This window comes from Prionailurus viverrinus, chromosome C1, assembly GCF_022837055.1.
Source record: "Prionailurus viverrinus isolate Anna chromosome C1, UM_Priviv_1.0, whole genome shotgun sequence".
Lineage (NCBI taxonomy): Eukaryota > Metazoa > Chordata > Mammalia > Carnivora > Felidae > Prionailurus > Prionailurus viverrinus.
This window is the reverse complement of record NC_062568.1, coordinates 109238095-109310183: the sequence shown is the minus strand read 5'-3', so window position 1 is coordinate 109310183 and position 72089 is coordinate 109238095. Positions and strand designations below refer to the sequence as shown.

Here is a 72089-nt window from a genome sequence, read left to right as displayed (position 1 = left end):
TACATTGATCAATGGCTGGAAATAGCCCAAGTCAAGCCTCCTTGGGTCTGGTTCTGCATTAATAGTAAGGGACAATGTAGGGTCTTAGTGGCACAGGCCGAGAAGAAGACCTCACAGCAGAAAAAACCGTCCCCCATCCTCCAAGACAATTCAGAAGAAGTCATTCCATTTCTGCCACCATATGTCCCTGGTGCCCCATCAATCAAGGGAGGGGAACCTTGCCTGCCTGACAGTCCACCCCTGTGGGTCTCACCTCCACCAGCAGCCAGTCTGCCCCAATCAGGGACACCTGAACTGGTAGGAAGATGGCTTAGGTCCATGGCTCAAGGTCCAAGGCCCCCAGTGACAATGAAGATGCCAACACAGGAGACTAGGGGTCCCCAGAGAATAGGCCCCAACGGGACCCTACAAGAGGGGGATCAGTTTTCTATCAACTGTTCTCCAGTACTGACCTCCTCAACTGGAAACATCGCAGGCCACCCTACACTGAGAAGCCATGGGCAATGGTAGATCTCCTAGAATCCATAATCCAGGCTCACCGCCTTGCTTGGGTTGACTGTAAGCAGATTCTCCTTACCCTTTTCATACGGAAGAGCACCAATGAATTATCACCAAAGCCAGAAAATGGTTCTGGACTCAGGCACCAGATGGACAACTAGATGTTGAGGCTTGGGCACAAGAGACTATGCTTGAAGAAAAGCCCCACTGGGATCCCAACACTGAAGCGAGAAGGGCCAGATTAGAAAGATACCAACTCACCTTCCTCCAAGGGGTAAAAACAGGGGCCAAAAAGCCCACCATCGTGGTAAATGTATCTGAGGTCCTACAAAGGCCAGAAGAGAGTCCAGCTGACTTCTATGAAAGATTATGTGAAGCCTTCAGAGTTTACACTCCATTCGACCCAGAAGCCCCCCAAAACAAAGGCATGGTCAATGATGCCTTTGTGGGATAGGCCCAAGGTGACATTAGACAGAAGGTCCAAAAATTGGAAGGATTCACTGGAAAGAATGCCACCGAACTATTGGAAATCTCCAAGGTTTTTGTAAATCAGATCGAGCTTCCAGAAAGGAGGCAGACCAAAGAATGAAACAAAAGGTAGCTCTCCAGGCCATGGCCTTGGGGCGACCACTCCCTCTGGAAGGACCCCTACGGAAACAATGAAGGATTCAGGAACAAAGAAGGGCACCACTGGGATGGGATCAATGTGCCTACTGCAAAGAATTTGAACACTGGAAAAATGAATGCCCCAACTGCCAAAAAGGAAAACCAAAAACCTCCGCTCCACCCAGCCACTACCAACCAGAACCATTTGAAGCTGACCTGATTGGACTGGCAGGAGTGGGCTCTGATTAGAAAAGACCAGACTCTATCCAAATAGGCCCCCATGAACCCATGGTCAAAATGAAGGTAGGGAGCCAGATAATCGACTTCATGGTTGACACTGGGGCTGAACACTCTGTGGTGACACACAAGTGGCACCTCTGTCGGGTTGAGAAGTTACCATTGTAGGAGCCACTGGTATGCAAACCCAAAGGCCATTTTGTGATCCCTGACAATGCCAGCTGAGGGAAGGTCACCAATTAGTTCATAAATTCCTGTATCTACCCGACTTCCCAGTCTCACTATTAGGTTGGGACCTATTATCCAAGTTGGGTGCAGAAATGGCCTTCACCTCAGATGGACAGATGCAATTGTGCCTAAACATGAAAGCCCAACCCATGATTTTGTCCCTGATGATTCTACAGGAAGAGGAATGGAGATTATATACTTCCCCTCCCTGAGCTAGGAGCTGAATTCCCTTCAGTTTGGGCAGAAGGAAACCCTACCGGCCTGGCAAAAAACCACCCCCCAATATTAATTGACCTGAACCCTGGGGCCCAACCTATCAAAATACACGAATATATGGTACTATGGGAGGCATGCCCGGGGATCCAGACACACTTGGACAGGCTACTCAAATGGGGACTTCTAAAACAATGCCAGTCCCCATGGAATACTCTCTTGATGCCCATGCAAAAACCTGGGACAAACAATTACCACCCTGTACAGGACCTGAGAGCCATTAATGAAGCAGTTGTCATGCTGCATTCAGCGTTGCCTAAATCATAGACTCTACTAGGACTCATACCCTCTGAAGCAAGATGGTTCACATGTCTAGATTTAAAGGATGCCTCCTTCTGTCTCCAGCTAGCATCTAATAGTCAACCCCTATTTGCCTTTGAATGGGAAAACCCTACCATGGGGGCAAAGGAACAATTCACTTGGACTAGACTGCTGCAAAGATTCAAAAATTCACCAACCTTATTCAATGGGGCGATGGCATCTGACTTAGCCAGGTTTCTGGGACAGGGCCTAAGATGTGTCCTCCTCCAATATGTGGACAATCTCCTGCTAACCAGTCCCATGCAGACCCAGTGCTGGGAGAGAGGGAAAGAGAGTCCTACTCAGGCTACTAGCAGAGGTGGGATACTGGGTGTCAAAGAAAAAGGCACAGATTTGCCAAAAGGAAGTTAAATATCAGGGTTTCAAAATTACCCAAGGCAAACGGATGCTGGGAGCCAAAAGGAAATGGCAGTCTGTGACATTCTGGTTCCCACTACCTGCTGGCAGGTCCGAGAGTTCCTGGGAGCAACAGGGTTCTGTCAGATATGAATGCCAGGGCTCTCGGAGTTGGCCATACCTCTATATGAGGCACTAAAGGGGGAAGAAATGGCACCCCTTTTCTGGGGTCCTACTCAAGAAAAGGAAACGCATTTGAAACCATAAAAACAAAACTCACAGAGGCACCAGCCTTGGGACTTCCAGATGTATCATGAGATTTCAACCTGTTCATACATGAATAGAATGGGGTGGACCCAGGAATTTGGACCTTGGCAAAGACCAGTGTCATACCTTTCAAAGCAGATTGACTCAGTTGAATCAGGATGGCCACCCTGTTTGAGGGTCTTGGCAGCCACCCCACTTTTAATCAAAGAAGACAAACTTACATTGGAGCAAAACCTAAGCATTAAGTTTCCCCTTTCTGTTATTACCTTGATGGATTCCAGAGGGCAATACCGTTTAAGTCAGGCTCGGATGACACAATATCAGAGACTCCTATGTGAGAACCCACAAATAAGATTAGAAGCCTTAAAAACTCTAAACCCTGCCACTTTTTTGCCTGCAGCAGTGGGCATGATTGTCTAAGGTATTTGATCAAGTCTATTCTAGCCAACCTGACCTATCAGACAGGCCCTTACAAAATCCTGACCTCATCCTGTACACCAACAGCTGCAGCTTCATGAAGGCAAAAGATACTCCGGTTATGCAGTAGTCTCTGATTTTGAGGTCATAGAAGCAAAGGCCCTTCCACCAGGATGGTCAGCCCCAAAAGAAGAACTGTGGGCTCTAATAAGAGCACTAGAACTCAGTAAAGACAAATGGGCCAACATATACACTGAATTGCGCTATGCCTTTGCCACTCTACATGTACATGGGACTTTATACAAGGAGAGAGGACTTTTGATTGCAGGAGAAAAAGAAATAAAAAATCAGGAAGAAACCCCAAAACTATTAAGGGCAGTCTGGAAACTGAAGGAGGGAGCAGTCATCCACTGAAAGAGACACCAAAGAGGAAAGGACTCAGTATCAGAAGGTAATTGACAAGCCAATGACACAGCTAAACAAGCAACAGGAAAACAAACAACACCCTCAAAAATCACGCTAGCCCTGGAACTGCCAACTTCCCCAAAGTACACAAACTAAGAAACAAAATGGGCACAACAGGAAAAAGGAGGCCAAAGGAAGGATGGTGGGTACTTCCAGACCAAAGAGTCTATGTACTAGAGAAGCTAGCCCACCAGGTGGTTCTCCAACAGCATGAGCTCACTCACCTAGGAAAAACAACCCTTGAAGGCTTATTGAGCCGTTACTATGTAATTGCTCGACTCCCATCCCTCTGTGCCTCAGTCTCTCAACTCTGCCTCCTCTATGTTCAAAACAACACCAAATAATGCCAAACTGGGTCCATGGGAATCCAAAGCTATGGTCAGGCATTCTTTGAAGATTTGGAGGTAGATTTTACTAAAATAAGACCCAGTGGAGGATACAAATTTCTTCTGGTATTCATCTGCACATTTTCAGGCTAAGTTGAAGCCTATCCCACATGCACCAAAAAGGCAGGAGAAGTAACCAAGGCCTTGCTAAAGGATATCATTCCCAGACATGGGATGCCTTTAACCATAGGCTCAGACAATGAGCCAGCTTTTGTGGCTGAGGTGGTGCAACAAATAACCAAAACCCTAGGTATCCAATGGAACTTACACATGGCCTACTGGTCCCAGAATTCAGGAAAAGTGGAATGTATGAACCAAACCCTTAAATCAGCCATGGCAAAACTATGTCAGGAAACTAACTTGCCCTGGCCAGATATACTACCCCTAGCTCTTTTCCAAATATGCTGTACATAATAGGATAATGGGTAAAAATAGGATTCCCTTCATTTGAGATCTTATATGGAAGGTAGGATCCTTCAGTTATCCTACCTCCAGTAGTCAAATTCAAGGGGGACCTGACAGAGCTAGAGAATTTATACATACAAAAACAACTACAAGGATTAGGAAAAACTGTATTTGAAATACATAGGTGGATGAAGGACAGGACACCCATTTCCCTAGGAGAACCTGGGTATCACGTTTTTATTAAAGATTGGAAAAGGGAACCACTCAAACCTACCTGGAAGGGACCCTATTTAGTTGTGTTAACCACACCTACAGCCCTCAGTGTTGCAGCACTAACCGCCTGGATCCAACATTCTCGAATAAAGGTAGCCTACCTGCCACCTGACAACCACTTGGAATAGAAAGTGACTGCTAACCAGAATAATCCTTTACAGATCACCCTTAAGAAGATGGCAGATGCTAAGTGGCCTACATCCAGCACCTGAGAACTCTCTGTAACCAGAACCTCGAGGAAATCACCAAGCAACTTGAACTATAACAAATCATTCTCTCTCAAATTTCACTGTCACCCCCTACCTATTTATCTTTCCATACTCATTTTTATACTCTTTGCCGTGGGACTAACCCAAGTTATTCCTGCAGACTGGTGCCTGTCACAAACTCTTGTTAGCCTTCCTCTACTTATGAGTGTCAGGATGCCTAATTGTCTTTAGATGTATATGATCTGAGATATGATTGCTGTCCCTGACTTGGAATAAGAAACTGTCAGGAATCTACCCTAACAAAATGAAATTTCTCCTACTGTTAATGCTGAGTTCTCTCATAAGAAGTGATGCCCCTCCTCAATGTAATGATGAATGTTTCAGGACCTATCACACAAGCTCCTCCCTTTCCCATGCACTGAATTGCCTAAAGCATCTCCTAGGACAGAGGACCACACACAAGGTCTTCACCACATATACATATCAACATGCAAAATGTTATCAATCTGCCTTGCTCTATTTCCATGACAGAAAAACCTGTTGGCAAGGAAGAATTAAAGCAAAATACCTTTGGCAGGGAACATCATGTCATGGATATCCAGACAAATGGGATTGCTGGACACAACAAACCCACTTTGGATTGTCTGATGGAGGAGGAGTCTAAGACCAGGCCTATAAGGAGGCAACCCAACAAGAGGCACAAAACTCTATGAAGCAGACTTCTGGAAGTCTGCCCAGGAGGCCCAAACTTCCAGAAATCAGGCTTAGTGGGCCTTATGATTTAAACTCCTGTTTATACCATATTCTAAATTCAACCCATCTCCTCTTCAACTTCTCTAACCCTAAGTTAGCCAAGGACTGTTGGCTTTGTCTCTCTCTAAACCCCTTGCATTATGAGGTTACCCCAGTCCCAGATGATATAACCAATATGGCTATCCCCCACAACATGTCAACAGATAACATAACTGTCACAATAGGGTCCATGGTTACTGATACAAAACTAATAGGGCAGTCTCCTTGTGTTTTAAGGACTAACGGGGAACAACCCCTGTAGGTAACTTAACTAACAACCAATGCAACCAAACTGAGATATACAATCAAACAGGTAAAAAACCAAGAGTCACCCTGATGTCTTCCCCCGTGGGAATATTCTTTGTGGAACTAATGTTTATTTGTGCTTGCCTGCTAAATGGATGGGAATTTTCACCTTTGCACTCCTAACCACCCCCCCAAATAAATATTCTCCCCAACAACCAATCTCTTATATTTCCCTTGGCTGCACATACCCAGTCTAAACGAGCTATCCAAGCTATACCTCTACTAATTGGGTTTGGAATCACTGCCGGAGTAAGTACTGGAGTTGGGGGAGTAACCTCATCTATTTCATTTTACCAAAAACTATCCCAAGATCTGACAGATGACATAGAACAAGTTACAAACTCCCTGGTAACCTTACAAGAGCAGGTGGACTCGTTAGCAGCAGTAGTATTACAAAATAGAAGAGAGAGCTGTTAACTGCTGAGGAGGGGGGAATATATCTCTTCCTAAATGAGGAACACTGCTTCTGTGTTAACCAGTCAGGAGTAGTTAGAGATATGGCCCAACAACTAAAGGAATGGATCATCAAGCAGAGGCAAGAATTAGCAGACCCATGGAAATCTCGGAGCAACATATAGAATTGGGCATCCTGGCTCCACCCTCTAGCTGTTCCTCTCCTAATGCTTGTCATAGCCCTCCTGTTTGATCCTTGTATTCTTAATATGCTAACCAGGATTGTTCCCTCTTGCCTAGAAGCTATCAAACTCCAGATGATGCTTCAGTTGGACCATTCTAGCTGTCACTACTCTCCTTTGGATGGCAAAGAACCCTAGCTGTCACATTCCTCCCTTTGATGTCCCTGTCCAGCAGGAAGAAGCCAAAACAGTCTTTGCTCCTCCTCCTGTGGTAGCAAAGGATTCCCTGCCCCCACAAACTGATTTTCTCTAAGTCTGCTACAGCATCTTGAGAATCAAGAAGGGGGAATGAGAAGGAAAGCTGTAGAAAAGCAGATAAAAAGGGGCAGCCAGATGTCCAAGGCCAGATACTCCTCTTGGATGCTTTTGGCTTCTGGGAATATCAGCCTTTAACCAGGAACCAGAAGCCTAACTATACTAGCCCTACCCATCCCGGAAGCACATATGTATAAAAGAAGGGTAAAACCTGAGCTGGATGCTCCACCTTTGGAGGTGACACTGCTGGGCCAACACCAGTGCAAAATAAACAGTCTTTACTGATTCCCAGAGTGCATGTCACTTGTCCTTTCCTGGAAAATGAAGTATTGCTGTAACAAAAGAAAAGCAAGATGAGAGGTGTTATGGAACCAGGCTGGCACGCTGGCGGAAAAACCAAGCAGCACTCAGATCTTGGTGGATCAGAGATTTATTTAATGCCAACGGGCTCAGAGGAGACCACTTCTCCAAAGATCTGAGCCCTGAATGCCAGCAGGAAGGGTAATTTATAGTTGTAAGCCTCCATATTTGGGGGGGGGGGGTTCACATGCACAGCAAAGAAAGAACTTGGAGGAGGGGTCTCTAAGCTAGAGACCAGAGCTTGTTTTAGCCCCATCGGCCATCTTTGGCATACTTTATTCACTTCTCCAACACCATCAGTGAGTCTTAGTTCTGTATGGTGCAGATGGCAGGTTGGGGATCACTGGGAAGGCCTGTTACTCGAGGTGAAAACTTCACCAGGGATTAGGGGCTGAGGTGTTTCAAACTGTTGTAATCTCTAGAAAACTCAGACAAAATGTGTAACAATACCTCCTATAACTTTAAAGTACTTAAACATATGTTTTGAACTGGCCCCACCCTGGCTACTTCTTTCTCAGCTCCATTTTATTCTATCTGGATTATTTTATATTTTAACTTACTGGTATAATTGCAGAAAGTGATGTGATGTGATGTGATGTGATGTGATGTGGGCTGGGAGTGAACAGTCAAGAAAGAATTATTGAGACATTTTCAGTGCAAAAAGAACTGCTTTTGTGCTTATGAGAAGTGACTAATTATATACTTTCTAGTTAGTGGGGGCTAAGGATAGCAGAAGTCTCTAAGGAATTTGGAAGTAAGGCTTTCAGGACCATGAGGCCTACCCACTACTAAGATAAGGCTATTTACTACTGCCTAGTAAAACATCAGTCTTGAGACCCTTCAGATGCTCTGGATATATATGCAGATCTATCTGGGGGAGTGTTCAAAGCTATCAGGGAAAGTGACACTAACAAGAGCAAAGCTATAGTGTAAAGCAATAAAAGAAGCCCTCATGTACACTTTCTCTCCACGTCAGTCCGACTTTCTGTCACCTTGTGTGATTCATACTACACTTTGGATGCTGAGAATGGCAGGAAAATTGCCACTTTGCTCCTGAGCTCTTGCTGCCAGGTATTAGAGCCATACCCACAGTTGGATAAAGACTTCCCTTGCTTGCCAAGTCATTTCACTTGGGCAGCCTGCCTGTGCACAGTTCCACTGGTGAAGAGATTTCAGTAGTGCTTATCCTGGTACCCCATATGCACCTTTGTCCTTATTGGATCAGGACCCTGTCCAGTATTCAGGATTTACAGGTCCAGACCCAGGATGTCTATCAAGATCCAGAGAGAACTAGCTCCTTGATTCTGTGAGTTGAGACCACAGGAATGTGCTCCATTGCTTTGGAGTATGATGGAGCCTTTGGTTCTGAGTCTACCCCACAAGTCCGTTTCTATGGTCATGTGTGGGTATACTCCCTAATCTCGGTCTAAACCCAAGGAGTCTGTCTTTTGCTCTGGAGCAGCCAATGCCTGTTCATTGCTTCCCATGTACTTCCTGCCCTCAGACCTCTTGTATTGTTTGGCCTGTGTGTACAGGGAATGCCCTAACCTGGCAGGTCTTCTCAGAGATAGTTTTTCATAAAAGTACAGCCTAATGGGGAGAGGAAAAGGGCATTTTGTTACCAAACCCTGAAGTCAGATTCAGGCATGTACAGTAAGCCAAACTCTGAGTCACCAGGTTTGAAAGAGAGAAATCTTTATTATCAGAAGTGCAGCCCCACGAGAAGACAGGGAATCAGTCCCAAATCTGCTTTGCCTTTGTTAAGTCTAAGATAGGTTTATATGCAGTTATTAAGGTATGAAGATATGTGTGTGTGGGGGGCGGTTAGGGCAGGAACTGGAAGGACTTTGGTACTTAGAGGGGAAACTTGAAACTTCTGAGATATTGCACTATTGGGACATCTGGGCTCTATCTGGGGGTCTCATAGCATTACATGTTGGCTTTGTATGTATAAAACAAACATTATTAGGTAGCCTCCCTCCTTGCTGGGAAGAAGAAAGCAAGGAACAAAGTTAGTGATTCTTGCAAGGCTGTAGAGGAATTTGCTTATATGCAACATGTAAGGTTACAATGGTAGAAGAGCCTAGAGAAAATTTATGTGAAGAATGAAGCATGTACTGGGCTCCAGTTCCCTAATCCTGTTTATAATTTCTCAATCATGGGGATCCTTCTTCACTACTTCTTGCAACGATCCTTCTTCACTACTTCTTGCAAAGAGGGGTGAAGTTTGGCTTTTGAGAAATGAAACTTTTTTGCTCCTAATTGTGAGAACTCTTTGGTGCCTGGCTCAACCTCAGTATTTTTGACAACCATCAAGCTGGTCCCGACTTTTGCAGCCCATGAACAGCATTTCATGAAAAAATTATAAAAAGGACAACTAGGACAGATAATTGAATTTCTTGTGGAATCCTGGAAAATTTATTAGAAAACCAGTCCCATTTTATTTCTGGGATTTTCACAGGAATTTATTTTAGCCAAGTGACTTGTTTTCTAATTCATTTAGGTTTCTACTTCAACTGAATAATGAACATAGATACAACACAAGGAGTTAATTACCTTACACATTCTTCCTTGTTCTCCTAAAATAGTCTAGGGCCAATCCTATTGTCCGGGGTTACCTGTGTCAAGGAGTCTAATGGTGTTTTTGTTTTGTTTTGTTTTGTTTTGTTTTTTTGAGCTGCTATTAGTTGAGCAATACCCTCAACCAAAGTTCCTAGAATCACAGAAAGGTTTCTTTTTTTAAAAAATTTTAACCTTTATTTATTATTTTTGAGAGACAGAAAGAGACAGAGAGCCAGCAAGGGAGGGACAGAGATAGAAGGAGACACAGAATCCAAAGCAGGTTCCAGGCTCTGAGCTGTCAATACAGAGCCTGATGCAAGGCTTCAACCCATGAACCGTAAGGCCATGACCTGAGCCAAAGTCAGATGCTTAACCAACTGAGCCACCCAGACTCTCACAGAAAGGTTTCTAATCATGTTTATGGACTCCCTAACCTCACCAAGGCTGGAAAGTTCTCCCAAAGAAATACCAAAATTCATCTTCTTGATTTCCAGAAATGTAGTCTTGGGATCCTAAAGTTTGGCCCCTTCACTGATGAGAAAGCAGCCTGAGAAAGTGGGCCTAATGTTGGGTTTCTGAAACATTATGAACAGAAACAAGGGTTCCTAAATGTTCCAGAAAACAAGTGCCTCCTATACCCTAGATGTTTATACAAACATAACCCCAGGGCTGCTATTGGTTCTCATATATGAAAATATAACATGTAGGGGCACAGGGAACCCTAGAAAAGCCCTGAGGATTTATTTGTTCATTAGAAGGAATATTCTAGAGAATGTGCTGTGGCCAAGAAGAAGTGACTGCTAATTTGGTTTTCTTAAAGGAATATTCAGGGAGTGGTATAGGGGCTCCATGAATCCACGTTTTCTCAGTCCTCAGTTTAAGCGGACCTGTGTTTTAGAATACAGACAGGTTTTGTTGAAGCAAAAGTCTTCTCAATATTTTTGAGGTTTTGGGGAATTTGAATAGGCCACCCTATTCTAGGATTGAATAAACTTACCAGAGCTTGTTATGTTATAAGCATGAGAGGAATTGCAGGGTCCTCGAGGCAGATTCCAATCATTATATGTCAAGGCTCCATATGTAAGATTTGATAAAAAGAAACACAGAACTGGAATATCCTCTAGCTTAATTATCTTAGCTCCAAACGCCAGAAGAGTAGGCCTGTCAAACCAGATTGTATAGTTAGAAGAAATCTTAGTAAAGTTTGTCAGTGGTACCACTGGGGGAGGAGGGGAGGGGTGGTCACTGTATTCATGTATAGAGTGCAATTTAGGGTGAAAGATCCACCACTTAGTTAAGTCCCCATTTCTAGCTAGAGTTTAAGAGAGTCTTACCATTGAATTGTCTCTCCAGGCTCATGGGGAAAAGGGCAGTAAGCATATCCATAAGGCAAAGAATGATTAGTATCATGGCAAAAGAAGTGATTAAAATTGGGGGCAGCAAGCATACATCTTGAATTAATAGGAAAACAAGCATTGTGAGAGCAAAGAACACAAAACAAATTACAAATGGAAGTCAGCTGTGCATCACTTAGTTTTTGTGAATAGAATTTTATGTCTTCTACAGGCTTGCACTGCTGATTAATGGATTCCTCTCATTTGTTCTTGACACCCAAGGTTTAACTCCAGTAAGTTTGACGGGGGAGTGTGTTTTAAACATCAGGCTTTAAGTTTCTTGTCAGGGCAGGGCTTTTGCCACAATTTCAGGTATATTTGGTCTCCGGGTCTGAAGGGGTGTAGTGGCATGCATAGGATAATGTGACCTGTTAGAAACAAATTTACAGATAGAAATGAACATGTAACCCAAAGCTTTTACAGATCCTGTTACAGCTATTTCCTTTAATATTTGTAGGTCAGGGGCAGCTCTTTTTGCTCACAGGTTCTGTCCTGTGCTTTAATAAAACCACATTTTTGCACCAAAAAATAAATAAATGAATTTGTGGGCCAGCCTGATGGGGTGAGACTTGGAATGGTCTCCCATACAAAATTTCAAACGGACATAATTGGACCTTATTTCAGGGTGTTTTTCTGATTCACAGGAGGGCAACAGCTTGTTAGCTTTGGCCCAGGTAAAATTTGTTTCTTGGCAGATTTTAGCAATAGTCCTTTTTAAACTATGATTCATCCTTTCAGTCTTTCCAGTAGATTGTGCTCTCCATGCAGTGTGTATTTTCCAATTAATTCCTAAGGCCCTTGAGATTTCCTGTGTAATATTTGCCATGAAGGTGGCATCATTATCACTTTAAAATGAGTTCAGAAGCCTAAATCTAATCTCTTTTAACAGACCTTTAGTGACTTCAGATGCTTTCTCCGTTTGTGCTGGGAAGGTTTCTACCCATCTGGAAAAAGAATCTACGAGGATTAATAGGGAAAAAAAATTTCCAGGAGCCTTTGGCATGACCATAAAGCCTGTTAATTTTCACAGGGGATTTCTCTGCAATATTGGACTCCTTTTAAGGTTGGAGTTCAAACTTTAGGGTTACTCTTGACACATATTTCACATTGCTAAGTTACCTTATCATCTTCTGAAAGTGAGTCCTAGCAAATATTTTTGTATCCATCGGAGGGTGGCATCTTTCCCACAGTAGGTACCTGATGGACTTCTTTTAAGATGTCCTCTAGTAAATCTTCTGGAATTAGCACTATGCCTTGTTCATTACTTTTCCGTCCTGAAAATGTGGGAGACTCAATATTAAATCCCTTTTCTTCTGCCTGTTCCAAATCGTTTTATGAATAATGTGGTACATATTGGGTGAATGGGATCTGTGGAATAAAAAATGCCAATTTATCATTTATTTTTGAGAATTTAGCTGTATATTGGCTGCTTGATCAGCCAATTGGTTTCCATTAATTGTATGTGAGTCTTCTTTTTTATGTCCTGCACAATGAATAACAGCCACTTCAGTACGCTGGTTTATAGCCTCTACTAATTTTAGAGGCTTAATTTCCTTGTTATTTTTTTAAAATATTTTTTTATTTTGAGAGAGAGAGTGAGCATGAGTGGGGGAGGGACAGAGAGAGAGGGAGAGAGAAATTCCAAGCAAGCTCCATGCTTACAGCATGGAGCCCCATGTAGGGCTCAAACTCACAAACCAGGAGATCATTACCTGAACCAAAGTGAGACACTTTACTGACTGAGCCACCCAGGCGCCCCTCCTTGTTATTTGAGGTAAGGAATCCCCTTTCCTAAGATATTTGCAAATGACATATCGGACAAAGGGCTAGTATCCAAAATCTATAAAGAGCTCACCAAACTCCACACCTGAAAAACAAATAACCCAGTGAAGAAATGGGCAGAAAACATGAATAGACACTTCTCTAAAGAAGACATCCAGATGGTCAACAGGCACATGAAAAGATGCTCAACGTCGCTCCTCATCAGGGAAATACAAATCAAAACCACAATCAGGTATCACCTCACACCAGTCAGAGTGGCCAAAATGAACAAATCAGGAGACTATAGATGCTGGAGAGGATGTGGAGAAACGGGAACCCTCTTGCACTGTTGGTGGGAATGCAAATTGGTGCAGCCACTCTGGAAAACAGTGTAGAGGTTCCTCAAAAAATTAAAAATAGATCTACCCTATGACCCAGCAATAGTACTGCTAGGAATTTACCCTAGCAGATACAAAAGTACTGATGCATAGGGGCACGTGTACCCCAATGTTCATAGCAGCACTCTCAACAATAGCTAAATTATGGAAAGAGCCTAAATGTCCATCAACTGATGAATGGATAAAGAAATTGTGGTTTATATACACAATGGAGTACTACGTGGCAATAAGAAAGAATGAAATATGGCCCTTTGTAGCAACATGGATGGAACTGGAGAGTGTTATGCTAAGTGAAATAAGCCATACAGAGAAAGACACATACCATATGGTTTCACTCTTATGTGGATCCTGAGAAACTTAACAGAAACCCATGGGGGAGGGGAAGGAAAAAAAAAAGAGGTTAGAGTGGGAAAGAGCCAAGGCATAAGAGACTCTTAAAAACAGAACAAACTGAGGGTTGATGGGGGGTGGGAGGAAGGGGAGGGTGGGTGATGGGTATTGAGGAGGGCACCTTTTGGGATGAGCACTAGGTGTTGTATGGAAACCAATTTGACAATAAACTTCATATATTGAAAAAAATAAATTAAAAAGTAAATAAATAAATAAAAAAAGGAATCCCCTTTCCTTCTATACTGCCTCATGAGTATGTATAACAGAAAAAGTGTACCTGGAGTCTGTGTACAAATTGATCCATTTGTCCTTACTATGTTGAAGAGCACAGGTCAATGAATTCAGCCTTTTGTACTGAGACCCTGGAAAGCAAGTCCTGGGCTTCCACATTTCCATGAAGAGTTATAACCACATACCCATTGCTATGCTGCATTCCAGGAAACTACTCCCATCTGTTAAGAATTCAACTTCAGGTCTCTTGAGGGGCTGGTACACCAGATCTGATCTGCTGGAATCCATCTGCTCTATGGTCTGGAGACAATTGGGGTTCCTCGAAACAGCTAGGCAGTAAGGTGGGTGGGTTCAGAGAAGTTACTGCCTTTAATTTGACATTAGGACTTGTCAAGAATGGCTTGGTATTTTCCAAGTCATCTAGCAGTTAATCATTAGCCCCCTTTTTGTCTTGATAAGCAGAGCACCTATTGGGGTAGATGTGCCATCCCTTAGCAGTTTGTTCTAGTTGCTGTGAGAAGTAGGTCATGGGACGTGGAGCAAATCCTAATGTTTGGGTAAGTAACCCCTGGGCCCATACCTTGTCTCTCATGTGTAAACAAATCAAAAGGCTTTTTGAAATCAGGCAGGCCCAAGGCTGGGCAGTGAGCAGTTTTTCTCTCACTTTGTCAAATGCCTGGATCATTTCCTTAGTCTATATTAGAAGTTCATGATCTTCTCCTTTTAAGGCCTCATATAGGGGGTTTAACAATTAAAATGAAATTTGGGATCCATGTTTGACAGAATCTAGCCATGCCTAAAAATACCCTCAGTTGTTGTGGCATGGAAGCAGCTGCACAGGCAAGACCCTTTTCATCAATCAGGAAGCAAATTTGTCCCTAGGAGAGCTCAAATTCTAAGTGTCTTCCTATTGGCTAGCATATTTGATCCTGTTTCTTAGAGACCTTATAGCCACTCTCTTCCAAGGAAACTGAGGATGGTGATGGTGTCCTGCATTTTTGCTAGCAACTAGAATATCATCCACATGTTGTAAAAGAGTACCTTCTTCTAATTGGAGGTCCCTCAGGTCTGTGGAGAGAACAGAGTCAAAGAGTTTTTAAGTCCTGAGGAAGTGCCATCCCTCAAAATTGTTTCATCTGGGTATCTGGATCTTACCATTAAAAGGCAAAAGTTTTTAAAAGTCTTTCTTTAAGGGGACGCAAAAGAAGCTTTCCTTTAGCTCTAAGACAGTAAACCAACAGAAGTCCCCTGGCAAGGCTGTTAGGGAATATGAACTTGACACTGCTGGATCTCTATCCTGTACTATTGGGTTGATTGCTCAAAGGTCCTGAACAAACCAATATCCCTCCATATGAGGGATGCGAGTATTAGTTATAAGGCAATTGACATGCCCCAATGAGTTCAAATCTTTAGAAGTCTTTTTTTTAAATCTTTTATTTATTTTTGAGAGACAGAGACATGAGCATGAGCGACATGAGAGACAGAGCATGAGCAGGGGAGGGGCAGAGAGAGAGGGAAACACAGAATCGGAAGCGGGCTCTCGGCTCTGAGCTGTCAGCACAGAGCCCGACGTGGGGCTCGAACTCACGAGCTGTGAGATCATGACCTGAGCCGAAGTCAGACGCTTAACCGACTGAGCCACCCAGGCGCCCCAAGAAGTCTTTTATTAAGGGTTGTATTCTCTTTCTTGAGAGGATATTGCTTCAAATGAGGAATAACATGTTCCTTCTTTAAAAGAACTTTGACCAGCTGAGCGATCAAAGTTTTCCTGGCTTCCCATCTGCCCCAACAGCATGTTTACCAGAGTCAAGATGTCTTCAGGCATTTCAGTACTTGGATCCTTTTGATCTTGCATAAATTAAAAAAAAATGTTTTTAAAGGACAAGTGGTCCTCCTGAGGCATTTGAAAAATTTCTCGAACTTTATTCAAAGTTTTCTATTTAGGAACCCTCCTTTAGATCCTACTAAAATGCATGCTTTTTAAGATTTTATTTATTATTTATTTATTTATGTTTATTTTTTTAGAGAAAGAGGGAGTGCGTGCATAAGCAGGGGAGAGGGGTAGAGGGAGAGAGACTGTTAAGAAGTCCATGCCAGCACAGAGTCTGACACAGGATTTGATCCCATGACTCTGGAATCATGACCCAAGCTGAAATCAAGAGTCAGACCCTCAATCAACTGAGCCACCCTAGTGCCCCTTAAGATTTCATTTTTAAGTAATCTCTGCACCCAATGTAGGGCTTGAACCTACAACCCCGAGATCATGAGTTGCATGCTTTACAGACTGAGATACCCCTAAAATGCCTTCCGGATAGTTCTGGAGCCTAGGAAGCCCACCTTCATTAACAGCCTATTTGGGGTTGCAGGTTGGTACCACTTCTTAGGGCCTCCAGTCTGGCCTGATTATTTGGGTCCAGAAGGTGGAGCTTCCTCCCATGTCTCATCCAAAACCATACAATATTCTTCTACTGTCAGAAGGATTGGATATCTGCCCAAGTGTGATAGTAAGTAGCAAATATCAAGGCAAATAATCTTTCCATGCTGAGTGGATCATCATAAGAATGCAGGTTGTTTTTCCAGTTAAATAGATCTGACGTGGAAGTGGGGAATGGACTCAAACCATTCTCATTGGTTTCCCATTAGCATTTAATCCCCCAAATATGTATTGTCATTTGGATATTGCCCTGTTGGCAAGCCAGGCTGAAAACCAACACTGAAAGGGGGACCCTGATGGGTGTGCAGGGGGAGACTATTCCTAAGCTTCCCTCTGAGGGGTCCCTGGTTTAGGGTCCTTTGTTCCCTATTGTGGTGGCTTTGTTCCATCTTGGGTGACAGGAACAGATGGAGGAGCTGGCATTAGAGCAGGAACTTCTGTCCCATTTTCTGCTTCCCTGGGTGGGTGTTTGTTATCATATCAATAATAATTTTTGTATTACCCCTTTGTCAGAATCAGGGAGGATAGATCGAATCTTCACGGCCTGTTGCACCATAACTTACATGACTTCTGGGCAGATTCATTTGATGCAAATCTTGTACATAGGGCATTTCATCCCATTTCATTTCCTTCTTACAAAATAGTTCTAATTGCAAAGTAGTATTATAATTTCATTTCAATAAATTTCATTTGTTGGCTACTTCTCTGTCACTCAATGCATATTGCAGTCAACCCACATTACAAAAGACTATCTTTTTCTTTTTCATAGACTCATAACTAAAAGTATACCAATTTTGGAGTAAGCATCCCAAAGGGCTACAGTCTGGAATCAGCATTTCCCATGGTACAAACAAGACAAACACACAATAACACACAAAGACAATTAAGGACCTGTGAGAGGAAGCAAAATCAAATAAGGGTAGTTATACAACTTTTTCCATTTTGTAAAATGGAAAATGTAAAAACAGCCTATCTGAAAAATTCCCTGAAAGGACCAAAAGCAAAATGAGAGGAAAACACAGTTGATGGTGTGTGCACTAGAAACTCACCCTTGAGCTGCAGAATTCCTCCTAGTGGCCAGAGATTTCTCTGCTCCAGTGGTGACTCGAGCTTGAAGGCAGCCAACCTGGTCAGGTTGTCAACCAGGTCAGACAGTCAAGAGAACTCCCTTGGACTCAGTCTGTGGTCCAAGCAGCCACAGGGAATCCCCCAAGTGACCCCATCACTCAGGGCCTTCCTGCCACATGAAATTGTTACCAAATCCTAAAATCAGATTCATGTGTTTGATGTGCAATAACCAGTCTCTGAATCACTGGGTTTGAAGCAGAGAAAGCTTTATTATTAGAAGGGCAGCCCAATGAGAAGGCAGGGAATTGGTCACAAATCTTGCCTTGATTTCATGAAATCTGACATCAGGGGAGTTAGTGAGTTCCTTTGGAGGCAGTAAGTATAGTGGCTGCCCCCTTGTGTCCTCCACAGGTCTCTGCATTTGGCCCCAAACATTCCTAAATGGTAGAGAGACACTGTGACTTTTCCCAGTGTGCTTGGCTGCAGAGTCAGAGAAGCTAGCTCATGTGTACTTTGCTTCCCACCAAACGCCTGCCCTCCAGTTTTCAGAACCTCTAGTCCATCTGATTGTTTTTAACATTTATTTATTTTTGAGAGACAGAGAGACAAAGCACAAGCAGGAGAGGGGCAGAGAGAAAGGGAAACACAGAATCCAAAGCAGGCTCCAGGCTCTGAGCTGTCAGCACAGAGCCCAACGCGGGGCTCCAACCCATGAACCATGAGATCATAACCTGAGCTGAAGTTGGATGCTTAACCAACTGAGCCACCCAGGCACCTCTCTAGTCCATTTGCAATAGAGTTTTTGCCAGCTCAGCAGGATGTGTTTCCTTAGCTAGGGGTTATCAGTACTGCTTTACTGAAGTAGTGATAGGAAAATTATTTCAGTGGAGACCCCTTGGGACCAACCCTGTGCCAGGTAATACTCAAGGCACCTGTGGGAGTGAGGTCACTAGGTGTCTCTCTCATCAAGAATTTCCTGGCTGTTCTCAGGTTGGAAAGGCTGAAAATTTCCTATGAGATCTGGCTAGAGGAGCAGGCAACTTCCTTTTGCAGTGGGTTGGGCATCCGTGTGAGATTCATAGAAGTCCCCACCAGAGACCCTGTCCATACCCACAAGGCTGGCACTGGGAACTGAATTAGGGTGCTTGGATGCTGAGTAATAGCACTTTAAGTGTGCTCAGTTGGTTCCCACCCACTTGCCCCCAGGCATCAGGCCTAGTTGGTCCGTTACATAGAACCTACTATAGCTTACCATGCTACCTTCCTGGGGCAGTGTTTGTACCAATCCAGTGATGAAGAGGTTTGAATGTCATTTATAGTTGGACCCCACTGGACTGTCCTGTTCTTATTGGACTAAACATTTCTTCAACAATCAACTCCAAGTTGACACCCATCCTGTGAAAAACCCTGTTCAGACCCACAATGGCACCAGATCTGGCACCAGAGTCATTAGCTACATTGTTTTGGATTAGTATGGACCTTTTGCCCAGTGGGTACCCTGATGGACCCTACATTTAGCCCAAATTGACATACCTGACACTTACCTGGGGGTCGAGCCTTGAAAGCTTGGCTTTTGCTTTGGATTGGCCAATGTATGTGCACTTTGCTCCCCAAGCACTTTTGGCCTTTAGACTTTTCAGACATCTAGGCCTTATGTAGAATTCTCCACAAAGCAGACATTCTTCCTGGATCTAGGGATTCCATGCACTGTGCTATGGTGGGGGGATGGAAACATTCCTTTGATTTAGACCCTTGTAACTCTGTGCACCTGGTGGGATAATCAGGGCCTCTGGGAGAGTTAAGTCTCCCAGAAGTCTCATAATTATAAGTGGATAATCTGGCCATACTTGGGATGGTAAGGCTAAGCAGTTCCATGAGATCCAACTTCAGGGAATAGGAGTGTTTGGGAGCAAAGTGGACATTGACATCACTGTGAGTCTCCCAAAAGTCCTCAAAAGGGGCTAGGCTTCTCCTCAGACCTGAAGACCCAACCCAGGGTGCCTGAACGCAGAGTCACTGAGGCTCAGGCATTGGCAGTCCACTCGTGGGAATCTGCCACAGGCATCTTGCCCAGTTTTCCTATTGGAATGAGCCTGCCCTCATCTACCAGGACATCTTCCTGGAGCAGCCTTTCCCTGCAATGTGCCATTGATAAAAAAAGTTTGAATCATGATTATTCATGTTAGAAATCAATGGACCTTGCAGTCTTTATGCAGTCTAGGAGACTATGATCATAATTTCCTGGTGTCTCCTATCCCACTAGGTTCTGGTGACCCTGAAAAGGCATCTGAGGTCCCAAGAGATCTGGTGTCAAGGGAATTAGCTACATTGTTTTAGAGCAGGATGACCTCTGGTAGCCCCTTGTGTCCCCCTCAAGTCCACACTTTTGGCCTTCAATATCTTTACATGTTTCTGTGGGGAACTGTGCTGGGGAGCCTGGCTGCAGGGTGAGAAGGGCCAGTGTATACTCACTTTCCACCCTCTGTACTTCCTGTCCTCAGATTTCTGGGACCCCCTAGTGACATGGAAATAGGCCTATTCCATCTCAGCTGGATACCTTCCTGTAGCTAGGGATTACAGCACTATACTCCTGAAGTAGAGAGAGAAAAGATGTTTGAATGAGACTCCCGGGACCCTGTGCCAGGGGATACTCAGGACACCTGTGAGCATGAGGTCCCCCAGGTGTCTCTCATCAGTGAATTTCCCATTTTGGCCTATTATGCAGGTCCTGGACTTGTTTACTCTGCCATTTTCCTGGGGCAGTGTTTCTGTGCACTGATCCATTGATGAAGAGACTTGAATGGTGGTTACCCTCACAACCCATATAGTCCTTCATGTCCTTATTGAACTAAGGACTTGTTTGGCTATCATGATTCCAAGCTGTCTCCCACTCTACATAGCCTTGATCATGCCTGGGATGGCTATCAAGATCCTTCGAAATCTGCCTCTGTGATTCCATGAGATCCTGCATCAGCATAACCATTCTGTTTTGGAGCATGATGGGCACTTTGGGCCCCATTTGTACCCACCAGTCCCTGCCTGTGGCCCAAACTATGCCTACATGGGGCCCTGATGTGGAGGCTAAGACATGGAGCTTGGCTTTCATTTCTGACTGGCCTATGCATGTGCACATCATTCCCTGTGTATTTCCTACCCTCAGGTCTCCCAGATTCTAGACCTGAACTGTAAGGCCATCCTCCTGAAGCTAGGGGTTCTTTGCTGCACTACAGATGTGGGGAAGGAAATGTCATTGAGTTTGACCCCTTGTGGCCTTGTGTGCTAGGATACTCAGTGCCATTTTTAGAGTCAGGTCTCCCAGGTGTGTCATCAGTGTACTTCCCAGCTGTGCCCCTCATGCAAGCATCAGGTCCTCTTGGCCTGTTGGAAAGTGCCTGCCCTCACTGTCCAGGATATCTTCCTGGGGCCTCCTTTCCCACACTGTGCCATTGATGAAAAAATTTGAATGGTGGCTACTGTCAAACCCCATATGGGTGTGCTGTCTTTATGGGGACTGAGCACCCACCTGGCAATCATTATTCTCTGGTGTTTTTCATTCTTCAGCACTTTGGTGAAGCATGCAATGGCATCCAAGATCCCAGGTGATCTGGCATCAGGAAAATTGGCTATCTTGTTTTGGAGCAGAATGGCCACTGGCAAACACATGTACACTGCACAAGTCTGAACTTGTGGTAGGGACTCTCCCAAGAGAGCTTTGACCAGGGAATGATGACAGGGAGCCTGGCTTCAGGGTTGGAGAGGCCAGCATATGCTCCCTGCCTGCCTCCTGCCCTCAGGTTTCCAGGACCTCTAGTCCTGTGGAAGTAGGAGTCACCTCAGCCCAGCAGGACATCTTCCTGTAGCTAGGGTTACCTTCACTGCATTCCTGAAGCAGAGGAGGGATATTTCAGTGAGACCCCTTGGAGCTCTGTGCCAGGGCATACTTTCAGCATCCGTGGGCATCAGATCCCTCAGGTGACTTTCATCAGTGAACTTCCTGGTTGTGCTGGGAGTTCCCATGAGACCTAGCTTCAGGATAACAGGCAACTTGGGTTTGCAGTGGGGTGAAACTTGTCAGCCCTGTGAGTTCCCCAGAAGTCCCCACAGAGGGTCCTGTCCACCCTCACAAATCCAGGACCCAGAAACTGATCCCAGGGTGCTTACATACTGAATTGGCTCATGCATAAACAGTTCAGTCCTGCACACCTGTCCCCAGGCGTCAGTCCCACACCCACTATTGGCTAGGCTCTGCTCTTGCTTACAACATCATTTTCCTAGAGCATCATTTTTACTCAATGATCCAGTGACGAAAAGGTTTGAATAGTTGTTACCATCATAGCCCATATGGTCCTCTGTCCTTACTGGACTAGGGGCCTCTCTGACAATCATGATTTCAAGTTTTCTCCCATCTTTTATAGCCCTGGTCAGGCCTGGAATGCCCATCATGATCCCAAGAGATCTGGCATCAGAGGAATTAGCTGCTTTGTTTTGGAGCTGGATAGAACCTTTTGGCCCCATGTGTTCCCAAAGTCCCCATTTATATTTCCATGTCCCTGATTCATGGGCCAAACCCAGGATCCTGGCTGCACCTTCAGACTGTTCAATGTATGCACATCGCTGCCTGTGCACATCCTACCCTCAGGCACCCTGGACTTCTAGGCTGGTGTGTACAGGAGATGCCCCCAACCCAGCACACTACCTTTCTGGAGTGAGGGGTTACTTACTTGCACTATACTTGCAATGCAGTGAGGGAAAGTTCATCTGCTGCTATGAAGACTGGTGTAATAATTCCTCTAAAAGTTAAACATGGAATAACCACATGTGCCAACAGCTTCACTCGTAGGTATATACTCAGAAGAATTAAAAATAAGAACTCGGGGCGCCTGGGTGGCGCAGTCGGTTAAGCGTCCGACTTCAGCCAGGTCACGATCTCGCGGTCCGTGAGTTTGAGCCCCGCGTCGGGCTCTGGGCTGATGGCTCAGAGCCTGGAGCCTGTTTCCAATTCTGTGTCTCCCTCTCTCTCTGCCCCTCCCCTGTTCATGCTCTGTCTCTCTCTGTCCCAAAAATAAATAAACGTTGAAAAAAAAATTAAAAAAAAAAAGAACTCAAGTGAGATATTTATACACCAGTGTTCATAACAGCAGTATTCACAGTAGCTAAAACCAACCCCAGTGTCCATTAACAGAAGAATGGATAAATAAAATTGGTATATATAGAAACAATGGAATATCATTCATCTGTGAAAAGAAATGAAGTTCTGTTATATGCTACAACATGGATGAACCTGAATATGTTATGCTAAGTAATTATCTAGAAATAAAAGGACAAATAGTATATGATTCTACTTACACAAAATATCTAGAATTCACAAATTCATAGAGACAAAAAATAAATTAGAGGTTACCTGGGGCTTGGTAGGCAATCAACAGGGAGTTATTGCTTAATGGGTACAGAGTTTCTTATGGGGTAGTGAAAATGCTTTTATGCTTTTAAGTAGTGCTGATGGCTGCACATTATTACTATAATTAATGCCACTAAATTTTACATTTATATATGGCAAAATGGCTATTTTTGCTATGGACTGAATTTTGCCCCCCCCATTCATATTGAAACTATAACCCCCAATGTGATGGAATTTTGGAGGTAGCTTTTGGGAGGTTTAGACCAGGGAATGAGGCTGGGACCCTCAAGATGGGATTAGTGCCTTATAGGAAGAGACCTGAGAGTTTGTTTCTTGTCCCCTTTTCTGCCATGTGAGGACACAGTGAGAAGGCAGCTGTTTGAAAGCCAGGAAGAGAAACATCACCGAGAACCAATTCTGCCAGCACGTGGATCACGGACTTCTCAGCCTCCAGAACTGTGAGAAATAAATGTGTGTTGTTTAAGCCACTCAGTCTGTGGTATTTTGTTATAGCAACCTGAGCTAAGACATTTTGTGTTATATATATTTTACAAGAACAAAATCTATTTTATTCCTAAATACAAGCAGCAAAGAAAGGAATTAAGTAACAAAGATAATATTATTTACAGTGAAATTAAAATATATAAACCACTTAGGATTAACTTTAAAAAACGGCACAGTAACAGGTGGAAGTTACTCTGTGCTCAGCAGTCTTCAGATACTGCGCACACACCCTACAGGTTTCTTCCCATAACACCTGTACATTCCACATTTTCCAAAGATCTAACTGCCACAAGGGACTGAGGCTCTAAAGCTTGTTTGCCTCACATTTTACATGGGGGAATAATAAAAGACTTGGGTGAAAAAGCTAATAGTCATTATTTCTGAACAAGAGGAGTGATATTTATCTTCTTTTTCATGTTTTCTTCTACTCAAACTAACTGAAAGGAATCTGTTCAAAGCACCTACCCCCAGCCACACTTACAAACAAAAGTCACAGGTGTCTGCACTTGGCCTTAACTTTGTTTTTCTAGGTTATGGTGCCCTACATTCTCAGAAAGAAGACTCCAACTACAAAACACTCTTCTCTAGCTTGACCACAACCCATCTCTAGCTTGACCACAACCCACATTCTGGAGGAGCCCCAGACAGAGCCCCTCCAGAAACCTGACACCTCCTGCTCCACCTGGCCAAGAGTCAGCCCCCTCCCCACACTCTGCCATGAGCACAGCTTGGACATCCTTCAAAACCCCTTAAAAAGCCCAACCTGACTCAGGGCTGACATTTTTCTTGACGTCTGGCCCCTCTCTTCCCTTGGAAAGTGAATTAACTCTGTCCTGCTTGGTGTCCTCCACTCTGTACAATTCTTTGTTGTCCATGGCATCAGTCACCCTAATATTAACATGAGGATATATTATGTTTTTCAAAATTAGAGACAAATGATATTGGTTGCTAAATATATGTTTAGAATTTATTCTTTTCTCTAAATTCCCACTTGATCCCTATTCAGATCTTCATGACTTCCTGCAGGAGCATCCAGGAGGTTCCCCATCAACTGGTCTTTCTATATGCCATAGTTTCTCCTGCATCATGTGTCTACCTACAGCTCCTCCTTCTGCCCTTCTGCCCCTCTGAGGGACCCTCGTGGTCCCTGTTGTTGTTTCCAGGACACCTCCCTCCCTCAGTCAGTGCTGTCAACACTGCCTCCCAGAGACCACATCCTGTCACTGCCCTGTAATGTCCTGTCTTGGTAAATACTTTGGGCTCTCTAAACCCCTCCCTTACAGTGTAGAACTGGGGCAGTGCCTCTCCGTTTAGTCTTTTCCACTGTGCCCACTCAGAAGCCCTTAGCCTGCTTCAGGGGGCAGCAGCATGCTATTATGGTTGCAAGCAGTAGCTCAGCTTTTGACCGCCTGTGCCAGTGCTGAGAGGTGCTGTGCAAGTCCTCAACTCTTGAAACCTCACTTTTCTCATCTATAAAATGGAGAAATTAATGTCTAGGTCATAAGAATGGATAACAATAAAATAAAGCATTCTGTGTAATTCAGTGAGTATAGTATGCCTGGTCTACATTAAACACAATAATTTTAAAGCAACTTGAATCAAACAAGATTTTAGATCAGATAAACCTGGGTTCAAGACTCCACACAGCTGTTAGTCATACATCCCCAAGCCAGTTTCTTAACTTCTTAGATCTCAATTTCTTCACTGAAAAATGAGTGTAAATATGATAATCCATTTATTCTTTTATTCATATAAATAACACCAGATTGTGTGATACCATACATGAGGCACTGAGCTAAAAGTCAGGAATGCAACAAGAAAGAAGCACTCCCATCACTGGGAACACATAGCCACATAAAACACAGACAGCAGAATCACAGTCCTGGCTGAATACTGGAATCCCCTTAGCAGGTTAAAAAAAAAAAAAAATCCCAATGCTGGGCTCTGCTCAGGGCTTGAGGTGTGGCTTAAGTACGGATTCAGAGTTTCCCCAGAGACCTGAATGAGCAGCACACATGGACAACTACTGCTTTAGAGTCACTCTCAGAGAATTCCTTCACACCTAATTTGTTACAGAACATTTCCCTAAGAGATTGTTTGATATACTGTGGACACAGAGGTGGGGTAGTCTCTAATCTTGGGATCGGGTGCCCCAATTCCCACACACTTTATATCAGCTCAAAATGATTCACAAGTACCAGTGGAGGTCTGGTGAGTGGGTTGGCTCCAATCTTATCTATTTATAACTGATAACAAGAAAAAACCTTCCCCAGAGCTGGGAATCTGTTGCCCCCTCACTAGGCTTACAGCTGCTCCCAGACAGCCCCTTCCAGCTGGCCACCTGGGCCTTGTTAACTAAGCAAACCTGGGCTCCTCTGCCATGAAATGCAAAACTCTTTTTTATAATGCCTGTAAGTAAATGAGATCAAGTGACAGGATACTGAAAAATAGGAATCAGCAGCTTTCTCACTGCTAGGCCATCAGTCCTTTCCCTCCCTGGAGCTGACTTTAGGTCTTAAGCAAACAGCTAGTGGGACATTCCATCCATATTTCTAGACTCTCAATCCTGTCTTGCTGTCAAGACATTTCCTTTCCTTTCCCTGCATTTTCCTTTTATAAAGTTTATATCTTCAAAACCTTATTTGACATAGAAAATATCATGATGTCTGAGATTTGCTTTAAAAAAATTCCAGAAAAAAATATATGTTTGGGAGAAATAATAAGATTGGCAAAAATTGATACTTAATCGATAAACCCCAGTTTATTGAATCCTTATTATCCTGGCTTTTGTGTATGTTGAAAAATGTCCACAATACAGGGGTACCTGGGTGGCTCAGTTGGTTAAGCTTGGTTTTGGCTCAGGTCATGACCTCACGGTTCATGAGTTTGAACCCCAAGTCCGGCTCTGCGCTGACAGTGCAGAGCCTGCTTGGGATTCTCTCTCTCCCTCTCTCTCTCTGACCTTCCCTCTGCTCTCTCGCTCTCTCTCAAAATAAATAAACTTAAAAAAAAAGAATCAGATTGTAAATTTAAAAATAATGTCCACAATACAAAATTCAACAGAAGAAACTGGGGGGGGGGGATTAGATTTTAGATATTAGTCTTAGATCTTTAATGTTATCAGAAAGGCTTGGATTCGATATCCTGCAAAGTGAACAGTTTTAAATCTTCTTATTCAAAGAAATATAATCCTCTAGCTTATACATGGTTTTACTTTAGCACAACCCATTTGCTCAAATAAAAGTTTCTCCTGATTTGAAGTCATAAAACATACTTACTTTCTCCAGCATGGAGCCTGATGCAGGGCTCCAACCCACGAACCGAGAGATCATGACCTGAGCCGAAACCAAGAGTTAGATGCTCAACCTACTGAGCCATCCAGGTGCCCCTTTTATATATAACTAAATTATGCACTTCACAAGTAATAACCCTTAAATTTAAAAATGTATTTGTCATGACTCCAGTTACAGATGTTTCCATGAAAGTGTGAGGTATCATCTTCCATATGGTTTGCCTAGCCAGGTCTGCTGGTCTTGACCTGGTCTTGGCAGCTCACAGACCCAGTCCCTGGGAGGCCCCATGGCAGCCAGGCTCACCAATTCCCTATTGGTTTATGTAACAGCCTCTTTAATAAACCTCATATTAAATGTTTAAAAAATTAAATAAGTATCAAAGACTATTTCATCCTCAGAGGAAGCATGCTATTTTTAGAAAACAGTTTTTATATTAAAATCACAGAACAATTTGCCCCAGAGTTGCAAGGTATCCTCCTCAGTGCTGATAAAAGGGCCTCTGGTCCTTATTTTGGCAATCACTCCCTTCTTGGATTCAGAGCTTAATGGGGGGGGGGGGGTCACCTCTATACTCAGTAGTCTTCACATACTGAGCACACTGTAGGCCCCTTCTTATAAAATCTGTACATTTCATATTTTTCAAAGATCTAACTGCCACAACGGACTTAGATTCTAAGCTTCTTGTTGCCTCTCCCTTTACATGGGGGATAATAATAACGCTTCCCCAGGGGCATGCTGTATCATATTCACCACCATGCTGGGCACAGAGAAATGAATCAGTCTGTTAAAGTATTGATACATCCTCAGAAAATAGGGGTTGAAATGTCTCTCTTTATATTCATGTTTCTCAGTCAAGACTTTTGGGACCCACACTTGCTGGTTATGTCCCACACAATGGATCCCTTCTCTAGCTGGGCCCTCACCACCAGTACAAGGAGTATGCAATATAAAATTTCCAGTTTCCTGTGAAAAGGTTTTGTTCATGTTGGATTTTAATTTTTGTTTGTTTGTTTGTTTTTGTTGTTGTTGTTTTGGTGAGGGAAAGGCTTGTTGCCTTAGCCACAAATGTTTTACATCAGGGGTGGACCACTCCTGCAGCTGTCAACACTGTTAACACTACTGGGGAGAGAATTAGTCCAAGTGTCCGGCCCCTACCCCCCACCCCACCAGATCTCATTGAGGGAACAGTCCTGGAGGCTCCGCATGGGCCCTGCCTGTCACAGCAGGTCATTGCCTAATGTGCCTCCACAGCAGAACCCAGAGATCTCACTGCTGTTTCTCATGGCCTAGGCAGAGGATAGGAAATACCCGTATCTTCTTTACTTATCCACCTTTATGTCCTAGTGCAGTTGTTACAAGAGCTGGAGTAAAGACACCTTCAAGTACAAAACCCAGTCATATTTGACCTCCTTGGAAGTTGGTCTTCAGTGTATGGATGAGAGGAGACTCTCACAGCAGACGTGTCAGTGGGAAAATGGTCCGGAGCCACCCTGTTAGGTAAGGACACAGATCATCCAGATCTGAGAGCCAAGAGGGGCATTTAAAAGCCTCCAGAATAAACTGCAATGCATGCACATTTGTTCCTTCTCATTAAGGGACATGTACACTTCTTTGGTCTCAAAATCTTTCTAAGTCATGACAACATTAATTAAAATCTACAAGTTATAAAACATGGCATAATATTTATTACACATTAAATATTGTATAGACTTATGTTTATATATGATTGCATTACGTTTTGAACATATGTAAATTTCTACTTATACTTTTAATATTTTAAACTTCAATAATTTCCTTTAAATATTCTAGGCTTCTGTTTTTTACCAGTTTGGCATTACAGATCATCCACTTGGGAAACAACAGTAAGAAGCATTTTATTTATAGTCTCTTACTTTTTATTGCCTATTTGTTTCTTAACCATTATCAGTCTCATATTTTCGGTGTTTTTAAAAGGTTATCAAAGAGAGAAACATAAAGGTAACAGAGAAGAAATCAACAATGCTACAGTCCAAAAGCTCCTGCAGAAAACACTCAACTGGACCCTGAATAATTTTGGGGAGGTGAATGCAAGCGCCAATGGCTGGAGGCCCCAGAATTCACGTCCCTACTTTCCGGATCTCCAACAGCGTAAGTTGCAAGTCGCGAAGGCGCCCACATTACCTTTGTGGTCATCTCAGTCGGTGGTCTGCAGATTTAGGATCTGAGAAAAACCTGGAATAAATTTAGCATAAAATGAAAAATCCAACAAAGCACATTTTATCATCTTCAAATGATGATACACTATAAAGTGAAAACTATTTCCTAGTGAGGTGTTCTTTTGCTCTGAAAAGTTTTACTATTTTATTGGTAAAACTTTCCATCTGCTCAGGTCCAGAGAACTGCGATTTAAATATATTCAAAACAACCTCCCAACCCAAGATAATAGGGGACCCTTGCTTGGCTTATTGCAGACTGTCAGCCTCCAGACCCCACATCCCGGGGGTGTGGAGGCTGGGGGCGGGGGTAGGCGGTCTTTCTGGCGGGAGGGCTGGAGGTGAGAGGGTTTTCTACAGTCCTCTCTCGGTGGGTGGTCCCCTCCCGGGAGGCCTGTCTTTAATCACTGTCCAGGCAGGTCACAGCCTGACTTTAACATGTGAAAGGAATGAAGAGAGAGAATCCTACTTGCTGGGGGCAGGGATTCTCGTCGGGTCCTCGGACTGGTTTCTGACCCTCCGGTACCCCTGGCAGTTTGCTTTTAATCCTTAACTTAACAAGTAGGGTTTGCCTGAGCAAACACACTTAGCAGGGAGTTAAATTTTGTTGCCTTTCCGGGGTGATCTCGCGAAGCCCTCTTCGGGCTTGTCTAACGCGGAAAGCCGAGCGGCAGGCGGAGGCTGACAGCCAGGCGACTCCCCCACAGGTGAGCCCCAGCTGCTGCGCTGCTGCAGTAACGGCGGCACCTGCGTGCTGGGCAGCTTCTGCGTGTGCCCCGCCCACTTCACCGGCCGTTACTGCGAGCACGACCAGAGGCACAGGTGAGCGCGTCACTGAGCGGGCTGCTAGGTCGGTGGGGCGGGGATAATGGGGCGGGGGCCCTGGAGCGGGCACTGGGGCAACCCGCGGGGCGGCGCGTGGCGGAGGGGAGCGGGCTCTGGGGGCTCGCAGGTGGAGTGTGGGGGAGGGGAGCGGGGAGTGGATGGGAGCGGCCGCGGGGCCTGTGCGGGGTGGGGCGTGGATGGGCGTGGGAGAAGGGAGCGCATGCGCGTAGGCAAGGCTAACTCCACCTTGCGGCCTCCCTAGCGAATGCGGCTCGGTGAAGCATGGAGCCTGGACCTTCCTCGGCTGCCGCCTTTGCAGGTGTGTTTTCGCAGCCCTGCACTGCCTCCCCCGCCAGACACCCGGCAGCTGCGGTAAGAGTACCCGCCTTCTATTAGCACAGTCCACACACGCAGGTGGTTGCTCCTTTGTACCTATCTATCCGCAGAGATCTAGCTGTGCCAGGCGACACAGAAATGAGCAAAAATGCATCACTTAGGAAAGTCACATTCGTCGTGAATCACATATAATCATTCTGTGATTATCAGCATATCATTATTATTATTTAAATTTTTATTCCTAAATTTACTATGTCCCGATTGCTGGGTTTAAAAGTGATTTCCAGTGTTCTTCAAGTATCCTTTCAGTGAGCCTACTTTGGGGAGCACACAAGCTGGTAAACCAAGCCAAGCCTGGCAGACAGATTACCGGACTGATTTACCGGACTAAATCTCCAGTGACTTCCTTAAACCACACCAACACCATCTTCTCCAGTGTGAAATGAGGAGGGCATTGGAGCAGGACAGGAACAGGGATGAATGGCTACACGCCACCCTTTAGGGCCTACCAGGTAGTGCTCCCAGGGAAAGAAGGTGTTCAGGCTTGCCACACATATTAAAAGCCAGCATGGTGTGGAGAACACATGGGGTGAACGCTCATTTGTGAGGATTCTGAGCAGGGAGCAAACTTCGTGCAAATGTTTCACTTTTAAAACGCAGTACAAAACATGAAATTTCCTGGGTCAGAAAACAGATGTAACACTCTGCTATGACCCCAAGGGCACAGTTAAAGAAGGTACAGCATTTCAATCCCACATCCTGCACCCTCTCCCCTCTTCAGCATGCTCTGACCGGACTTCACTGAGGAGCAGTTAATGAAGGCACAGCCCTCAGCCCTCTTCAGTCAATCCTGGTGGCCTTGGCTGTGAGAAGTCAAAACTCCTAAGTCCCCTTTTATGCTCCTCCTTTGTCCTTCTTCTTGTCCTTCTTTGTCCTTGCTCCTGGGCAAATCCCACAGTTGAAGGGCACACTTAATGATATCATAGCCCTTCAACCCCACTTCCCACCCTTTTGTCCACTGTCAGGACTTGCAGTGGAGGAGCAGCAGTAAGTGAGGATAAGAACCCTCCAAACCAAGTTCTTGCCCCTGCCTTCTTGGTGGGGCCAGTAGTGGAAGAGCACACTGAATGAATGCTCAGCTTTCAACCCACATTCCTATACCTTTCTCCCTCTTCTGCAGCCTTGGGTAGGATTACCTGTCAAAGATGCTTAGTGAAGGAACAACCCATCAACCCCACTTCCTGCCCTGCCCTTCTCATCCAGCTGTGCATGGTGTGGGTGGTGCCAGTAGGGAGACTGTGATTATAGTACAGTATTGGAAAACGTTGTATCTTTCCCTCCCTCTGTCATGCCCACCACATTTCCCAAAGCACCCCCTCTCCTACTGGGCTGTTTGCTGACCTGTGATTCACTAGCTGTTCCTTCTGTGCTCCAGAGAAAGGACACACAAATTAGGGAACAGATATTGATATTGCAGGTGGAACCTGTGTAGTCCTACAAGTGAAGTCATTTCCCACGTGCCACTGGCACTCCCAGCAGTAATGTGGGGAAGGGATTAGCTGTGATCATTTCCCAGTCTCCTATGCAAAGCCAGCTTGGTTTCAGAAGCAGCAGGGCAAAGACTAGGTCCCAGGCTCTCTGCTTACTATTTTGTATCTTTGGAAACATCCAAGGCTGGGAATGCTGTCTGCCAAGGACAGTGAAAATGGCTCCAAAATGTGGTTTCTGCTCATGAATGTTGAATGAAATAGTCATGTTTCAGAGTGAATTGTCAGGTGCAGAAAGCACAGTAACACTTTTGGACTCTTTGGCCTGTTGATTCTTCTTCATAGCAGATGACTGTGGTGGCTGTGCTGACAGTGGTTATGATAGGAGGGATGATGATGATGGCTGTTTTTGTTAGCACTTGGTATATTTCAGGCACTTCGTACACTTCATCCCATCCGATTCTCTTAGGCCCATGAAATAGGTATTATTATACTTTTTTATATTTGAGGAAACTGAGACTTAGAGGAATTAACTCCTACAGCAAATAAACAGGGTCTGATATTTATTTCTTAAGAGATAATCATGAGAGGCTAGTTGGTATAAAAATATATATACATATAAAATAAAATATATAAATATATAAAATACATGTGATATATAAATATATACAATATAATATGGTATATGTATATATACATATATAATATATATAATATATAATATGGTATATATAATATAGTATGGTATATAAATATATATAAATATAAAGTAAGATATATTTTATAACGATTATTTAAAAATATTGTAAAGAAACATACCATAGCATATTGATATAATAATAATTAACATTATTCTGTGAATAATAACTAATATGAATCTATGACTAAAATTGCTACCATTTATGGAGTACGTAAGGACATCCCTGAAATTTGTCATATACTTTTTTTAAAATTGAGATATAATTCGCATATAACATTACATTAGTTTCAGGTGTACAAGATGATGATTGAAAATTTGTGTATATTGTGAAATGTTCACCACACTAAGTCTACTTAATATCCATCACCCTCCATAGTTAAAATTTTTTCTTGTGATGAGAACTTTTAAGATCTACTCTCTTAACAACTTTCAAATGTACAATATGGTTTTATTAACTATAGTCACCATGCTGTACATTACAATCCCATTGGTTATTTGTTTTCCAAATGGAAATTTGTACCTTCTGACCTTTGATCTTCACCCATTTGCCCACCTACCAACCCTCGCCTTTGGCACCCACCAAACTGTTCTTGTAGCTATGTTCCATTTTTGTTTTTGTTTTTGTTTTTTTTAAAGATTCTACATATAAGTGAGAGCATATGGTATTTGTCTTTCTCAGTTTGATTAATTTAGCATAATGTCCTCAAGGTCCATCTATGTTGTGACACGTGGCAAGATTTCCTTCTTTTATGTGGCTGAAAAATATTCCACTGTTGTGTGTTTGTGTTTTATATATAAATATACATATTTTGGGGCACCTGGGTGGCACAGTCGGTTAAGCGTCCGACTTCAGCCAGGTCACGATCTCGCAGTCCGTGAGTTCGAGCCCCACGTCAGGCTCTGGGCTGATGGCTCAGAGCCTGGAGCCTGTTTCCGATTCTGTGTCTCCCTCTCTGTCTGCCCCTCCCCCCGTTCATGCTCTGTCTCTCTCTGTCCCAAAAATAAATAAATGTTGAAAAAAAAATTTTTAATATACATATTTTACCCACATTTATATCATATTTATATTATATTTATACATATTTATATCATATATTTATCCATTCATCCATCAATGTACACTTAGGTTGCTTCCATATTTTGGCTTCCATATTATTATAAATAATATGCAATGAATATGGAGGTGCATATATATTTTTAAGTTAGTATGATTGTTTCCTTTGGATAAAGACCCAGAAGTGGAATTGCTGGATCATATGACATTTCTTTTTTTAATTTTTTAATTTTTAATTTTTTAAATTTACATCCAAATTAGTTACCATATAGTGCAACAATTATTTCAGGGGTAGATTCCTTAATGCCCCTTACCCATTTAGCCCATCCCCCCTCCCACAACCCCTCCAGTAACCCTCAGTTTGTTCTCCATATTTATGAGTCTCTTCTGTTTTGTCCCCCTCCCTGTTTTTATATTATTTTTGTTTCCCTTCCCTTACGTTCATCTGTTTTGTCTCTTAAAGTCCTCATATGAGCGAAGGCATATGATTTTTGTCTTTCTCTGACTGACTAATTTCATTTAGCATAATACCCTCCAGTTCCATCCATGTAGTTGCAAATGGCAAGATTTCATTCTTTTTGATTGCTGAGTAATACTCCATTGTATATATATACCACATCTTCTTTATCCATTCATCCATCGATGGACATTTGAGCTCTTTCCATACTTTAGCTATTGTTGATAGTGCTGCTAGAAACATGGGGGTGCATGTGCCCCTTCGAAACAGCACACCTGTATCCCGTGGATAAATGCCTAGTAGTGCAATTGCTGGGTCATAGGGTAGTTCTATTTTTAGTTTTTTGAGGAACTTCCATACTGTTTTCCAGAGTGGCTGCACCAGCTTGCATTCCCATCTTTTTTTAATTTTTTGAAGAACCTCCATACTGGTTTCCATAGTGGCCACACCAATTTACATTCCCACCAACAGTGCACAAGCGTTCAGGATGTGAATCCTAACTATTGTGCCATTTCTATACTCATCCTATAAGAATAATTATCAATATAAACTAAAGAAATATTTTTGATAGTGTTATTTAGAATACTGAAAATATGACCATATTCTAAATTTAACAGCAGAGTAATAGGTAAATAAATCCTGTAATGGGATGTTATGAGGATTGTGAAAAACATATGGAAGATAGAATAAAAAATTATGTTTATAATATAATGAGGTGAAAGGATACATCTCGATGCAGGAATCACAAACAGAAAATAACACACTATAAAATCATGGCCTTGTGGCACCTGCAGGCTACCTGAAAGCCACAGGGTCTCTAAGGGGCCTTCTTGCTCAATCCTGTCTGGGTCCAAGAATGACAGGCTGTCTTAATCCCAAATATAATGCCTTTCCAAGGGCATTCTGATTCAGAAGAGCTCTATTTGTTTCTCAGTTTTTATATAAAATGAGGATAACTTGCCCTCTACCCTCACATACATGTTGAAGGATAAATTTTATGCAAAATAATCTTGTCTGTGGTGTGAGCTATTTTCTGTTCCATGATCTAAAATAATGCTTTGTGAATAATAATTCTAAATAAATATTGAATGGATGACCTTTGACCAATTAGTTCCAAATACAGCTCGAAAGAAGAAACACCATAAAAGCCATTACCTATTATTATATTGCAATTAAAAGAAACCATTTGTAGGGTTCTATCATTGCAGGGTTCTATCAATTGTTCTATCAATTGCAGGGTTCTATCAATCTATCAAAATGATAGGGTTCTATCAATTACCTACATTGCAGGTAACTATCATTATTTCTACTATTTTCTCCATTTACATCTGTTAATTTTGCATTTAAAGAGACAGTGTGGGGGCGCCTGGGTGGCGCAGTCGGTTAAGCGTCTGACTTCAGCCAGGTCACGATCTCGCGGTCTGGGAGTTCGAGCCCCACGTCAGGCTCTGGGCTGATGGCTCGGAGCCTGGAGCCTGTTTCCGATTCTGTGTCTCCCTCTCTCTCTGCCCCTCCCCCGTTCATGCTCTGTCTCTCTCTGTCCCCCAAAAAATAAATAAACGTTGAAAAAATAAATAAATAAAGAGACAGTGTGGCATAATAGAAAAAGCGTGGGAACATACCTCCAAAATACTTTTTCAAATCCCCCAAAAATACTTTTTATAATGTTTATGATCTTTATGAAAGGTTGAATAACTTGTTTGTATTTCAGTCTCTGCAACTGCAGAATTAGAGCTGAATATTTACCCCATTGATAAGATGTAAAGGCACTAAACCTGTTACATGTTATGCACAGAGTAAATTATTTTATTATCACTACCATCAACAGTATTTAAGTCAATATGAGGTTTAAAAAATTATTTCATAATCTAGCATTTATATGCAAGTTTACCGAAATGTGTCTTTTAGGGGGCGCCTGGGTGGCTCAGTCAGTTAAGTGTCCGACTTCAGCTCAGGTCATGATCTTGCGGTTTGTGAGTTCAAGCCCCACGTCGGGCTCTGTGCTGACAGCTCAGAGCCTGGAGCCTCTTCAAATTCTGTGTCTTTCTCTCTCTCTCTCTGCCCCTCCCCTGCTCACACTCTGTCTCTCTCTGTCTCAAAAATAAATAAACATTAAAAAAAATTTTTTTTAAAGAAATGTGTCTTTTAGGTTGTGAACAATATCCACTAATCGAGGGGCATTAAGTTAATTAGGGTTAAAAAAAAAAAAGACAGGGGTGCCTGGGTGGCTCAGTCGGTTGAGCGTCCGACTTCAGCTCAGGTCATGATCTTGCGGTCCGTGAGTTCGAACCCCACATTGGGCTCTGTGCTGACGGTTCAGAACCTGGAGCCTGCTTCAGATTCTGTGACTCTCTGTGCCCCTCCCACATCATGCTTGCACGCTCTCTCTCTCTCTCTCTCTCTCTCCTGTCAAAAATAAATAAACATTAGAAAAAAAAAAAAAAAGACAACATTCCAACTACCAGGACCTTTGCTTTGTGTTGAGCCAGCCCAAGATCTCATTATACCAACAGGGTGGTTCTTCCCACACATAGTCCCAAAGAATTAAGTATTTTGTTAGCCTCAGGAACCAGTTTAATATTCTAAGATTTAGTCTTAAATACTGATACAATGAAATAGCAAACTCAAGTGCCTTCAGAGTAAATAGGTAATGTGAATGTCAGATTGGGGTCAGGTCAAGCCTCACCTCACACTTCACACCCAATTTAAAAAATACATTTCTGGCACCAGCCAATCAACCCACACAAGCAAACAAACATCTTTGGGCCAGAACCAGCCTATATAGGTCCATAGGAGAGATGGCCCTCCAGCATCCTGGCCCTGGCCAGCTCCAAGTGTGCTGTATGGCAGAGAGAGAGAGAGAGAGAGAGAGAGAGACCGACCCTTGGTCCTGCCCTCCAGGAACCACCCTCCCATGATAGGTGCCATTCCAATAGGTGAGCTTCTCTGGGTGTCATGGCAGGAGACAAAGCCATCTGGCTCCCAGAGATATCTGCAAATTGGAAACTTTTGGGAATGTTGGTTCTGGACCTCACACTGAAATCTGATGTTATACTCATCCAGGGTGGTCTCCAAACTTTTTAATTTCCCACTCCATTCCAGTAAAAATACCTGAGATTGTTCCCCATTCAGTGGCGGTAACACAGTTGCCATGCTAGCATGTACAAACTTGATTTTACTTATATCTTCCTCTTTATACATATGTACAGGACTAATACACATGATAAAAATCTTTGCCATGAGGGGCACCTGGGTGGCTCAGTCGGTTAAGCATCCAACTTCGGCTTGGGTCATGATCTCACAGTTTGTGAGTTCGAACCCCACGTTGGGCTCTGTGCTAACAGCTGAGAGCCTGGAGCCTACTTCAAATTCTGTGTCTCCCTCTCTCTCTGCCCCTCTCCCACTTACACTCTGCCTCTCTCTCTCTCTCTCTCTTTCTCTCTCAAAAATAAATAAACATAAAAAAAATTTTTTTTAAATCTTTGCTATGTCTGACCAAGTCTAAAAAAGGCCTTTTGATAAGTATATAATAAAAATCCCAGATTATAGTAAGTCATCTATTGGTAACAGAGTTTTATTTTTTGTATGATGTGAATAATGGTGGGCCATAGAACCATTAATTTGGTAGATTCTAATAAATACAGTAAATATTACTAAGCTTAGTTTTAAATTTTCCTATAAATGTACAGTAGAAGTTCTAATATTTTCTGTCTAAGCTCTGTGGGTGACCTTGGGCTTCCTGAGAGGGATACCACATGGTGTTCACAGTCCCAGTTTGGGGACCCCTGCTTGCAGGGCTGCCTTGGTCTAACCAAATTCACAAAGCTGACTAAATAAAACAGCCTTTGAGTTTATGTATAAGCAATGATTGCCAACGGGCCTGAATCCTTTCCTATGGGAAGCCTGTTTCTTTCTACCAGGGGAGAGTGAACATTGAAGGTCAGTATGGGCTGACTCTTTTCTCACCTAAATACCTTCGTACACTGTGAGCACCTGTCTTAGCATCAGCTTTTCTGGAGACTTCTCTGGGCCCAGATGTTAGGTTTTCTATTTTGTGGGGTTTTGGTACTCTGAAACAACCCTCTCCCAAGGTGGGGTGGTATGGAGAAGTGGTACCCAGGCCTAGAGTGGGCCTGACCTCAGTCCTATCCTTAATCTAGCCTAGATGGTCCCACCAAAGCCCACCTGTGAACATGTGCAGAGTGGGTCCCTGTTGCAGTTGCTTATCACTGCTTGTTAATTTCCAGTGTTTCATGCTCACCATAGGTTCTCACATTCAGAGGGCAGGACCAGGCAGGCCTGTCTGGGGTGGGGTCAGGGGGAGGGGGGAAAACACCAGGTTGTGCTGGAGTCCAGCTCCAGCAGGTGCAGGGGTTTCTGAAGGATGAACGGTGTCGGCAAAAAAGTGAAAATAAAACAAAACTAAAACAAAAATGAAAATAAAAAACTAAAATAAAAAGCTAAAATAAAAAACTAAAATAAAAAAACTAAAATAAAAATGGACAGAGACAACAGCAGCATGTTGAACTGGCCCATTTATTGTAGCAAATGTGGCATTATATATGCTAGTGATTTCCTTGTAGCATACGTCATCTGTGTTTTTCTAACATTACCTAATTTTGAAAATGTTCCTATGTATAAATGACCTTTAAGAAATAACATGGTGATTTTCCCCTAACTTTCCCGCATACCCTTTGATTATAGATTTGCTTCTTACATTATTCCATTATGCATCTGCGTTTATCTGTAATCTACAAAGCATTTGCTTTGCTGTTCTCGTGAAAGGCCCTCCATTTCTCAACACCTCAAGTGGAACAGTTACAGGGACATGACCTCCTAACCACATGAGGCCAGAAGAACAATGTGTTTGCCTTGGTCCAAGGTGCCAGAAAGGGGCTGAAAAAACCTTAGAAACCCATGCCTCATACATTCTCAGAGAGACAATGCACTTAGTAACCAATGAACCATTCTGTAGCTAAACTGACTAGGTTCAGTCATCTTCTGGAATGCCTCCAGGGGCCAGGTGGGCCTAAGGGTTGAAGTCACCTGTGCCCAGAGATACACTCCTTAGTTGCCGGAGTGAGGCTTTCAAAATCCACATGTCTCTACTATACAGGCCCTCTTTGCTGGCAAAGGTACGAGGCTATCCTTCCTATAAGTAGAGGAGTCTCCTTAGGGGATGGCAAGGGCTAAATGTAAGGCCACACCATTTCTTGTGGAACCTTATTTTCTTCCCTAATGGTTCTTTTCCCAGGGGGCCTGCCGAGGGCAATTCCCCAACAGACAATACCCCAGGTAGTTTTAAAGCTAAATTACCTAAAAGCAGGAGTACAAGAAGCTTCACCGTCGGTGGGCCGTCTTGCAGTCACCAATCCATCCACAGCCCGGGCTTTGCCACTCAGGCTGGGATAGCTCAGCTTCCAGCAGGGTTGGCCTCTGCTGAGCAGTCCTGGGGAGAAGTTTCCTATATTTGGGCCCTTCCTCATCTGCATGCTTACCTGCCAAGCCTTCCCCACATGTAGCTCCAGGTTTGCTTGTGAGAGTGTTCTAGTAGAGACACTGCCCCCTGCCCATGGGGCTTGTGGTTTTCACATAGTAATCACTCAGTAAGGACTTTAGCCAAGACTTCTGCTGGGCCCCACTACCCCAGGACTCCCACCCAGCACCTTTGGGATGGGGTCCAGCCATACAGGCAGCCAGAATCATAGACCCTTAGGGCTCAAAGGGAGACCTACTGTGGAGGAACCCCCTTGTGACAACAGGGAAGGTGAGCACCTTGGGGTGTGGCACTAGCCTCCAAAATGCTGTGAAGCTATTTATTTTTGTGACTTACTCTGTGGAAATACCAGCCATTGCTTTAGGAATTGGTGCTTTCCTCCTGTTTAATAAGCAGTCCCTAGTCAAGGAAATGGGTTATTGCAGGATTTTTTACCTCAATACCCAGGGTTTGTTGTCTTGCTGCTTTGAAGAATGAAGAGGTGGACACAATAAAATGAAAAACACACAAAAGTTTATTAGAGTATAAGTTTAGGAAGTAAGAATGGTATGAAAACTGTCTTTGCAGAGAGGGGGCATTTAAAAGGGAATGTCCATGACTATAGGCAAGGGTCTTTGTTTTAGAAGGTTCTGGTAACCCCCCTCCCCCCCCCCCCCCCCCCCCCGCTTCCCCCTTGCTCCTTCTCAGATCCTACCCTTATTGGCTTGATAACTCTAGGTGCTGGGTTGTCTATTCCTGATTGGCTTGACTCCATCATGTGAGGAGTCAGGGTATGGTCATAATGCCCCTCATATAACATAAGTTTTATGGTTTACCTATTTTAGTTATGTATTTTGATTGTCAAATTCCTGAAGGGGAGTAGGTGGTTTCTGTTACATTCTTTTTTTTTTTAACAGCTATCTTTTTTTTTTTCAATGTTTATTCATTTTTGAAAGAGAGAGAGAGAGAGACAGAGAGAGAGAGAGAGAGAGAGAGAGAGAGAGAGAAAGCATGAATGGGGGAAGGCCACAGAGAGAGGGAGACTATATAGAATCCAAAGCAGGCTCCAGGCTCTGAGCTGTCAGCCCAGAGCCCAACATGGCCTGAATCCGTGAACTGTGAGATCATGACCTAAGCCAAAGTTGGACGCTCAACCGACTGAGCCACCCAAGTGTCTGTTATATTCTTAAGAGGAACCTTACTCCCGAGGGTCAGTCCCACTCCTCTGGTCAGTCCCTCTCAGCGTTGTTCCAAAATATGTGTTTTTCTCCATCCAAGGACCTCAGGTCCTAACCTTTCTTTCCCTCTCTGCCTATTTTGCCCTATCTTTCCCTATCATAGTGTTAGGACTAAGTTGGGGAAAAGTTGGACCTTCTTTGAAACACATGGATGCAAGCTGTTTTATGTTACTGCATTTCAAATCAGATCTATTTGCTCCTGATTGTTAAATGATTTGGTGTGGAATTCTCTGACAGATCACCTGTGCTACATAAGAAGGGCTAAACCCTAAAACCAATAAATTCTCCTTCAGCTCTCTAAGTTCCACAAAAATCCCATTGTTTCTGGCTGCAAGGAAAGGAATATAAAAGCTAGAGGAAGGCACATCTTCTTCCTTGAGCTGTGACCCCCACAGCGGAGGCTTCCTTTTGCTGCCAAGGGAGCTCACTGTCGCATGGGGTGGGGCTTCACAGCCATCTATTCTCGGAGCCTCACCAGAGCAGTCTAGTGAGGAGGCCCCAGCAGAGTAGGGCTTCTAACAGAGCAGGTACAGACCTCTCTGCTTCAGTCTCTTAAAGCCGGCCTGTGACAGTGTGTCTTACATACTCAGGATTTTTTTTTTTCAGACCTGGAAGACTTTCTTGCTGCACGGTCTAATGGAGAAAGAACACAACACATGCTGAGTGTTCTCTTCCTCCTTCCCTGCTTGCTCGTACAAAGCATCCTTAGTGAAGCGGGAGACTCCTGACTGGATCTTAGAGGACCTAACTCGCAGTTCCACAATGGAAGAACCTTGGTGTTCCCAGCACAAGCTTGAGCAAGCATGGTCTCTGTGGGAAAGCCAGGGCTGTGCATCCACATCGTTTTCTGTGTTGTAGGTAATAGATTTGTTTCATTTCCTAGAACTGAAGCATTAGGTGAATATTTTTATTGTTTAATAAATATTTTCATGAAACATTTTCTCCTCTAAGCCTTATTTCAAGGTCTGCAACCTAGAGGAACCATGAGTAAACACTTGTTCTGGGGCCTATTCAAGCCTAAATTACCTCTGATGATTTAAGAATAAACTGAGCATGCGGCCCCTCCCAGATAACAAGTTCCCTTTGAGTACCCCTTCATCTCCCACACACATAGATACACCATGGATGTGGCAGCACTTCATGTCATGCATTTGTTTACTGTCAGTGTCCCCCACTACTCTTACAAATCTTTGGGAGGCAGGGACAGCACCACATGTGCTGTGGGTCTGGCAAAGAGCTGCTGCCTTAAAAAATGCTTCATTGATAAAGAAGCAAGAAGGGGGAGAAAGGGTATGAAGGAGGGAGACAAGACTGGAGGCTGACAGCCACTTTTTTCTCACCTCCTTTTCTGCAGCTTCCCCTACTAAACCAGCTCCTTTGTGACACCTTTTTCAGGGCCTTTGGCACTTCTTCGGATTATCACCATCTCCTTAAAAGGGGAAGATTCTCCATAGCAGAATCCATTCTAAAGACAAGGCAGAGAGAATTCAGCAAAAAGAGGTCAGAGCCTCAGGCTCTAGGCTAGCCCTCCTCTCTTGGAGTCTAGTGATCTGATAGCCAACCAAGCAAGCACAGCTTACCTGCAGCAGGCCAGCCACTAAATCTTGTTACAGACTCAAACTTGTCCACGAACATGATGTGCCTTGCTTGTAATTCCTAAAGCTGCCTTGCTCTGTTGAACCTAGGAACAGTTTATATGTAGTGATTGGGGAAGGAGGTGAATACATGAAAGGAGAGTGATAGGTTTCTTGAAATCTTGGGTGGGGTAGCCTTGAAACAACCTGAAGGTATGCATTCATGATGGGGGGCATCAGATAATTTCAAGACAGATGTTATCATCTGGTCTCTATTAAGTTTCTATATCAATGTGTAAACAAGGAATAGAGAGTGAAAAAGGCAGAGTTAATGGGGCTGAAAGGAGGATAAAATATAGGAACATAAAAAGCAACATGAAGTTAGGTTAATAATATAAATCCTACAACTGTAGTACTGTTTATGCTTTCAAAACAGGTCCAGCCACCAAGCATCCAGCCTCAATCTGAATCCCAATCTGAAATCAAGTATGTATAAAGAATTTATGAAAAATAAAGGGACTGAAGGACCCATCTTCCTATCAATCACACAGTACTTGGGAGTTAGGCATTTCTAAGCTGGATCTGTCAAGTACATTAGCTCTCAGATAATCACAACTCTGGACAGTTACCACAACTAGAAATCAGAGGAGTGAAAACAAGAAGAATATTACAAATTATTCAAGTAAATGATAAGAATAAAATGGGATCAAGAAATGGACTCTGGAATAGATAATACAGCCTGAATTAATATATTAATTGATCAAGATATTGATATTTTTATAAGGCTTATAGAACTTCATTTAAAGAATTCATAGCTGAGTTCAATAGAAAGGCCTTCCCATTGCTCATGTGATGTAAAGCTGCATGTACTGGAGTACTTTTATAGACAGAAAAGTGCCCTGCCTCGAGACAGTTGCCACAATGCTCAACTGTCAAAATGCTGCATTGGAGGGTAGTTTTGACTCTATTTAGATAGTAGAACACTCTACCTACCTATAGGTGAATAGAGAGCTCTTGGTGTGAGCACTAAAATGGGAAGTGATGCTGAATTAAATAGGCTACTACTTTAGTGTTACACATAGCATACACACACTACACACTCACATGTAACAATTCAACAAAATCTTTTGAGGCCCACTATAAGCTGGGCCCATTGGCACAGTCCTTCAAGCAGGAAATAGGAGAGAGAAGTGAAACAATGCAAAGGTTGTCAGTGACTACAGAAGTACATCAGAATGGGGCAGGGGCACATTGGAGACACCAGATGAGAGGGGCATGTCCAGAAGATCCACTTTGAAAGCATACATTTCAAATAGATTGGACTTCCATTGAGTTTTTCAGCTTTTTAAGTCCACTTCACTTTATTAGCCTATGTAATACAATTACTTTAAAAATCTATATTATAAATTAGTTTGTTGGCATTTTCAACCATTAATTATGAAAATATGAATTCAGAATGTGCAATATTCAAATGAATGTTAAAGAAGGTAGAATACAGGAAAGGATTGACTTATCCCCCTATATTGGATCTTTTTATTTATTTACAAATAAAATTGTTTATATTTAAGGCATATAATGTGATGATTTGATATACGTATGTGCAGTCAAGTTAATTAACACACCCATCACCTCACATAGTTCTTTTTTCTAGATAAGAACACTTAGGTTCTACTTTTAGCAAATTCCAAGTATACAATAAAGTATTAGTAACTATAGTCATCATGTTGTGCAATAGATCCCAGAACTTACTCATCTTATACCTGAGTTTACACGCTTTGACCAACATCTCTCCATATATCCACCCTCCCAGTGCTGACAACCACCTTTCTTTAAGTTCAATTAATTTAGATTCACCATATAAGTAAGATCATACAGGGTTTGTTTTCTGTGTCTTGTTTATTTCACTTTGCATAATGTCTTCCAGGTTCATCTATATTGTCCAAAATGGCAGGATTGCCTTCATTTTAACACTGAATGATATTCCTCTGTATATATGTGTACTTATTATGTATATGCACATACACACACACACACACACACACACACACACACACACATTTTTATCCATTCATCCATTGACAGACACTTAGGACACATATTGTTATCCATTCATCCATTGACAGACACTTAGGTTTTTTCCACATCTTGGCCATTGTGAATAATGCTACAATGATGAAAGGATTTCAGGTATCTCTTATTTCCTTAACATATATAAACAGAAATGGAATTGCTAGATCATAAGGTAGTTTATTTTTAATTTTTTGAGGAACTTCCATACTGTTTTCTATGATGGTTATATCAACAGTGTACAAGTGTTCCCCTTCTTCCACATCCTTGTGAATACTTGTTAATTCTTGTATTTGGCATAATAGCCATCCTAACAGGTTGGACATCTCATGTGGTTTTGATTTACATTTCCCTGATGACTAGTGATGCTGAGTTCCTATTCATATACTATGGACCATTTGTGTGTCTTCTTTGGGGAAATGTCAGTTCAGGTCAATAAAGGGTTTATTTGGACTATGGTTCATGAAAAAGTAATTACTAAACTTTTGAGAAATATTTCTAGGCAATAGTGATTTTTGATAGCAAAGTTGCCTTTAAATAGTTTCAAGTGCATTCTGGTCAGTACCTTGTATTGCAACTCAAATGTTGTAGAAGCAAACAAGTGATGAACTTTGAACATGTATTCTCAGAATTTGATGAATATGTTTATACTATGTGTAGAATGTTCACAAAATACGTTTTACACTTTTTACATTTTTATACCAATATGAAGTATGCTGAAAAACATAGGCAGGCAAAAATTGTCTCATTTTTGATAGCTGCACTTAGGAAACTGAACTGAGAGAACTGTTCCATGTTTGAGAGGCTACAGTTGTGGTGAAACGGAAAAGCAAGATTTCTTCCTTACTAGTATGAATATGTAAGATACAAACTCTCATTTACATTATAAGTGGGAAATTGGATCCTCCTAATAGAATAATTCCTGACTATAAATAATAAAAGCAAATTAACCATCCTATCTATCTATCTATCTATCTATCATCCATTTATCATCAATCATCTACCCACCTACCTACCTAGCTCTGAAATAATATAAAATCTCATCCAGCAATGGTGAAAAGTAAACCACCACCTTCTTCTGTAGTGTTTGGAGAATTTGATAATAAAAGGTATTTTCCCTGTAAATAGCTCTCCAGGTGTCCAGAGAGATCATTAAAAGGCAGAAACTTCCCAGGAGACAAAAGGGGATCCTGGGCTCATGGTTGGAAACTTCACATAAATGTGTCACACATCTTATCTGTATCCTGCCATTGAGGAAAGCAGATAAAGGCAGCTTTCCTAGGCCACTATCTCAGAGCTGCCCCATCCCAGGGATGAGCCTATTCATACCTCTGGTTTTGCTCACCCTGACAGCTGGTGAAGGGACCTCCTTTGGAGAAAGTAATTACAATCTGTCTCCATTCTATATTGTTTATAGAAGCGACTCTTTCCTTGCCAGCTTTCCTTCTCACTCAGTCTACCCTGGCATATCCTAGAAAAGTAGGGTTTGTTGTTATAAGGCCATGTAAGCTCTTACTCGGGGAACCACTTGGGGACACTGAGAAAAGGAACAGGGAATGCCACCTGTCACATGGTTTCAATTTCCTGACTGTTCAGAGCTTTTAACCCATTCCTGCATTAGAATTTACTTAAGAGCCAAAGCGAATGCCTGCCAGTCCAGGAGCCCTCTCTTACCTTCCAGCCACCTCACACTCCCTCTGCCCCAGGATTGAAGTCACTAACTTCTTGACTGGTAGCATTTAAAAGCAGCTGTATATGTATTTCCAATCTCTGTAGTCTGCAAAACCCATCTGGCACAAGTAGCTTTATATCACACAGGCAGTAGGTCCTGTGACTGACCTTTCTATTGAATTCATTTTTGAATATTTAAAAGGAAGTTGTATAAACATTATATACACAGGTTTTTGTCATTTCACCTGGATTGTCTGCTATTGGAAAGGAAAACAGAGAGTGGTGTCACCTCCAGTTAGAACTGCTGGGCACTCCACTGATCTGACCAGGAGCTGGACACCTTTTGGATCCCAACTAGACACTATGAAAGTTTAGCCAGAGAGATAGCAGGGTCCCCAGCAGGTGAACACTGCCAATCTGAGTGGGAGTGCTGTGCTTGGAAATGTTTGCAACACTTCCACTGGTGTTCATACCCTGACATGTAAACAAATGTTCAATAACCAGCTCTCCAGAAAAATATCTATAAAAAATGTTATAGTATTTACTTTGTATATTTATAAATATGTTATATATTATAAATAGGCATATCTATCAGTTTATTATAAGTAAGGTAGATGCAGTTTGTTATTTATAAATATAGATAGCACAGAATTTGTACATAATAATAACATATATAATATTCTATCATGAATTCCACATAGCCAATAAGCTTTTGTTGACTTTTTACCAAATTTTGCATCTGTGCCCAACCTATGATTGTGATTCAACAATAATTTGACAAATGGTGCTGCATCCTCATTCACTGACTCTTTCTCCAATACATTGTCATTACATCTGATATGTGATTTGTGAATCTATGTCTAATGTCCGTACAAATGATGTTAAATATCTGAAACCTTTTTGAACTTTGGTACATGTGTGAGAACTTCACTTGCTTGTTGACATGAATAACTTCTTTACTGTTTTAGAATGTAACTGGGATTTGTTTTAATCAAGAACGGTAAGACATATGGACACAGAAATGACTGTCATGAAGAAAGAAGTTTACACTTACAGATCCCTAGAAGTAGAAGGCATAGAACACCACACAGAGCCGCATGGGGAAACACCAGGGTCATTCAGGAGACAGAGGGAACAAGGGAAAAATGTAGGCAAAAGCCTTAAATTTTGGTTTCCATGGGAAGGAATGGGCAAGGCAAGGTAAGAAGGCTTAGGATTGGCTAGTTTGAATAATTTCAGCAGACTCTGGGGCAGAGAGTCTGTCCTTAGTTTCCTGGTACATTTTTCCATTGCCCCCTCTGCCTCCTAACTGACTCTGTGCTTCTCTACCTGTCCTCTTGAGATTTGTGAGTATAACAAACTATCTTTTCAATGGCCTTGTCATACCTGAATAGTAATAGAAGCTACATTTTAAGACACATAGGAATGAGTTGTTCATACATTAGAACTATAATGGACTAAAGAACCGTGTAAGCTTTGGCACTGGGTCATCACTGTGAAAGCTGCAAATGCTAGTGTGGTAACTTTGTATCTACTGCTGACTGAACCTCCACAAAGGCCAACCATGCAAGTGTGACCCACATGTCTAGACAAGGATGGTTAGTAATGAGCATACACTTGGACTCCAGGCATTGTCTCGAGGGAAGCCTGGTACTGCTTGGGCCTCTAGAGTTTACTGTATACCGAGAGATACCTCAGTTCATCTGGGGCGGGGGAAAGGTCATCACCACTCAAAATGTTCACAAGGTTGTAAATGAACAAAAACCATATTTTAGAATCTCTGTTATTGAGTCAATAATAACTTCATCTAATAATAAACCTTACCTTGAAGGAGGCTTTTATATTTCCCTCATGGAATTTGATCAATCATAATGAAAGAAAAGCCACCATAACTGTCTTTCTTTGCCATGTGAGGGAACAGAGGCTTGAGGACTAAGCAGGTACATAGCCAGCAAATAAGAAACAGGGCACTGAAGTTTTGGTGCCTTGATTCCAAAGCCCATGATGCATTTTCTCTCACATCTCTACTGCCTGGAAGGGACTGTAAATTTCTACTATGAATTAGGCATCAATTGTGATTTTAGTTCTTGCTCTAGAGCCTCCTTGTGTGGGGCGCTTGCCAGCCCCAAGACTTCAGTAACCCAGTCCTTGCTCCCTCAAGTACTTTTAGGATCAAGTGGGCATTTTCCCCCTCTGATGCCACATTCCTTCCCTTCTCCTCATTCCCAAACTCTTTCAATTACAGGCTTCCTACAATCTTTTGTAGTCAGGCCCTGGGGCAGCCACATGCCACACCCAGCTCTGGTAGGAATCTGAGAAAGGAGGAGTTTTCAGGCAGAGCTGGAGAAATTCACTTGAGATTTCACCAACTGGGATCTAACATTTCACTTCAGATAATGTTGCCCAAAACAGGAAATGCCATTCCCTTGTGGAAAATCTCTCTCCCTCATTTGTGCAAGCCATGGTTTCTGTGTGATGCACAAAAGACACAATAAAATAAAAAGAAAAGCAAGAGATCTTCAGGGACTGGCCATTAAGGTGGGCACCTGGCTCTTTTACAAGAGATGAAAAAACAGGCTGTGCATTGCAAGGTGGAGGAAGGAAAGTTCAGCAGTAGGAGAGGGAAAACACCACTCAGTTTCGTGTGGAGTCGACCACTTAAAATAGGCTCTTGCTGTCTTCTGTGGACCTTTGCAAGGAATCATGCCTATGTCATTGTTTTAAGTGAATATAAATCTATAATGAGACAAATTATGGTTTGAATTTTCCTTTTAGATCCTGTATATGTGTGAAATATGTTGCATTTTAGTGAAATTTGTTTGTCCTGTCAGTGTCAATATTTTCCTCCACAAAATAAACAGTTGAGACTGCTGGATTGAAAAATATCACAATTCACCCCCAGAAACTCCTTGAAATTCTTAATCTCTGGGTGATAGTTTCCATGACATTAACAGGGAGGTTCTAAGGATTAGGAGATGACTACCTGGTGGGCTCCATGGGTGAGTGCAGCACTCAGAGCCTAGTGCTGGATGTTATAAGAAAAAAGATTTATGAAAGCAGAAGGAAGACACTAGGCACACCAGATGATGGGATGAAGGAGAGGTCAAAGGTCTCAAGAACAGAAGAATCAGTAGAGCATCATCACCTGAGCCCAGCTACAACTGACCAATATTTGTGCTCCCCTGAGTGGGGATGAGGCAGGATATGCCACTATGGCTAGCATGAGCACTGTATGGAGGTCCCCCTACAAGACTGCATTAGAGCTTCCTTCTGTTCTCATGTCTTCTCCAACTGTGTGACATACCATGTATTTTCTTTCATGACTTTAGCAATTTCACCAACAGAAATTAGTGAAAGGCAGCGAAGTGAAGTCTCCAAAGATTGGCTCAGAAACGCATTGGCCCAGAAGGGCAGTTTAAGAGGCTAGGGCAGCTGCGGTAGCATGTTCTGTTGCAGTGGAAGTGGGCAGGGCACTGGTTTCAGTGCAGGGCAAGCCCAGCAGAGATAGGAGCATATCCCGGAGCTCAGGTGGTCCTTGCTGCTCCCTTTGTGGCCAGAACTTCTGTTGGAATTTTTCTCTTAATTTTTTTTAACATTTATTTATTTTTGTTTTTGTTTTTGTTTTTTTTTTTTTTATGAAATTTATTGACAAATTGGTTTCCATACAACACCCAGTGCTCATCCCAAAAGGTGCCCCCCTCAATACCCATCACCCACCCTCTCCTCCCTCCCACCCCCCATCAACCCTCAGTTTGTTCTCAGTTTTTAAGTCTCTTATGCTTTGGCTCTCTCCCATTCTAACCTCTTTTTTTTTTTTTTTTTTCCTTCCCCTCCCCCATGGGTTCCTGTGAAGTTTCTCAGGATCCACATAAGAGTGAAACCATATGGTATCTGTCTTTCTCTGTATGGCTTATTTCACTTAGCATCACACTCTCCAGTTCCATCCACGTTGCTACGAAAGGCCATATTTCATTTTTTCTCATTGCCACGTAATATTCCATTGTGTATATAAACCACAATTTCTTTATCCATTCATCAGTTGATGGACATTTAGGCTCTTTCCATAATTTGGCTATTGTTGAGAGTGCTGCTATGAACATTGGGGTACAAGTGCCCCTATGCATCAGTGCTCCTGTATCCCTTGGATAAATTCCTAGCAGTGCTATTGCTGGGTCATAGGGTAGGTCTATTTTTAATTTTCTGAGGAACCTCCACACTGCTTTCCAGAGCGGCTGCACCAATTTGCATTCCCACCAACAGTGCAAGAGGGTTCCCGTTTCTCCACATCCTCTCCAGCATCTATAGTCTCCTGATTTGCTCATTTTGGCCACTCTGACTGGCGTGAGGTGATACCTGAGTGTGGTTTTGATTTGTATTTCCCTGATAAGGAGCGACGCTGAACATCTTTTCATGTGCCTGTTGGCCATCCGGATGTCTTCTTTAGAGAAGTGTCTATTCATGTTTTCTGCCCATTTCTTCACTGGGTTATTTGTTTTTCGGGTGTGGAGTTTGGTGAGCTCTTTATAGATTTTGGATACTAGCCCTTTGTCCGATATGTCATTTGCGAATATCTTTTCCCATTCCGTTGGTTGCCTTTTAGTTTTGTTGGTTGTTTCCTTGGCTGTGCAGAAGCTTTTTATCTTCATAAGGTCCCAGTAATTCACTTTTGCTTTTAATTCCCTTGCCTTTGGGGATGTGTCCAGTAAGAGATTGCTACGGTTGAGGTCAGAGAGGTCTTTTCCTGCTTTCTCCTCTAAGGTTTTGATGGTTTCCTGTCTCACATTTAGGTCCTTTATCCATTTTGAGTTTATTTTTGTGAATGGTGTGAGAAAGTGGTCTAGTTTCAACCTTCTGCATGTTGCTGTCCAGTTCTCCCAGCACCATTTGTTAAAGAGGCTGTCTTTTTTCCATTGGATGTTCTTTCCTGCTTTGTCAAAGATGAGTTGGCCATACGTTTGTGGGTCTAGTTCTGGGGTTTCTATTCTATTCCATTGGTCTATGTGTCTGTTCTGGTGCCAATACCATGCTGTCTTGATGATGACAGCTTTGTAGTAGAGGCTAAAGTCTGGGATTGTGATGCCTCCTGCTTTGGTCTTCTTCTTCAAAATTCCTTTGGCTATTCGGGGCCTTTTGTGGTTCCATATGAATTTTAGGATTGCTTGTTCTAGTTTTGAGAAGAATGCTGGTGCAATTTTGATTGGGATTGCATTGAATGTGTAGATAGCTTTGGGTAGTATTGACATTTTGACAATATTTATTTTTCCAATCCATGAGCAGGGAATGTCTTTCCATTTCTTTAAATCTTCTTCAATTTCCTTCATAAGCTTTTTATAGTTTTCAGCATACAGATCCTTTACATCTTTGGTTAGATTTATTCCTAGGTATTTTATGCTTCTTGGTGCAATTGTGAATGGGATCAGTTTCTTTATTTGTCTTTCTGTTGCTTCATTGTTAGTGTATAAGAATGCAACTGATTTCTGTACATTGATTTTGTATCCTGCAACTTTGCTGAATTCCTGTATCAGTTCTAGCAGACTTTTGGTGGAGTCTATCGGATTTTCCATGTATAATATCATGTCATCTGCAAAAAGCGAAAGCTTGACTTCATCTTTGCCAATTTTGATGCCTTTGATTTCCTTTTGTTGTCTGATTGCTGATGCTAGAACTTCCAGCACTATGTTAAACAGCAGCGGTGAGAGTGGGCATCCTTGTCGTGTTCCTGATCTCAGGGAAAAAGCTCTCAGTTTTTCCCCGTTGAGGATGATGTTAGCTGTGGGCTTTTCATAAATGGCTTTTATGATCTTTAAGTATGTTCCTTCTATCCCGACTTTCTCAAGGGTTTTTATTAAGAAAGGGTGCTGGATTTTGTCGAAGGCCTTTTCTGCATCGATTGACAGGATCATATGTTTCTTCTCTTTTTTTTTGTTAATGTGATGTATCACGTTGATTGATTTGCGAATGTTGAACCAGCCCTGCATCCCAGGAATGAATCCCACTTGATCATGGTGAATAATTCTTTTTATATGCCGTTGAATTCGATTTGCTAGTACCTTATTGAGAATTTTTGCATCCATATTCATCAGGGATATTGGCCTGTAGTTCTCTTTTTTGACTGGGTCTCTGTCTGGTTTAGGAATCAAAGTAATACTGGCTTCATAGAATGAGTCTGGAAGTTTTCCTTCCCTTTCTATTTCTTGGAATAGCTTGAGAAGGATAGGTATTATCTCTGCTTTAAACGTCTGGTAGAACTCCCCTGGGAAGCCATCTGGTCCTGGACTCTTATTTGTTGGGAGATTTTTGATAACCGATTCAATTTCTTCGCTGGTTATGGGTCTGTTCAAGCTTTCTATTTCCTCCTGATTGAGTTTTGGAAGAGTGTGGTTGTTCAGGAATTTGTCCATTTCTTCCAGGTTGTCCAGTTTGTTGGCATATAATTTTTCATAGTATTCCCTGATAATTGTTTGTATCTCTGAGGGATTGGTTGTAATCATTCCATTTTCATTCATGATTTTATCTATTTGGGTCATCTCCCTTTTCTTTTTGAGAAGCCTGGCTAGAGGTTTGTCAATTTTGTTTATTTTTTCAAAAAACCAACTCTTGGTTTCGTTGATCTGCTCTACAGTTTTTTTAGTTTCTATATTGTTTATTTCTGCCCTGATCTTTATTATTTCTCTTCTTCTGCTGGGCTTAGGCTGCCTTTGCTGTTCTGCTTCTAGTTCCTTTAGGTGTGCTGTTAGATTTTGTATTTGGGATTTTTCTTGTTTCTTGAGATAGGCCTGGATTGCAATGTATTTTCCTCTCAGGACTGCCTTTGCTGTGTCCCAAAGCGTTTGGATTGTTGTATTTTCATTTTCGTTTGTTTCCATATATTTTTTAATTTCTTCTCTAATTGCCTGGTTGACCCACTCAATCGTTAGTAGGGTGTTCTTTAACCTCCATGCTTTTGGAGGTTTTCCAGACTTTTTTCTGTGGTTGATTTCAAGCTTCATAGCATTGTGGTCTGAAAGTAAGCATGGTATAATTTCAATTCTTGTAAACTTATGAAGGGCTGTTTTGTGACCCAGTATATGATCTATCTTGGAGAATGTTCCATGTGCACTCGAGAAGAAAGTATATTCTGTTGCTTTGGGATGCAGAGTTCTAAATATATCTGTCAAGTCCATCTGATCCAATGTCTCATTCAGGGCCCTTGTTTCTTTATTGACCGTGTGTCTAGATGATCTATCCATTTCTGTAAGTGGTGTATTAAAGTCCCCTGCAATTACCACATTCTTATCAATAAGGTTGCTTATGTTTATGAGTAATTGTTTTATATATTTGGGGGCTCCGGTATTCGGTGCATAGACATTTATAATTGTTAGCTCTTCCTGATGGATAGACCCTGTAATTATTATATAATGTCCTTCTTCATCTCTTGTTACAGCCTTTAATTTAAAGTCTAGTTTGTCTGATATAAGTATGGCTACTCCAGCTTTCTTTTGGCTTCCAGTCGCATGATAAATAGTTCTCCATCCCCTCACTCTCAATCTAAAGATGTCCTCAGGTCTAAAATGAGTCTCTTGTAGACAGCAAATAGATGGGTCTTGTTTTTTTATCCATTCTGATACCCTATGTCTTTTGGTTGGCGCATTTAATCCATTTACATTCAGTGTTATTATAGAAAGATACGGGTTTAGAGTCATTGTGATGTCTGTATGTTTTATGCTTATAGTGATGTCTCTGGGACTTTGTCTCACAGGGTCCCCCTTAGGATCTCTTGTAGGGCTGGTTTAGTGGTGACAAATTCCTTCAGTTTTTGTTTGTTTGGGAAGACCTTTATCTCTCCTTCTATTCTAAATGACAGACTTGCTGGATAAAGGATTCTCGGCTGCATATTTTTTCTGTCTAGCACCCTGAAAATCTCGTGCCAATTCTTTCTGGCCTGCCAAGTTTCAAAAGAGAGATCAGTCACGAGTCTTATAGGTCTCCCTTTATATGTGAGGGCACGTTTACCCCTTGCTGCTTTCAGAATCTTCTCTTTATCCTTGTATTTTGCCAGTTTCACTATGATATGTCGTGCAGAAGATCGATTCAAGTTACGTCTGAAGGGAGTTCTCTGTGCCTCTTGGATTTCAATGCCTTTTTCCTTCCCCAGTTCAGGGAAGTTCTCAGCTATTATTTCTTCAAGTACCCCTTCAGCACCTTTCCCTCTCTCTTCCTCCTCTGGGATACCAATTATGCGTATATTATTTCTTTTTAGTGTATCACTTAATTCTCTAATTTTCCCCTCATACTCCTGGATTTTTTTATCTCTCTTTTTCTCAGCTTCCTCTTTTTCCATAACTTTATCTTCTAGTTCACCTATTCTCTCCTCTGCCTCTTCAAGCCGAGCTGTGGTGGTTTCCATTTTGTTATGCATTTCGTTTAAAGCGTTTTTCAGCTCCTCGTGACTGTTCCTTAGTCCCTTGATCTCTGTAGCAAGAGATTCTCTGCTGTCCTGTATACTGTTTTCAAGCCCAGCGATTAATTTTATGACTATTATTCTAAATTCACTTTCTGTTATGTTATTTAAGTCCTTTTTGATCAGCTCATTAGCTGTTGTTATTTCCTGGAGATTCTTCTGAGGGGAATTCTTCCGCTTGGTCATTTTGGATAGTCCCTGGCGTGGTGAGGACCTGCAGGGCACTTCCCCTGTGCTGTGGTGTATAACTGGAGTTGGTGGGCGGGGCCGCAGTCAGACCTGATGTCTGCCCCCAGCCCACCGCTGGGGCCACAGTCAGACTGGTGTGTGCCTTCTCTTCCCCTCTCCTAGGGGCGGGATTCACTGTGGGGTGGTGTGGCTCGTCTGGGCTACTTGCACCGTGCCAGGCTTGTGATGCTGGGGATCTGGCGTATTAGCTGGGGTGGGTAGGCAAGGTGCTCGGGGGCAGGAGGGGCAGGCTTAGATCGCTTCTCCTTAGGTGATCCACTTCAGGAGGGGCCCTGTGGCAGCGGGAGGGAGTCAGATCCGCTGCCGGAGGTTTGGCTCCGCAGAAGCGCAGAGTTGGGTGTTTGCGCGGAGCGAGCAAGTTCCCTGGCAGGAACCAGTTCCCTTTGGGATTTCGGCTGGGGGATGGGCGGGGGAGATGGCGCTGGTGAGCGCCTTTGTTCCCCACCAAACTGAGCTCTGTTGTCAGGGGGCTCAGCAGCTCTCCCTCCCTTTGTCCTCCAGCCTTCCCGCTTTCCTAGCAGAGCTGTTAACTTATGACCTCCCAGACGCTAAGTCGCGCTTGTTGTGGGAACACAGTCCGTCAGGCCCCTCCGCTTTTGCAAGCCAGATTCGGTGGCTGTGCTTGGCCGGCGAGCCGCCCCTCCGCCCCGGCTCCCTCCCGCCAGTCCGTGGAGCGCGCACCGCTTCGCCGCCCTTCCTACCCTCTTCCGTGGGCCTCTCGTCTGCGTTTGGCTCCGGCGACTCCGTTCTGCTAATCCTCTGGCGGTTTTCTGGGTTATTTAGGCAGATGTAGATGGAATCTAAGTGATCAGCAGGACGTGCGGTGAGCCCAACGTCCTCCTAAGCCGCCATCTTGCCGCCGACTCAGAAAGTCTAACATTTATTTATTTTTGAGAGAAAGAGACAGAGTGCAAGTAGGGGGAGGGGCAGAGAGAGAGGGAGACACAGAATTTGAGGCAGTCTCCAGGCTCTTGAGCTGTCAGCACAGAGCTTGATGCTGGACTCAAACTAATGAATGGTGAGATCATGACCTGAGCCAAAGTTGGACGCTTAACTGACTGAGCCACCCAGGTGCTCCCACTGGGAGTTTTTCTAAAAGTGTCTTGGAATTCTCAGGCCCAGACTCTTCCTTTATAAGTCTTTCGTCTCATGGGGATGGGAATCATGGCTATGGGCAAGCCCTGCAAGGGCAGCAACATGCCATCCTCATTGCCAGTGCTCAACACTGGGCAATGTCAGGTGAATACACTCCTGGAGTAGGATCTAGTTCAGGTTTGAAAAGGACCCCTTCTCAGCCTGCTCAGGCCTGTTGGGCCCCAGATGGAGCCAGTGCCTGCCCAGGCTTTCATCAAGGGTGGGCTTCTGAAGACAGTGAAGGGACTTTCTGCTTTGATTTTGTCTAGTACAGGCTCTGTGGGGCCATGATCTGCACCTCTGTTTTCAAGTGGCCCTCTGCTGGGAACTCTTCTAGGACCTGAATGTTGACCTTACTGTTTTAGTGTCCCCAGGGCCTCACAGAGGCCCTGGCACTTGTATGTGCCCAGGCCAGTGAACCACTCTGCAAGGAAAACCAGTGGATCTTCCTCATCAATGGAATTCTAGAACTACTCTATCAGCCATGGCAGCCACTAGCCAGATGAGCCTGCTTATATTTCAGTGAATTAAAATACAGTCCCTCAGTTACATAAGCTCCATTTCAAGTGCTTGTCAACCTACCCATTGTGGCCAGCGACCACCATGCTGGATTGTGCAGAGAGAACATCTCCCTGCCTCACAGATGCTGTCCTGGGCAGCTGCTTTGAGCCTAGCACAGGGCTGCTGTCCTTGTACTTCACATAATCCAAAGATTCAGAAACAGTAGCAACCTGCATGTGATTTATTTCCTTTTTCTGTCTCTTTTTAATTCTCTTTCTTAGTCATAGGCTCCTCTTTGTAGCTCTTCCCCATTCCTTCTCTCACAATTCTCACCCTGAAGAACCTGGTCTCATCCAGGCAATTGAGGTCATTGGGTCATCAGTGTCTATAAATAATCTCTCTGCAGGCCCCTCACCCACTTTCCTAGTATGTCCTTGGTTTTTGAGTGCTGAGCTGCACCGTAGTGTATTGAACAGCCCTGAATGCCAAGGGAGCAGGGCTGAGAGTCAGAAGAACTGGGCCCATCCTGCTGAAGTGGCAGCAATAGGGCTGGCTGTGCCCTGGGTACTCCCTACACAGGAAGTTTCTTGCATTGGGTGGCTCTGTCAACTCTGTTCCAGCAGGAGTCTGGTTCCAGACATTCTCTTGTCATGGACTCAAGAGAAGGGACTGAGTAGTAAAAGGATGTGATAAAGTAGCAGAAATGTGCATGTGGAGCAAGTGAGATGAAGTAGAGAAGGCAAACAAGTTCATGTATACTTTGGTGCTTTCCTCATGTTCTTTTTGGCATTTCAGGAAAACCAACAAAACCAAGGAGAGCACTGGGATGGGCACTATTGTGTATGACTGTAGGAGGAGGATCAGTGCCATCAAGTGAAGGATGTCTTTAGAACATCCTCCCAGGGAGTGGATGTCTGTTCCATAAAAGTCCCTCAGGTTGCATGGCTAGACCTCTAATAGTTCCTTAATTAGGAGGAGAAGGTTATAGGTACCTGCAGAACCACCTTCCAGTGACTTTAGAACTTGCTGTTACGTATTCCATGTGAAGAGAGCTGCTTGTCCTACAGGAACCAACCCCATCCTTCAATCTCTTAAGGTCAGCATGGAGCATCCACAGTTAAGTACTGGGTTCTGTGGCTTCAGATCTCAGAAAATGGTGAGCAGCATAGAGGCACCCAGGGCCCCCTCCCATGCAAGCAGGAAAGCCCACATGGTACACTTGGGAGTAGCCCAAGCCCTGGGGTCCCACGGCCTCTATAGAGCCCTGTCCAAGGCCTATGGTTACAACGTGACACAATTTTTCAAAAGCTGGAGTCCTGTATATTTTTTCATTGGTGTGTAAAAGTGAAACGAAATACAAAAACCTGAAGGTGAAAAACCAAAATTAACTTGAAACGTGTTTAAAGGGTAGGAGTACAAGTGTATTCATGTGTTTTTCATTTTGTAAATAAATAAATATAACTGGATATCTTACATTTTAAAAAGGAGCATCTCCTGTAGACATTTTCACATTGGAATATACTAAAGCAATAGAATTTATGTTTTTATTACCACTGCATAAGAATATTTTTTTTTTTAACTGAAAGGTACAGGCAAGGTTTGGTGGTTGTGCTAGAAAGAAAAATCCTTATTAGGGCAAAAGGGAAGCACTCCAAGAAGCTGACCACTTTTTTTTTTTAAAGATTTTTTTTAATGTTTATTTATATATGAAAGAGAGACAGAGAGACAGTGCATGAGCAGGGGAGGGGCAGGTAGAAACAGAAACAGGATCTGAAGCAGGCTCCAAGCTCTGGGCTGATAGCACAGAACTCGATGGAGAGCCCAAACCCACAAGCAGAGCTGAAGTCAGACTCTCAACCGACTGAGCCACCCAGGCGCCCCTGCGAGCTAACCACTTTTAAAGTGCAGATCTCATGACAGGACTGTCTTGGGTGGAGGGGTGGGGGAAAAGAAAGGGTCATCCCTTCCACTCCTGTTCCATGAGACCCGAGACAGGCAGCTCCTCACTCAGCCCAGGTCCGTGGGGCTCAGACTGCTCATCCTGGAGACCTAGAGTTTTCCCATTTGCCCTGCATTATTTCACTCTCCAGGGTACCAGTCCTCTGAAGGCTGCCCTGCCCATCACCTGGGGTGAATGGCTCTGTGTGTTGATAGATCACACACTCAGTACAGAGCAGCAAATAGGTCTCAGTACCTTGTGCATATGACCCCGGATGATTCTAGGGGCCAAGGTCACCTTCCCAGGGGCTAAGACACATCCTACACACTCACCCTCTTCCATCCATCACTCTGACCCCCGTGGATTCCTGTTTGTGCTACAGATTCGGGCACTGGTGACCAGAGGCCTCAGAGGGGCTGGAGATGTCCACCGCTGGGGGCCTTAAGTCATGAGGCCAACAACAGAGGTGCCCCTGGGCTCCTCCTGAACACTCCTCTCTCCCAAGTCAGCTACTGTAGTGCCAGTTATTTAGTTCCTGAATGTGTGGACCTAGACTTAGTTTGGTGAATATTCTTTACTTTTGATGTTGGAAGTTTTACATTACACAATATTTGCTACCAGTTGTTTCCTTTATTTATTTTCTTAATGTTTATTTATTTATTTTTTTTTTTGAGAGAGAGAGAGAGCATGAGTGGGAGAGGGGCAGAGAGAGAGAGGACAGAATATCTGAAGCAGGCTCTGCATTGACAGCAGCAGGCCCGATGTGGGGCTTGAACTCACTAACCTGAGATCATGACCTGAGCTGAAGTTGTACACTCAACTGACTGAGCCCCCTACCAGTTGTTTAAAAAATATCTTTATATAGTTTGTTTTTTGTTTTTTTTTTTTTGCAAGATGGCGGCTTAGGAGGACGCTGGGCTCACCGCACGTCCTGCTGATCACTTAGATTCCATCTACACCTGCCTAAATAACCCAGAAAACCGCCAGAGGATTAGCAGAACGGAGTCGCCGGAGCCAAACGCAGACGAGAGGCCCACGGAAGAGGGTAGGAAGGGCGGCGAGGCGGTGCGCGCTCCACGGACTGGTGGGAGGGAGCCGGGGCGGAGGGGCGGCTCGCCGGCCAAGCAGAGCCCCCCAGTCTGGCTTGCAAAAGCGGAGGGGCCTGACGGACTGTGTTCCCACAACAAGCGCGACTTAGCGTCTGGGAGGTCATAAGTTAACAGCTCTGCTAGGAAAGCGGGAAGGCTGGAGGACAAAGGGAGGGGAGAGCTGCTGAGCCCCCTGACAACAGAGCTCAGTTTGGTGGGGAACAAAGGCGCTCACCAGCGCCATCTCCCCCGCCCATCCCCCAGCCAAAATCCCAAAGAGAACCAGTTCCTGCCAGGGAACTTGCTCGCTCCGCGCAAACACCCAACTCTGCGCTTCTGCGGAGCCAAACCTCCGGCAGCGGATCTGACTCCCTCCCGCTGCCACAGGGCCCCTCCTGAAGTGGATCACCTAAGGAGAAGCGATCTAAGCCTGCCCCTCCTGCCCCCGTGCACCTTGCCTACCCACCCCAGCTAATACGCCAGATCCTCAGCATCACAAGCCTGGCAGGGTGCAAGTAGCCCAGACGAGCCACACCAACCCACAGTGAATCCCGCCCCTAGGAGAGGGGAAGAGAAGGCACACACCAGTCTGACTGTGGCCCCAGCGGTGGGCTGGGGGCAGACATCAGGTCTGACTGCGGCCCCGCCCACCAACTCCAGTTATACACCACAGCACAGGGCAAGTGCCCTGCAGGTCCTCACCATGCCAGGGACTATCCAAAATGACCAAGCGGAAGAATTCCCCGCAGAAGAATCTCCAGGAAATAACAACAGCTAATGAGCTGATCAAAAAGGATTTAAATAATCTAACAGAAAGTGAATTTAGAATAATAGTCATAAAATTAATCGCTGGGCTTGAAAACAGTATACAGGACAGCAGAGAATCTCTTGCTACAGAGATCAGGGACTAAGGAACAGTCACGAAGAGCTGAAAAATGCTTTAAACGAAATGCATAACAAAATGGAAACCACCACAGCTCGGCTTGAAGAGGCAGAGGAGAGAATAGGTGAACTAGAAGATAAAGTTATGGAAAAAGAGGAAGCTGAGAAAAAGAGAGATAAAAAAATCCAGGAGTATGAGGGGAAAATTAGAGAACTAAGTGATACACTAAAAAGAAATAATATACGCATAATTGGTATCCCAGAGGAGGAAGAGAGAGGGAAAGGTGCTGAAGGGGTACTTGAAGAAATAATAACTGAGAACTTCCCTGAACTGGGGAAGGAAAAAGGCATTGAAATCCAAGAGGCACAGAGAACTCCCTTCAGACGTAACTTGAATCGATCTTCTGCACGACATATCATAGTGAAACTGGCAAAATACAAGGATAAAGAGAAAATTCTGAAAGCAGCAAGGGGTAAACGTGCCCTCACATATAAAGGGAGACCTATAAGACTCGTGACTGATCTCTCTTTTGAAACTTGGCAGGCCAGAAAGAATTGGCACGAGATTTTCAGGGTGCTAGACAGAAAAAATATGCAGCCGAGAATCCTTTATCCAGCAAGTCTGTCATTTAGAATAGAAGGAGAGATAAAGGTCTTCCCAAACAAACAAAAACTGAAGGAATTTGTCACCACTAAACCAGCCCTACAAGAGATCCTAAGGGGGACCCTGTGAGACAAAGTCCCAGAGACATCACTACAAGCATAAAACATACATCACAATGACTCTAAACCCGTATCTTTCTATAATAACACTGAATGTAAATGAATTAAATGCGCCAACCAAAAGACATAGGGTATCAGAATGGATAAAAAAACAAGACCCATCTATTTGCTGTCTACAAGAGACTCATTTTAGACCTGAGGACACCTTTAGATTGAGAGTGAGGGGATGGAGAACTATTTATCATGCGACTGGAAGCCAAAAGAAAGCTGGAGTAGCCATACTTATATCAGACAAACTAGACTTTAAATTAAAGGCGGTAACAAGAGATGAAGAAGGACATTATATAATAGTTACAGGGTCTATCCATCAGGAAGAGCTAACAATTATAAATGTCTATGCGCCGAATACCGGAGCCCCCAAATATATAAAACAATTACTCATAAACATAAGCAACCTTATTGATAAGAATGTGGTAATTGCAGGGGACTTTAACACCCCACTTACAGAAATGGATAGATCATCTAGACACACGGTCAATAAAGAAACAAGGGCCCTGAATGAGACATTGGATCAGATGGACTTGACAGATATATTTAGAACTCTGCATCCCAAAGCAACAGAATATACTTTCTTCTCGAGTGCACATGGAACATTCTCCAAGATAGATCATATACTGGGTCACAAAACAGCCCTTCATAAGTTTACAAGAATTGAAATTATACCATGCTTACTTTCAGACCACAATGCTATGAAGCTTGAAATCAACCACAGAAAAAAGTCTGGAAAACCTCCAAAAGCATGGAGGTTAAAGAACACCCTACTAACGATTGAGTGGGTCAACCAGGCAATTAGAGAAGAAATTAAAAAATATATGGAAACAAACGAAAATGAAAATACAACAATCCAAACGCTTTGGGACGCAGCAAAGGCAGTCCTGAGAGGAAAATACATTGCAATCCAGGCCTATCTCAAGAAACAAGAAAAATCCCAAATACAAAATCTAACAGCACACCTAAAGGAACTAGAAGCAGAACAGCAAAGGCAGCCTAAACCCAGCAGAAGAAGAGAAATAATAAAGATCAGAGCAGAAATAAACAATATAGAAACTAAAAAAACTGTAGAGCAGATCAACGAAACCAAGAGTTGGTTTTTTGAAAAAATAAACAAAATTGACAAACCTCTAGCCAGGCTTCTCGAAAAGAAAAGGGAGATGACCCAAATAGATAAAATCATGAATGAAAATGGAATGATTACAACCAATCCCTCAGAGATACAAACAATTATCAGGGAATACTATGAAAAATTATATGCCAACACATTGGACAACCTGGAAGAAATGGACAAATTCCTGAACACCCACACTCTTCCAAAACTCAATCAGGAGGAAATAGAAAGCTTGAACAGACCCATAACCAGCGAAGAAATTGAATCGGTTATCAAAAATCTCCCAACAAATAAGAGTCCAGGACCAGATGGCTTCCCAGGGGAGTTCTACCAGACGTTTAAAGCAGAGATAATACCTATCCTTCTCAAGCTATTCCAAGAAATAGAAAGGGAAGGAAAACTTCCAGACTCATTCTATGAAGCCAGTATTACTTTGATTCTTAAACCAGACAGAGACCCAGTAAAAAAAAGAGAACTACAGGCCAATATCCCTGATGAATATGGATACAAAAATTCTCAATAAGATACTAGCAAATCGAATTCAACGGCATATAAAAAGAATTATTCACCATGATCAAGTGGGATTCATTCCTGGGATGCAGGGCTGGTTCAACATTCGCAAATCAATCAACGTGATACATCACATTAACAAAAAAAAAGAGAAGAAACATATGATCCTGTCAATCGATGCAGAAAAGGCCTTCGACAAAATCCAGCACCCTTTCTTAATAAAAACCCTTGAGAAAGTCGGGATAGAAGGAACATACTTAAAGATCATAAAAGCCATTTATGAAAAGCCCACAGCTAACATCATCCTCAACGGGGAAAAACTGAGAGCTTTTTCCCTGAGATCAGGAACACGACAAGGATGCCCACTCTCACCGCTGCTGTTTAACATAGTGCTGGAAGTTCTAGCATCAGCAATCAGACAACAAAAGGAAATCAAAGGCATCAAAATTGGCAAAGATGAAGTCAAGCTTTCGCTTTTTGCAGATGACATGATATTATACATGGAAAATCCGATAGACTCCACCAAAAGTCTGCTAGAACTGATACAGGAATTCAGCAAAGTTGCAGGATACAAAATCAATGTACAGAAATCAGTTGCATTCTTATACACTAACAATGAAGCAACAGAAAGACAAATAAAGAAACTGATCCCATTCACAATTGCACCAAGAAGCATAAAATACCTAGGAATAAATCTAACCAAAGATGTAAAGGATCTGTATGCTGAAAACTATAAAAAGCTTATGAAGGAAATTGAAGAAGATTTAAAGAAATGGAAAGACATTCCCTGCTCATGGATTGGAAAAATAAATATTGTCAAAATGTCAATACTACCCAAAGCTATCTACACATTCAATGCAATCCCAATCAAAATTGCACCAGCATTCTTCTCAAAACTAGAACAAGCAATCCTAAAATTCATATGGAACCACAAAAGGCCCCGAATAGCCAAAGGAATTTTGAAGAAGAAGACCAAAGCAGGAGGCATCACAATCCCAGACTTTAGCCTCTACTACAAAGCTGTCATCATCAAGACAGCATGGTATTGGCACCAAAACAGACACATAGACCAATGGAATAGAATAGAAACCCCAGAACTAGACCCACAAACGTATGGCCAACTCATCTTTGACAAAGCAGGAAAGAACATCCAATGGAAAAAAGACAGCCTCTTTAACAAATGGTGCTGGGAGAACTGGACAGCAACATGCAGAAGGTTGAAACTAGACCACTTTCTCACACCATTCACAAAAATAAACTCAAAATGGATAAAGGACCTAAATGTGAGACAGGAAACCATCAAAACCTTAGAGGAGAAAGCAGGAAAAGACCTCTCTGACCTCAGCCGTAGCAATCTCTTACTGGACACATCCCCAAAGGCAAGGGAATTAAAAACAAAAGTGAATTACTGGGACCTTATGAAGATAAAAAGCTTCTGCACAGCAAAGGAAACAACCAACAAAACTAAAAGGCAACCAACGGAATGGGAAAAGATATTTGCAAGTGACATATCGGACAAAGGGCTAGTATCCAAAATCTGTAAAGAGCTCACCAAACTCCACACCCGAAAAACAAATAACCCAGTGAAGAAATGGGCAGAAAACATGAATAGACACTTCTCTAAAGAAGACATCCGATGGCCAACAGGCACATGAAAAGATGTTCAGCGTCGCTCCTTATCAGGGAAATACAAATCAAAACCACACTCAGGTATCACCTCACACCAGTCAGAGTGGCCAAAATGAACAAATCAGGAGACTATAGATGCTGGAGAGGATGTGGAGAAACGGGAACCCTCTTGCACTGTTGGTGGGAATGCAAATTGGTGCAGCCGCTCTGGAAAGCAGTGTGGAGGTTCCTCAGAAAATTAAAAATAGACCTACCCTATGACCCAGCAATAGCACTGCTAGGAATTTACCCAAGAGATACAGCAGTACTGATGCATAGGGCCACTTGTACCCCAATGTTCATAGCAGCACTCTCAACAATAGCCAAATTATGGAAAGAGCCTAAATGTCCATCAACTGATGAATGGATAAAGAAATTGTGGTTTATATACACAATGGAATATTACGTGGCAATGAGAAAAAATGAAATATGGCCCTTTGTAGCAACGTGGATGGAACTGGAGAGTGTGATGCTAAGTGAAATAAGCCATACAGAGAAAGACAGATACCATATGGTTTCACTCTTATGTGGATCCTGAGAAACTTAACAGGAACCCATGGGGGAAGGGAAGAAAAAAAAAAAGAGGTTAGAATGGGAGAGAGCCAAAGCATAAGAGACTGTTAAAAACTGAGAACAAACTGAGGGTTGATGGGGGGTGGGAGGGAGGAGAGGGTGGGTGATGGGTATTGAGGAGGGCACCTTTTGGGATGAGCACTGGGTGTTGTATGGAAACCAATTTGTCAATAAATTTCATAAAAAAAAAATCTTTATATAAATGAAAAGTACCCCAAACCAAGAAAGCTCTTAAAATTATTATGAGGCAATTTCCCTGGTGACTGCCACTAAGGTCATTCTGCCACTCATTTTTTTTCTTAAGTTTATTTATTTATTTATTTAGAGAGAAAGAAAGAGTATCCCAAGTGAGCTCCATGCTTCAGCACGGGGCTTGGTCTCATGAACTTCGAGATCATGACTTGAGTCAAAATCAAGAGTCAGGCGTTTAACTGAGCCACCCAGGCGTCTCAAAAGCAGTATGATTGATTGATTTAATTTTTTAAATTTACATCCAAATTAGTTAGCATATAGTGCAACAATTATTTCAGGAGTAGATTCCTTAATTCCCCTTACCCATTTAGCCCATCCCCCCTCCCACAACCCCTCCAGTAACACTCTGTTTGTTCTCCATATTTAAGAGTCTCTTGTGTTTTGTCCCCCTCCCTGTTTTTATATTATTTTTGCTTCCCTTCCCTTATGTTCATCTGTTCTGTGTCTTAAAGTCCTCATATGAGTGAAGTCATATGATATTTGTCTTTCTCTGACTAATTTCGCTTAGCATAATACCTTCTAGTTCCATCTACGTAGTTGCAAATGGCAAGATTTCATTCTTTTGATTGCCGAGTAATACTCCATTATATATATATATATATATATATATATATATATATATATATATATACATACCACATTTTCTTTATCCATTCATCCATCGATGGACATTTGGACTCTTTCCATACTTTGGCTATTGTTGATAGTGCAAAAGCAGTATAATTTAAACAGACTTTCTAACCTCCCAGGGCTCTCTCTCCTGTTGTTGCTGTGAAATGCTTGAAAACATGGCAGCTTGCTTCTGGAGTTTTCCTAGCTGTATTCCCCTACCCTTCACTCGTAGGGTGCCTCCTGCTACTCCTACTGCACTGTCCTGTTCTATTTTGATTCTGTCCTTTAATACCAGGAGCAACTTGTACAACTTAGAAGGAACAGCTGCATTCATCTTCCCCAAGTAGACAGCTACTCCTTTAAATGGATATCTATTTTTTTTAAGATTTAATTTTTAAGTAATCTCTATAGCTAACATGGGGCTTGAACTCACAACCCCAAAATTAAGAGTTGCATGTTTTCACCAAGCCAGCCAGGCATCCCTAAATGGATTATTTACTTTCAGACTCATTTAACTTTGAAGTTATTTTCAATTATATGCATATATTTTAATTATTTCAATTTAGAATTTTAAACTTATTTAAAAATATTTTTTTTAATTTATTTTATTTTAAGGGAGAGAATGAGAGAGAGAGCAGGAGTGGGAAAGTGGCAAAGAGAGAGGTAGAGTGAGAGGAGGCCAGGCAGGCTCCAGACCTCCACACTGAGCCTGATGCAGGGCTCGATCTCAGGACCATGAGAGAGTGACCTGAGCTGAAATCAAGAGTTGGACGCTCAACCAACTGAGCTACCCAGGCATCTCTAAACTTACTTTTAATAAGTATTTTATTCTTATAATCATTAATTTTTAATTTCTTATTTATTTTAGTCATGGATTTTCCTTTGTTATTTATATTTGAGTCTTTTGATTTTGGAGTTGTTAATTTTCATTTTCTTTTTTTTTTTTTTTTTTTTTTATTTTTTGGGACAGAGAGAGACAGAGCATGAATGGGGGAGGGGCAGAGAGAGAGGGAGACACAGAATCGGAAACAGGTTCCAGGCTCTGAGCCATCAGCCCAGAGCCCGACGCGGGGCTCGAACTCACGGACCGCGAGATCGTGACCTGGCTGAAGTCGGACGCTTAACCGACTGCGCCACCCAGGCGCCCCTAATTTTCATTTTCTATTAAAAATTAGAATAGGTCATTTGTTTAGCAAATACAATTTTCTCTACTAGGTTTTTAGAGAAAATCAAATAAGATAAAGATCCCAGCCCAAAGAAGCTTACAGCCTTAGGCAAACTCTTATATATTACAATGTCAAAAGTGATGTTAAAAAGTATACAGGCGAAGTCTTATGGAGGTGACACTTCCAGGCATAGCTGATAAAGATTTCATGTAGGAGATAACACTCAACTTTCCAAAAGAGAAAAGGAAGGACATTTGATGCATGTCGAAGTCTGAAGGTTATTACTTTATTTATTTTAGATTTGACTACTTTCAAAAGGATATGGTTTTTATTATGGCAATTTATTTTTAGTGCTTAAGTGGCTGTTTTTGATTCTAGCTCTTCGGATCCCTAGTCATGTAGATTCAGAACCATGTCTAACTGGGCCTACAACTTCATCAGCAAATGGCTTTTGCTATTATCAGGCACAGACACCAGGCTCCCCCACCAGATCTTGTGTAAGCCACAGAGCCTCTAAGTATTATCTTAAATACTTGTCCATACTATATATAAAAGTATTGTTTTGGAAATAACCTCTAAAAAGAAAGAACTCTTAATTTACTTATTTTTATTTTTAACAAGTGTACATAAAAAACGTCAGCCACATTATGCTATGATTCTGATTACTCGGTCTCTTGAAAATAGACATGTAAGCTAAGAATTATGTGGCTTACAGCACATAAATGTTCGTCCTCTGCATATGGAGAGGAATATTCACATTCCAGAGGTTCAGAAATGCTCTCGCAGACTGCCATGCCCAGGGTGCTCTGCGTCTCACTGCCAGCAGACTGTTAGTGCGGGAAGTCATCGAACCAGGGTCACAGCTACATCTTTTTTTTTTCAATGTTTATTTGTTTTTAAGAGAGAGAGAGAGAGGGAGCATGAGCAGGGAAAAGGCAGAGAGAGAGAGAGGGAGACATAAAATCCAAAGCAGGTTCCAGGATCTGCACTGTCAGCACAGAGCCTGACACAGGGCTTGAACCCATGAACTGTAAGATAATGACCTGAGCTGAAGTCAGACGCTTAACTGACTGAGCCACTCAAGCACCCGTGGTCACAGCTCCATCTGAAACACATTCTCAAGAGATCTTTCTTCACTAAAGGATGAGAGCTACATCATACAAGACCCCTTCAAAATTTGATCCCCACAGAAGCCCTGTCCTAGAATCTTCCAGTAAAGATTGGCTTGATTCATGGATGACAGAATATGTGACATGTAGATGAGCACTGGGCTGGCTGACTACATCCCATGAGCATATTTGTCACCTCTCTGGGCCTCAACAGGGCTCACCGGCAAAGACCATTGATCTAAGTAACCTCTAGGAAGTAACTAAGTAACTTCTAGTATTCACATAATCAAGTTACGGACTTGTCCTGTACTCGCTTTCCAAGTGGTGGGCAGAAAAGTTTCACTTCCCCAAGGATAGGCAGAGCCAGAGAGAGAGAATGTAGGAGAAGAGATAAGAATAGGAGATTTATAGCCAAGGCATCAAGGAGCATGTGTCAAGGGAGGAGTAGAGATGGCTGGATTTCCACCCAAGCAGAGTCCTACAGGGTGGCAGAAGGGCTATGGTACAGAGTGCTCTCAAATGTGCAGCCAAGTGACTATGGGATCATGGTCTTTCCCTGGATGTCAAGGAAGGCAGTTAAGTAGAACAGTCAGGCAGACCCAGCACAGTAATTTTTATCTTTGAGCTTGTGACTTATAACAGAGTGTGTGCACAAGGATAGCAGAGGAGGTTCTCCAGATGGGCACATGCACCTGGGGGTTCAGGGACATGGGCACAGTAAGCCATGGGAAGTGTGTCATATAGAATTGGCCTGATCCAATTAGATTCAAGCTCTTTTGGGGGGATAGTTTTTGAAGTAAATGTTTCAGATTTGTTGTGATTCCAGGAGGGCTTTTCTTAGCTGCTTCTTGACCTGGTTCTCTCCAGTAAACCAGCTGCCCTGCAGTTTAACTTTTATCTCAAATAAATCTACCAGTCTCTTAATTGCTTTTTGCCACAAAATCCATTATTTCTGAGGAAGCCCTTCAGCTTGAATTTTCCCACATTCCATTGTAAACAAAGTCAGTTCTGTTGGGAAGAGCTTCAGATTTCTTTGTTGTATAGCCTGATTCTCTCCCTGGACCAAATTTCTGAGCCAGAACTGGAGCTCTGGGGACAGACACACTTGTCTATCACCCTGTTTTAGGAGCTAGATGCTCCATGATATGGGGGAAGGAGGGTGGTAGCCTCAGGTCATCTTGTCTTGCCAATCTGCGCATACTTTGCTTTAAAGTCCAGGGCAAGAACAGGTATTTTTAGTGCAGCACACCCAATGTAGAGCCTTCCTCCAGAGTAGGGGCTGATGGTAGAAAGATCCCCAAGCTCTTGGCCACACTTGCCCAGAACTTCATAGGTAGCTGGGGTCAGGATAAGAAAGACTGACATCCTGCCTCTCCCAAGAGGATGCTGTAACCCTCTAACTGGGGGACAGGGAGCCCTGTGTCCTTGGCTGCAGGAATCTGGAGTGGACTTTGTGTCATGCTGATTTGGGAATGGGAAAGGGAGGAAGTAGGTGTGGTTCAAGTGCCACAGACTCTTGCCATTCTTACTAAGTTTTTGTAGGTTTTCTTGAATAAATTTTTCTCCATTTGTTATATGTCCATAGGACCACTTTTGAACACTTTAATTTTTGAAAACAATCTTCACCACTTTCACTGGAGAGTTGGTCCATAGAGCCATGCCACAGTGGCACTCCTTGCTGGTAGTTTTGAGGTCATTTGTTATTCAGTAAAAACAGATACAGGGAAATGAGTAGAGATATGTAAAAGCTAACAGACACAGGGGAACAAGTAGAAGTATATGTAATCTTTGGCATTTACAAAGTCTGAAATCTTGGTCCATTTCTGCTTTCTCTCATATCTTCTAGTTCTTATTTAGTGAGTTTTGTTTCAGTTCATGGTTGCTTCTATTTGACCACATGCTGGTTTTTATTCTTGGAAGAACTTGCAGTGATTTTCCTATATCAAGAATGAATGTACCCTCCTTTAGGGAAGCTCAGCATTTGCTTCTGCCAGGAGGCTGGAGCCCTATTGGTCACAGACCACCTCAAACTACATTCACATCTTGATGTTGGTTGACAGAGCTCTAGCCAGTCAAACTGCAAGGGTACATCCACCCGTTTCTTTGCTTTCAACTCAGTGCCAATGTGGCCTTCCCTGCAGGCTCTAGGGCTTGAAGGAGACCAGTGTGTCTTATCCTGTTAGGCTTTTTGGGGTCCCAGTGTAATATGGGGAACATTTCCCATAAAATTCTTGAGATAGTTAATTTTATGTATTGACTTGGTTGGGTCACAGTGTTCAGATATTTGTCAAAAATTATGCTAGATGTTTCTGTGACAGTGTTTTTTTGGATGAGATTAACACAAATCAGCAGACTTTGAGTAAAGCACATGTCCTTCCATAATGTAAGTGGGCCTCACCTAATCAGTTGAAGGCCTAAATAGAACAAAAGAGTAACTGCCCCAGAGGAAGAAGGTTATTATGCCAGCAGACCACCTCCAAACTTGAACTGAAACATTGCCTCTTCCTGAGTCTCCAGCCTGACAACCTTTGGACTTTGTGTTAAAATACCTGTGCGATTTTAATTTATGGAGGTGACTATGTGGTGGCCCAGAGAGGTAAATACCATTGAGGGATTTTTGTTGTTTACATTTCCCGAGAAGAGTGAACATGCCACTTCACACAGGGCCACATGATAATGAAACACCTGTTTGGTCAGGAGACAGAAGCAGGAGTGAGGTGAAAGCACAGCCCAGCGCTTTATTGTGGTTTGCATGGACAAAGTAAGGCAGGGGAGAGGAAGCAGTTTAGGACTGGTCAGTTGGAATAATGTCAACAGGCTCTGGGCTATACGGGTGGTCTCTGTCTACCATCTAGCTTTGCAGTGATTGAAGGTGGGAAAAATATTGGTTTGGTGTGTGAGAGTAAGACAGATGCATTGGGGGTACAGACTTCGGTTTGGTTTGGTTTGCATATGAAATGTATGTTCCCAGTTGATTATTATCTCTAGGTATGGAACAGCCTCTCCGTGGTCAACCCCCACTGAGATTTCAAGTTATTATAAAATACAGAAAACAAAAAATACAATTAATATAGCTTTGAATTGCAATATCATCTCTTCCTGAGTCTAAGCCTGCCAGCCCACCCTGCAGATTTTGGATTGCTAGTCTCCATAATCATGAGCTAATTCCTTTAAATAAATCAATCTCTGTGTGTGTGTGTGTGTGTGTGTGTGTGTGTGTGTGTGTGTGTCTGTAGATGTATAGATATAGATCCTATATATTTATATACAGACATTAATTGATTCTCTGGAGAACCCTGTCTAATACAGCTTCCTTCCCATGGTCTTTGCGGAAGTCTCCTGAGGCCCACATATGAGCTGTAAGAATATATCCTTGCAACAAAAATAACTTTGGGTATCAGATATTCTGATTATATTCTGATTGCAGGCTTTTCTCTCAGAATTTGCCCCGGCAGATCCCTGCTCTCTTCCTACCTTTTCAATGTCTTTATGAAGATTTTTAATTTTTTTTAACGTTTATTTATTTTTGAGACAGGGAGAGATAGAGCATGAATGGGGGAGGGTCAGAGAGAGAGGAAGACACAGAATCTGAAACAGACTCCAGTCTCTGAGCTGTCAGCACAGAGCCCGAGGCGGGGCTCGAACTCACAGACCACGAGATCATGACCTGAGCTGAAGTCAGACGCTTCACTGAGCCACCCAGGCGCCCCGAAGATTTTTAAAAAGGATTTTATTTTATTCATTACAATTTTTATTCATTTAATTTACTAATGAAATAACTTATTTGAACTATTCAAATTAGAGCCTGGCCCAGCTCTCCAAGCTCAAGCACTCATTTGTAACTTCCTGATCTAATTCACGCATGAAAAAGAAAATGAGTTTAGTTTATATTGTCACTAAGCCCAGAAAATCCCTGCCAACCTTATGCTGCCAACTTTTATAGGACCGTATTATTGTTGGAGAATTTTAAACCGAAGGCATTTTTATTCTTTTTACATATTTTCTGTATCTCCTTTTTCTTTATTTTCCTCTGTTTCTCTCTGGATTAAGCCTTATAGTTTCTTTGATTCTCTGCCTGGTCTTTTTTTCTGCCCCTGAAATTTCTCTTTTTGTATGGTAAAAGGCTTCTGCCACCCCACTCTTTTCCATTTTTTCCAGGGTTACTTCAATGAGCAATCAAAACATACCTGGTGAATTATTCAAATTATTCAAATTTCAAATTATTCAATTTTCAAATATCAAATTATTCAAATAATTTATTCATTATTTTATTCATTATTATTTTACTTTTTTGTGTGT

General features: G+C 42.8%; 1 protein-coding gene across 1 annotated transcript; it reads left to right on the top strand.

Annotated features, from left to right (window-relative positions):
- Window positions 1-28176: 28176 nt before the first annotated feature.
- Window positions 28177-42532, top strand: LOC125171670 (cryptic family protein 1B-like). Its single transcript, XM_047868840.1, has 7 exons — window positions 28177-28199; window positions 28512-28564; window positions 28656-28885; window positions 29583-29716; window positions 29982-30091; window positions 41074-41325; window positions 42478-42532. Exons 1-6 carry the CDS (start codon window positions 28177-28179, stop codon window positions 41193-41195), a joined length of 672 nt encoding a protein of 223 aa, XP_047724796.1. The 3' UTR covers window positions 41196-41325; window positions 42478-42532.
- Window positions 42533-72089: the final 29557 nt, after the last annotated feature.

Coding starts and splice junctions, on each gene's coding strand:
- LOC125171670 (XM_047868840.1), top strand. CDS start 28,177: ATGGTCCGGAGCCACCCTGTTAG. Junction 28,886..29,582: donor TGTGGTCATCTCAGTCGGTG/GTCTGCAGATTT, acceptor GGAGGCTGACAG/CCAGGCGACTCCCCCACAGG. Junction 30,092..41,073: donor CCAGACACCCGGCAGCTGCG/GTAAGAGTACCC, acceptor TTTTTTTTTCAG/ACCTGGAAGACTTTCTTGCT.